Source organism: Chionomys nivalis, chromosome 12 (genome assembly GCF_950005125.1).
Source record: "Chionomys nivalis chromosome 12, mChiNiv1.1, whole genome shotgun sequence".
Taxonomy (NCBI): Eukaryota; Metazoa; Chordata; class Mammalia; order Rodentia; family Cricetidae; genus Chionomys; species Chionomys nivalis.
In genome coordinates, this window is record NC_080097.1 from 59,566,751 (window position 1) to 59,635,131 (window position 68,381).

The 68,381-nt window shown below is 49.9% G+C and overlaps 4 protein-coding genes and 1 long non-coding RNA gene across 15 annotated transcripts; 2 read left to right on the plus strand and 3 right to left on the minus strand.

The window, feature by feature from the left end:
* Positions 1-8,468: 8,468 nt before the first annotated feature.
* Positions 8,469-10,169, plus strand: Nrl (neural retina leucine zipper). Of its 2 annotated transcripts, none has more exons than XM_057786723.1 (2): positions 8,469-8,849; positions 9,837-10,169. In XM_057786723.1, exons 1-2 carry the CDS (start codon positions 8,469-8,471, stop codon positions 10,167-10,169), a joined length of 714 nt encoding a protein of 237 aa, XP_057642706.1. The 2 variants fall into 2 exon arrangements, with proteins under 2 accessions (XP_057642706.1, XP_057642707.1); XM_057786724.1 differs by having other exon boundaries at positions 8,469-8,532; positions 9,835-10,169.
* A 2,988-nt stretch (positions 10,170-13,157) lies between these two features.
* On the minus strand, positions 13,158-20,392 carry Cpne6 (copine 6). The gene is made up of 17 exons (XM_057786478.1): positions 19,990-20,392; positions 18,555-18,746; positions 18,027-18,206; positions 17,510-17,584; positions 17,276-17,350; positions 17,038-17,121; positions 16,858-16,947; positions 16,430-16,534; positions 16,139-16,225; positions 15,568-15,627; positions 15,172-15,305; positions 15,041-15,095; positions 14,907-14,958; positions 14,435-14,568; positions 14,080-14,316; positions 13,477-13,651; positions 13,158-13,359 (listed from the first exon to the last, which is right to left on the minus strand). Exons 2-16 carry the CDS (start codon positions 18,720-18,722, stop codon positions 13,514-13,516), a joined length of 1,674 nt encoding a protein of 557 aa, XP_057642461.1. The 5' UTR covers positions 18,723-18,746; positions 19,990-20,392; the 3' UTR covers positions 13,158-13,359; positions 13,477-13,513.
* On the plus strand, positions 19,495-52,231 carry LOC130885078 (uncharacterized). Of its 2 annotated transcripts, XR_009058130.1 has the most exons (5): positions 19,495-19,618; positions 46,487-46,567; positions 47,131-47,391; positions 48,534-48,682; positions 51,827-52,231. It is a non-coding gene; the product is annotated as an uncharacterized LOC130885078 (long non-coding RNA). The 2 variants fall into 2 exon arrangements; XR_009058129.1 differs by lacking the exon at positions 48,534-48,682.
* Positions 22,108-39,410, minus strand: Carmil3 (capping protein regulator and myosin 1 linker 3). Of its 9 annotated transcripts, none has more exons than XM_057786473.1 (40): positions 39,009-39,410; positions 37,355-37,449; positions 37,104-37,154; positions 36,936-36,995; positions 36,737-36,852; positions 36,456-36,553; positions 36,163-36,233; positions 35,990-36,063; positions 35,688-35,763; positions 35,521-35,609; positions 34,900-34,994; positions 34,590-34,676; positions 34,275-34,384; positions 34,084-34,161; positions 33,535-33,611; positions 33,353-33,457; positions 33,193-33,262; positions 32,604-32,685; positions 32,413-32,509; positions 32,175-32,229; positions 31,926-32,098; positions 31,657-31,725; positions 31,384-31,477; positions 31,195-31,293; positions 30,741-30,869; positions 30,474-30,587; positions 29,965-30,140; positions 29,117-29,204; positions 28,845-28,979; positions 28,528-28,591; positions 27,962-28,170; positions 27,406-27,506; positions 26,509-26,824; positions 26,096-26,224; positions 25,258-25,324; positions 25,065-25,154; positions 23,533-23,651; positions 23,203-23,377; positions 22,911-23,030; positions 22,108-22,809 (listed from the first exon to the last, which is right to left on the minus strand). In XM_057786473.1, exons 1-40 carry the CDS (start codon positions 39,046-39,048, stop codon positions 22,781-22,783), a joined length of 4,122 nt encoding a protein of 1,373 aa, XP_057642456.1. In that variant the 5' UTR covers positions 39,049-39,410; the 3' UTR covers positions 22,108-22,780. The 9 variants fall into 9 exon arrangements, with proteins under 9 accessions (XP_057642456.1, XP_057642459.1, XP_057642455.1 ...); XM_057786476.1 differs by having other exon boundaries at positions 22,108-22,806; positions 22,920-23,030; positions 23,203-23,383; XM_057786472.1 differs by having other exon boundaries at positions 22,108-22,806; positions 23,203-23,383.
* LOC130885077 (dehydrogenase/reductase SDR family member 4) lies at positions 39,948-53,363 on the minus strand. Its single transcript, XM_057786479.1, has 8 exons — positions 52,088-53,363; positions 50,713-50,890; positions 45,125-45,226; positions 42,935-43,005; positions 42,791-42,842; positions 42,392-42,526; positions 41,910-41,965; positions 39,948-40,429 (listed from the first exon to the last, which is right to left on the minus strand). Exons 1-8 carry the CDS (start codon positions 52,216-52,218, stop codon positions 40,315-40,317), a joined length of 840 nt encoding a protein of 279 aa, XP_057642462.1. The 5' UTR covers positions 52,219-53,363; the 3' UTR covers positions 39,948-40,314.
* Between the last annotated feature and the right edge of the window lie 15,018 nt (positions 53,364-68,381).

Here is a 68,381-nt window from a genome sequence, read left to right on the forward strand (position 1 = left end):
GGAATGAGTCTTGAATAAGTTAATGAACATGCAGAGCCAAATCATTTTAAGATACTAGAGTGGTGTTTGACTTTCTTCGCAACCACATTTTTTTTTTTTTGCATGTAAAATGTTTTATTGTTCTTTAAAAGGGTTCAGGGTTTGGTTTTAAATCAGGCTGCACACGTTTCAAAAGTCTGACATCTCTCACCATGCCAAACTGGCTTCCACTAGCAATACTTCATTAAATCCAAAAGAAAAAAAATCTTTAATTTTGAGGAAAAAGAGAGTCCAGTTCTGAGAACAATTAACATTAATCTTAATTAAAACAAAATGAGGGCTGTTTTATGTTGTTTTATACACCCTTCTCCTCATACAGAACCCGGAATGTAATTCTGTCTCAGGCAGGAACTGATGCTGACAGACACCTGCACGCACACACCCTCCCAGGAGCACACGTGCTCGTGCACAAATGCACACACCAAAGTACTGAGCATGCCTAGTGGAAAAGGCTTTGCTGGTATTGATCAAAACCCCCGGAGTCAACAGTCAATCTAAACTTAGAGAGCAAGATATTCTGATCTTGAGTCTATGTTAAAGCAATCTATTGTCATGTTCTGAAATAAGAAAATTTTGGATTGTATCATCATTTTCTAGTTTAAATTCTAGAAACAATGTCAAAAAACATGATTTTTCATTTTCTGGAAGGCAGGAAGGATTCCACAGATATAAGTTGAGTTAAAAGCAGAACAATTCCAGCAACAGTAAAGAGGCAGCGCACAAAGCTGCCAGCATCTGAGGGATCAAATGAGATGCCGCCCATCCTACTGGCCTAGCCGATATGAACAAGACGGGAAGTTTATGGCTCTGCATAATAAATTCCTACTGGAACAAGATGATGCTAGGCCTGCACTCAGGGCGTGGGCAGCAGGGCACTGTCAGTAAGGAACATTTAGGTGAAGAGTTGCCAGAGTCCCTGGAGATGCCTCTCCACTAGCAACCACATTTTAAAAATAAATTCTAAGACTGTAAACAGTTAAATTTTTGGAAGTTTTCAAGTGAGCGTAGATATTTTGTATGACAAAGATGGTCTTCTAAATTCTAAGGCTAGAGCTTGTACATGACAGGAATGCACCCTTGATTGGAAATAAACAAATGAATATGAATTGTGGGTGGGAAGAGAATTTTTTTTTTAATTTTTTTTTTTGACAGCATGTTTGTGTGAAGTACCCCCAAAGGCCAGAAGAAGGCGTTAAATCCCTTGCAATGACAGTTGCAGGTGATTGTGACTGGCCATGTGGGTTCTGGAAATCCAACCTGGGTCCTCTGGAAGAGTAGCCAGTGTTCTTATTTGCTGAGCCATCTCTCCAGCCTGTCTATATATATATATATATATATATATATATATATATATATATATATATATATATAATTTAATGTAGAAGCATCTCTGTGCCTGGGACAAGAGTTCAAATAGTAGCCTTCGAGTTTTGTGTTTAAATATGTAAAATGTATGATTTATCTGCCTGAGGTGATATGAGCCTTTAATCCCAGCTACTTGGGGGGTCAAACAAAAGGATCCAAAGTTTAAGGCCAGTCCAGGCAGCTTAGTGAGACTGCCCACCCCACCCCCAAAAGAATTCATGGGTCTCAGAGTGCTTCCCTGTCATGCACTAAGGTCTTAGATTCAATCTCCAATCCCTAGTACTTCCATTGAAAGAAGTATAAATAATTTAAGGTAATAAGTATTAAATAAAACATGTTTTTAATTTTTCTGCATTTACACATACATACTTCATAGTAGTCTAGAAAGACTTGTTCAAATTTGGTGTTTACATCGAGTCCTCAGGGCTCCCGTCCAGAAGGCGGTGATGTGGGGAAAGGCAGCTTTCAGATGAGGACCACCTGTCTTCCCACTTCAGACGCCATTTCGGTCTGTAAGGGACTATGTTCATACAAATATCCATCTCCGTCCACAGCCTCCTGAAAGTCACCCTCTGGACTCAGGGTCCAGCCATGGAAAGGTAAGCCCGGGAAAAAGGCCGATGTGAGTCTAGAACCAGGGACGAACTCTTTGGGTAGGAAATTTCTGGATACCTGGAGTGTGATTCTGAGGAACCAGAGAAAGGTTGTATGTTTTTTTGTTTTTTTTTTTGGTTTTTCGAGACAGGGTTTCTCTGTGGTTTTGGAGCCTGTCCTGGAACTAGCTCTGTAGACCAGGCTGGTCTCGAACTCACAGAGATCCGCCTGCCTCTGCCTCCCGAGTGCTGGGATTAAAGGCGTGCGCCACCACCACCCGGCAAGGTTGTATGTTTTACACCACGGGATGGGTTCAGTCTTAGGAAGACGAGGATGGAGCTTCCAAATCAGAGAATACAGGTCAGAAGTCGCTCCTGCCTGGGACTAAAGCGGTGGTTCTCAACCTGTGAGCTGTGACCTCTTTGGGGGTCGAATAGCCCTTTCACAGGGATCACCTAATACTCATGGAAAACACAGGTATTTACACTACGATTCATAACAGTAGCAAAATTATTGTTATGAGGTAACAACGAATATAATTTTATTGATGGGGGTCACCACTACATGAGGAACTACAGTAAAGGGGTCTTGGCATCAGGAAGGCTGAGAACCACTGGATAAAGTTAGTGATGTGACTTCAGTTTCATCAGTCTCCAGGCTTCACAAAGGCCAGACCTGCAGTAGCCTAGGTCACTGAGTATCCGTTATGCCTAGCACAATAACTGGTGTCTAGCAAATATTTGTCAAATATATATGGGCTATACTGGGGGATCTTCGGGCTTATTAGGAGGAAGAGAAGAGAAGAGAACTAGAGGTGACCTCAGGAGTGGTAGTGTGTATACCTGTAACGCCAGTACTCCAGAAGGTGATGCAGAGGGCTGTGACCTTGAGTAAGCCTGGGCTACATAGCAAAGTCAAAATCAAAATTAGGGGTGAGAACTGGTCTTTCAGGATTCTAATACTAATGTGCAGAGCAGAGGAGGCGGGGGTGAGTGATATCCTAGAATGTTGTCTCTATGTCATCCCTCTCTCCCTCCCTCCCTCCCTCCCTCCCTCCCTCCCTCCCTCCCTCCCTCCTTCCCTCCCTCCCTCTTTCCCTTCCTTCTCTCTTTCCCCTTCTTTCTTTCTTTCTTTCTTTCTTTCTTTCTTTCTTTCTTTCTTTCTTTCTTTCTTTCTTTCTTTCTTTTTCTTTCTTTCTTTTTTCTTCCTTCCTTCCTTCCTTCCTTCCTTCCTTCCTTCCTTCCTTCCTTTCTTTCTTTTGTTCTTTCTCTTCTCCTCCCCTCGCCTACTGTAGTTCACGTTGGCCTTGAACTCACGATGCTCCTGTCTGGGTTTCCCCAGTTCTGTGTTTACAGGCATGTGTAACCTAACTTGCCTCCTTTTTTTTTTTTTTTTTTGTAATAAGTGTTGGGGGATTGAATGTACTCTACCACTGAGCACAGAGAACTCGTCTTTTTCATCCCTGGTCCTCTTTCCTCACATGTCCAGGAGTCTTTTAGGGGCATTATCTACTTCCTACCCTCCAAGTCTTCCCTGGTGTGCTTGGGCTATTCTCTGCCTCCTGGGTCTCCACTAGTGAGCACAGTGCTTCTTTGAGCCTGGCCATCACATCCCAACACCTTTGCCCAGGGAGGGTCTGAAGCTGGAGGGGCTCAGCTTGCCTGAGCTTGTTTGGCCTGACTCCCTTTGCCCCTCAGCAGCTTAGCCCTCCCACGTCTTCTCTGAGTCCTCCTGTAAACAAGAGGATCAGGAGAGAGCTGACAGCTGCCTGGTGGGAGCAAGTGTCTGGCTAGCTCAGAGCAGGCATGAAAAGGGTCTGCACTCGATGCCGCCAATCCTTTTTTCCTTTAGGGAAATTCTAGGCGCTCTTTCTTAGCTGTCCACTGCACAGCCACATTCCACGGGCATGTACGTGGGCTTCCTGGCTTTCATTATCCCTATTCCCACTGTGTGGCTGGTTCTGGGCTGTAAACTTTCTGCTTTTTTCCGAGAAAACAAGCAACATGTCCAGGTGAAGAGTGGCAATCCCACTTGCACAATGACAACAGACTACACATAATAGAGACCCAAGCATGGGGAAGCCATGACAGATGACCTGGGTCTCTAGTCTATGTGGAGAAAACTTGGATTTCCAATGTCCTCCAAGGCTGGGCCTGGTGACACGTGGTGGCACATGTCTTTATACCCTGCACTAGGGAAGCAGAGGCAGGTAGATCTCTGTGAGATCAAGGCCAGCCTGGTCCACAAAGCAAGTTCCAGGACAGTCAATCTCTTAAAAACAAACAAACAAACAAACCCCCAAAAGTCCTCCAAAGGCACATGAGTTCAAAACTTGTCACTATTGGATGGTAGTGAAAATTTCAAGTGGTGGGGCCTCGTGGGAAGTCTTCTGGTCATGGGGTATATCTGTGAGGAAAACAGGGCCCTAGCCCCTTCTTCTTTCGCATGAGTAGCTTTAAGGTGTGTCATGCTCGCTCTAGACAATAAACAATGGGGCCAAGTGCTCACAGATTGGAATCTCTATGGCAGCAAAACAATCCTCTTCTCACTCTCTCCCTCCCCCGCTTTGTGTAACAGCCCTTGCTGTCCTGGAACTCACTCTGTAGATCAGGCTGGCCTCGAACTCACAGAGATTCACCTGCTTCTGCCTCCTCCAGAGTACTGGGATCAATGGCGTGTGCCCCCACTGCCCAGAACAAACCTCTTTCCAATTAAAGTTGATTACTTTAGGTATTTATTGGGGCAATTGTGCGTTAAGTTTTTTTTTGTGTGTGTGTTTGTGACAAGTCTAAGAAAAATCAAAGGAGGAGAGATTTCCGTGGGCCAGTGGTTTCAGTTCCAGTGGGTGGTTACTATTGCTTTGGTCCAAAATCCAACATTGTGCTGGAGAAATCTAATATCATGGTGGAGAAATCTAACATCACGATGGAGAATATTGGTGAAGCCAATAGAGGGGTGGTGCGGAGAAAGAGGGAGGGAAGGAGTGAGGGAGGGAGAAGATACACGAGTGAACTAAGGAAAAGATATATCATTCACAGGCATATTTCTTCCATCTGGCCCCACCTCCCGACAGTCGGTTGTGTGTGAACTCCTCAACTGATAAACTCATTGAGAAGTTTAACACCCTCATCTGAATGCTTCTCAGTTGCGTCCTTCTCTGGAAACAAGCCTTTAACACAGGGGCCTTTGGGGGGGGGTATTTATATCCAAGCAGTGATGGAAAACTGATGTAGTGTGGGTACACACACACACACACACACACACACAGAGCGAGCGAGCGAGCAAGAGAGAGAGAGAGAGAGAGAGAGAGAGAGAGAGAGAGAGAGAGAGAGGGAGAAGATGGGTTGAATGTAGGCATCTGTAGACCAGTGGTTCTTAAACGTTAGTGAGTGTCAGAATCGCTGGAAGGGCTTATTAAATCACCAATGTCTATATCCTACCACAGAGTTTCTGATTCTGTGAGTTTGAGGTAAAGCCAGAGAATTGGTTTCTTCAAGTCCCCAAGAGGTGCTGTTATTGCTGATCTGAGGACCACACTTTGGGAGCCATAGTCTTAAGTCATCTGCATCTCCTAGCTCTTTGGTAACGCCCAAGACTGGGACTAGGTTAATTGTTATAACTGAAGACTCTTGGGACTGACAGAGCCAAGACCTTACTCTGCACTGGGAAAGAAGATCTATTAACTAACTTTCTGGGTGTCCTCAGAAGGTGGGGGAATACCCTTTAATATCTGGAGTTTATTCTGGTACAGACCCTATTTAAACAGCTTCAGGCAGGTTTAAACATCTCCTTGGCTAAGTCTTAGTATCCCTGCTCCAGCTCGCACTGGGGGATGATAGCCCTAAGAGGTGTTAGGAGATTAGACTGAAAATGTAGGTCACATCCCAGCTGTCTGGGAATCATAATGAGTGAGCAAGGAGGAGAGGGGGGACTGAGACCCACACAGGGAAAGGAAGCAGAGGGCTCCTGAGGGTTGTTAGTTACAGAAACATACCTGATGAACATGTCATGATTAGATTTCAGCCCTTTTTGGTGACCTGAGAAAAGACAAGGAGTCTGGCCCCGTTTTTTCTATCCCTTCTCTCAAGCTCGTCTTAGGGTTGGGTTGTTCAGAGCAGGATTCTTCATGGAGAAAGTTGTTTATCTTTCTAATACAGCATCTCTAAGAGGTATAAGGTTAGTCAGGGTGAAGGTGGGCGGGGGCTGGAATGAGAGGATGCTTGAAAAGAGGAAGCAGGACCCAGCAAACCAGACGAGAATGGGCGGGAATGGTGTATCTGTCCCACAGATGTAGACAGGAGGTGCGGAGTCCTAAAAAATGGACTTTGCCTGGACTCTGACCAGCCTTAGGCTGACTGACCTGAGGTTATGTCATATGCACGGTGGTACGCACATATAAGTGCGGCCACCAATAAGAAGCTTTCTTGGGGGCAGATGCCCCTTTTTCTTTTTTTGAGAACTGGTGGTACCTGTCCTTCACTGTCTGCAGCATCCCTGCCCCAGGCCAATGAGATATGCAAATAAGCTCTTTATCTCATTGGCTGAGACTCCAAGGCTACAGATGATCTCAAAGAACTAGCTCTTTAAGAGTGCCCTTTGGGCTCTGTACCCATAGCCCCCTTGTTCTGAAGACAGGGGCGCCAGACCCTGCTCTATGGAGTCTCTAGTCTCTGGCAAAGCAGTGCCTCTCTGATTCTGACACCGACTTGGTCATCTCTGCCCTTCCTAAAGTGAGTACGTCTGGTGACCTGGTGCTGGGCCTGCCCCAGAGCCCCTTCTCTGACCCCTGCAGTCTGCTCTCTGTCCTATCTTACGTTCTCACTCTTCTGTACCCTGCCCCATTCCTGCTCCGGCTGCTGCCTTCAGAAAGATAAGCAACTTTCCCTGCTTAGTGTTTAATGTCTCCTGTCTCTCTGGACACCCCAATCAGTGTCGCGCCATCTTCTTTTTGCCAAAGGCTAGCTCTTCTAGCACCCCTGTTCTCTCATGGTTGAGTGGTTCTGCAGAGGACAGCTCTTCCCTGGAAAGGAAGAGAAGCCTTGTCTCCTCATCCACCTCTCTGCTCAGTGTGGAATCTGAGATGTGGCTGAAGAAAAGAGGGAGTCAAGAGGCTGCTAGAGCCCAAGCCTGGGGGACAAGACTCTGAGCACGTCCACTTCTGGGCCTAGGGAACTGGGGCTAGAGCTGGGATATCCACACTGGGATGTGTGAACTAGTGAGGTAAACTAGCCGGAGGTGAACATGGAAGAGTTCCTTAGTGTTGGAGATTTGACACACTCTGTTGAACCATGTTTGCTCAAGGACTTCTTGGGTTAATATACTTTCATGCTTGTGAATCTGCAAGAGATGGGGCTAAGAGGTAGACTTCCCTAAAATTACCTGTGTATAAACCTCTTCTAGGGCATGTCTCAGAATTAGTGTTCCACAGAACAGTCTTCAGGGAAGTTTTCAAAGTCTAATTGCCCACAGGATCAGAAAGCCAAGGCAATCTGCTCAAACTCACATTAACATAGCGAGTTCTTTTTTTTTTTTTTTTTTTTTTTTTGGTTTTTCGAGACAGGGTTTCTCTGTGGTTTTGGAGCCTGTCCTGGAACTAGCTCTTGTAGACCAGGCTGGTCTCGAACTCACAGAGATCCACCTACCTCTGCCTCCCAAGTGCTGGGATTAAAGGTGTGCGCCACCACTGCCCGGCTCATAGCGAGTTCTGAATCAAAGATCTGCCCTCCTGGGTTCTCTTAGGAGAGAGTGGCCTTGAGGAGAGAAGAGTGGTCACTTGGTCCAGATCTTTCTAGAACCTTTTCCCCATAGAAAGCCTCTTAGAGAAGAAGAGGTTTGTCTGTTGGCCCATAGAACAGATATGTAAATAGACCCATAGAACAGATGTGTAAAGTGATACTATCCTGAAGGCTTTCAGAGATAAAGATAACAGCACAATGTTCTTAGGCCCTAAAATTCACAGCCTAGTGTGACACACACATACACACACACACACACACAGCCACACCCAGAGAGACACATACACACACAGCCACACCCAGAGAGACACATACACACACACACACACGTTAATTGGGCCCACATTTTAATTGACTGTAAATGGAACTGTGCCTCTGGAGATGACAGAGCTCCTCAGCATGCCCCAGTACTGGGGTGCCGCCACGGAGCCCTGGAGCACCTCCATGCTGCTGTTGTTTCTCACGGATGCCAGAGGCACAAAGCGGTGAGAGGCTGTGCTGCCTATTTTGTCCTTCAGGTCTCCAGTTTCTTGTTGCCTGGCAGGAGCCGCCTGGAAGCTGCTGTGCAGGGAAGACGGGCTGGCTGCATCACTACTCAGGAGTCCCAGTGCTCTAGTTTCAGGGCACTTGGGTCTGGGGGGAAGGAGGTATAGAGAGAGGGATGGCAGACACCCCTCAAACGGTTCGAACCTTTCCTTTTTCTTGCAGGAACACCTCTCTCAGCTCACTCCCAGAATGGCCCTTCCCCCGAGTCCCCTGGCTATGGAATATGTTAATGACTTTGACTTGATGAAGTTCGAAATAAAGCGGGAACCCCCAGAGGGCCGACCTGGACTCCCCACAGCCTCACTGGGCTCCACACCTTATAGCTCGGTGCCTCCTTCACCCACCTTCAGTGAGCCGGGCATGGTGGGCAGCAGTGAGGGCCCCAGGCCAGGCCTGGAGGAGCTGTATTGGTTGGCCACTCTGCAGCAGCAGCTGGGGGCTGATGAGGTGCTGGGGTTGAGTCCTGATGAGGCTGTGGAGCTGCTTCAGGACCAGGGACCAGTCCCCGTAGAAGGGCCCCATGGCTACTATTCAGGGAGCCCAAGAGAGACAGGAGCCCAGCATGCCCAGGTAAGTGACCAACAGGTTGGTCTGAGGAGAGGAAGAAGTAGGGAAGGAGGCAATCAAGAGAGGGAGGATTTCTGGAGAGGCTTGTGGACTGGAAAGAGACAGAGGAAGGTCCTTGAGAAAACGACATCGATTTTTCAAAATGGAAGGGAATAGTTGAATTATGGGGTACAAAGAGAAGATAAGGAAGAAGCCACAAGATCCCACTACTCCGGAGGCCGACTCAGGCAGATTTCTGTGAGTTAGGAGCCAGCTTGGTTCAATAAGTGTGTTCCAGGTCAGCTACCCTACACAGAGAGACCCCGTCAAAAAACAAAAGATTAGAAGGGGCCTCAAATGGAAAAGGGATTAGAGTTTAAGAGCGAGGTGGGGGATGAGCGATTATGTAGAAGCAAATAGATAAACGATGTGTGGAATCTAGCTGGGTAAAGGCTGTAGTTGAAGTTAGCTTTTTCATGGCTCCGTTTTTTTTTTTCCTCCAGCGCCCTAACCTTCTCAGAAAGGATTGAGACTCATCCTATTAATTATAGACACAGATGGGGGTGTTGAGGGCATTAGGATGTAATCCAAATCCTTGAGGGTCACCGGGCTGTGCAGTTCAGGACAGGGAAACGTGTCGTCGTCTGTGGCAAGGGCAGAGTCTGGGCGTGGGTCTTCCAGGACATTAGGGACAGTTGAAGGGTACAACCGGAGGCGAGATTGGCTTGCCAGAGTGCGGGGGGCGGAGCTCACACTGCGACACTTGGAGGGGCCACAAGGCGGTGTGTGTGTGTGTGTGTGTGTGTGTGTGGCGTGCGCGCGCGCGCGCGTGTAACCCTGGAGTCCAGGACGTGTCGGAACTTGGGGTGGGGCCTATAGGAAGAGCGAGCATGTAGTAGGTGAAAGTGCATGCTCCCTGGAATCCCAAGGATTCCCTGACTGGTGTGGGGACTCGAGTGCCTAGCCGGGTGGGACCTGCACCGATCTGGTCCCTGCACTCTTCCTCCGCAGCTGCCCGAGAGATTTTCGGACTCGGCGCTGGTCTCGATGTCTGTGCGCGAGCTGAACCGGCAGCTGCGGGGCTGCGGGCGCGACGAGGCTCTGCGGCTGAAGCAGAGGCGCCGCACGCTCAAGAACCGCGGCTACGCTCAGGCCTGTCGCTCCAAGCGGCTGCAGCAGCGGCGCGGGCTGGAGGCCGAGCGTGCCCGTTTGGCCGCCCAGCTGGACGCACTGCGGGCCGAGGTGGCCCGACTCGCTCGCGAGCGCGACCTCTACAAGGCCCGCTGTGATCGGCTGACCTCTAGCGGCCCTGGGTCCGACGACCACGCTCACCTCTTCCTCTGAGCCTCTAGGGCTGGGGGTGTGGCGGTTTGGAGGTGTTTGGGTAGGTGGCACTATACAGAGTATACCACTCACCAAATCGCTACCTGAGGTCCTGTGTGTTGATACAAATGTTCCCAAACTACTGACCCTCCCTCGTGGCATGCCTGAGCTTAGATGCTCGCCCTTTCCTGGAGATGAGACCCCTTCCCTTTTGCAGGCCACGACTTTTCATGATTAGGGCACTGAATTCTGCAGGGGCTAGTGCGCATACCGAGGGTGAAGGTGTGGAGGGCGGGTGGGTGGCGTGCTCAATAGGAGGAGAGGGAGGGGTGCAGCGCCCTCTTTCAGTCTAGCTTTTAATTCAAGGTTTTCAACCTGTAATGCATTGATGCTGTAATTAACAATGATGCTGCGTTTTAACTGATGCTCGGTACTCCCCTTTTGAGGACTACTGAATTTTCAAGATTTCAGTTTCTTCAAACAGAGTAGTAGATCAACTCAAGATGATTTTTCCTGCTCAAGCCAGTGACCTTTAGAATCCAAAGCGACAGAGTAAACACCCCGGTTGGGAGCCTGGAGACCTGGGCACTGGTCTCAATTGTGTCGCAGGCTGTATGTCTGTTACCTTAAGCAAAGCAATCGCCATTGGATTTCAGTTACTTCATCTAACTTTCATTTGGATTGGATGACTTCTGACACTGTTTTAGTTTTGGCATCTTCCACAGTGAGCAAGTCTAAATGGTCTCCCGAAGAGGCTCCAAGATAACGGTACCAGAAGGACATCCTGTTCAGCCTCCAGGCTGTAGCTCAGGCGGTAGATAAACAGCATGGCTTCTCTGGAAATTCTCATTTGCACCGGCTCTCTGTGGCTCCCTCTAGGCTGCCTCGGCCTTCCAACTGCAGAGGGTGCCCCTGCTACCTCTTGCCTCTCAGAGCTGAAGTGTGACCTCACAGGATAACCAGGAGCCGAGAAAGGGTGGCTTTTGCAAATTAAACCTGAAGCCCAGGAAAACTAATGTTGTTGATTAAAAGTTCTTGCAACTTAAAAAGAGTCAATTCTCCATCACTGCTTCAGTTACCGGCCTGTGTGTCTGCTGGGAGGAGGGAGACAGAGGAGTGAGGTGGGAGGGTCTGGGGGAGTCTGTTGTATCTCAGTGGTAGATTGCTTGTCTCATTTGTGCAGAGAGAGACCCTTCGCGGAGTTGAGCAGTGTATTCCTCTCAGTTCTAGAGTTCCGATGACAGTGGATTGGAGGGGGTGGGGAGTGGTCCAGATGGAGCCTCACCCACCACCAACCACCACCGCAACCAAAGTCCTGGAGCAGCAGTGGCCCTAGCTAGGCCCATCCGTGGCTGTCCTCCAGGTCTCACAGTTGCTATGGCAACCCAGCCCTCCAGTTCGGCAACATATGGGGAAGGCCTTTGGGCCGAACAGAGGCTTTGAGCTGGGAGTGTCCACCTCATCAGCCACTGTCATCTGCCTTCCAAGGGGCATAATAAATGGGAGAAGCAGTCCTGCGTGGGGGACGTGGCTCCCATATGTCCTTCTTCCTTTCTGCCCCCACTACCCACCCCCTGACCAGCTGTCTCTTCTCTTCCCATCACATTTCTTGTTCGCACCATCCTCTCCTCTGGCCTAGCTCATTCTTCGGCTATGCAGGAGACTGAAAGTGCAGTCCTTGCCGACAGACCCCTGCTCATTCCTTTCTCTTGCCTGCCCTTTGGCCAGCAGCCTTCCTCTTTAGCTTGGGTTCCTCCCTATGAGAACTGTCAGCATCTTCCTCTTAGACATCCACTGTTGCAGGGAGAGGTTGGGGAAGAGGGAGCTCACCTAGGATCTCAATTCTTCTTCCTTTACACTGTGTTCCTTTTTTCTTTTTTTACTATGTAGCCCAGGCTAGCCTCAAACTCATAATCCTTTTTCCTTTTTCCTTCCTTCCTTTCTTCCTTTTTTGAGACAGGGTCCCACTGTGCAGCCCTAGTTGGCCTGGAACCCACTTTGTAGACCAACTAAGACTTGCCTGCCTCGCCTGGTGTGCTGGGTGCTGGGATTAAAGGTCTGCACCACCAACCCGGCCGTGTCCTCACTTTCCGAGTGCTAAGGTTGCAGGCAGGTGACACATCTCCTACCTTTCCCTTACTCTGAACTTCATTTGTGTCCTCTTCCGTCCTTTGGAGCTTTAGTCCAGGCCATTGGCTCTCTTGCAACCTCTCCTTATTTGCACGGCACACAAGGGCAGAGACACTGTCCTCAGACACTTATGCCCACAAACCAGCATGCATCTACAAGGTCTCAAGGTGGCATGTCTAGACCCTGTGGCTAGCTGAGGTACAGTAGTGATGAAATGTGAAGGTGTTGTGGCTAGGCAGCTCCAGTTCTGGCTCTTTTCTGACCTTGAAGCGTTAAAATCAAGCCTTACTCGCTTCCTTGGATAAATGGAGACAGCGCTCTGGCTTGCTATCACAATACACACTGAAAGGAGCCAAGTGTGATGTGTTAAAGAACAATACTGGCTGCAGTTGCCATGTTAGCAGTAAGAGTACCCAACTGGACTTCCCCAATGTGTGGTGCACGGAGCATGCACAGGAAACCAGGCCTTGCAGGCCTCAGTGTCCTCTCTGTGCCCCTCACTATTAGCAGACCTGCTGCGCCCCCTCACCGCTCCACCATCCCTCCAGGGCCTGCCCTGCAGCTGTGTGGGGGCTGGGGCTCAGCCCCTGGGGTACTCAGCGGGGCTTCTCTGAAGACAGATCTAAGAAAGCATCAGCCTGCCCTCTTGACAGCCCCTCATTACCCTCCCCCATCTCCTGCAATTAACGCCCATGGTGCTTAGACCCCCTGGGCTTGGGAGGTGAGAGTAGGGGCTCCTTAGTTCCCACTGGCACACAGTTGGGGGTTGCAGCGACAACAGCATGCTTGCGGAGCTCTGGCTCAGATTTGGAAGGAGATTGGGCCCCCTTTTCTACGGTATATGTGAGAGTGATGGACTCTCCAACGAGCATCCGAGGCTGGAATACTGGGGTAGATCCCTTTATTAACACCCATAAAGCCACAATCACTGAAGGAAGTTATTGAGGGTCCACAGAGTTGAGGGGTAAGGGGCTTGAAGAGATGGCAGCAGGGCCCACCACTCACTTCCAGGACTCACAGGGCACTACTGGTCCAAGAGGCAGACACTGGTCACCAGAGTCACAAGGGTCAGCACAGGCACCTAAGAGGTGCAGGATAGTCAAAAGCATTACGCCAGCCACAGCAGCCAAGATGGGTCGTTCAGAGGCGCCACTTCGGACCCATTTTGTATCCTCCCTTCTGATCCCCAAGAACTTACTGAAGGAATGAGGGGGTGTTGGCTTGTGGAGAGGCAATCACGGGCTGGGACTGGGGCTCACAGCCGGCGTGGAGGGTCTGGGAGCTCCTGGACTGATCCCTTGGCTGGCATAGTACTCTACCACCTGCCGTGGTACCTCTGCCAGGACACACTTAGCCAGGGCAGAGGGAGCAGCCTGCGGAGGGAAGGAGATTGGTTAGGGGCCGGAGAGTGGAAGCAGCTGAGTCAAATGAGCGACTGGTGGGGCTTCAGAGTGGTGTGCTGGATGCTAGTGATCTTCAAAGGACATCAAGAGGATGAGAAAGACAGATTTGGGCCAGGTGGTGGCGGCGCATGCCATTAATCCCAGCATTTGGGAGGCAGAGGCAGGCAGACCTCTGTGGGTTTGAGTTGAGGCCAGCCTGGTCTACAGAATGAGTTCCAGGACAGCTAGGGCTGTTACAAAGAGAAACCCTGTCTTGAAAAACAACAAAACTAAAACAAAACAAAACAAAAAAAAAAAAAAAAAAGGAAAAAAAAAAAAAGTAAAAAAGAAAGACAGATTTGGGGGGCATGAATTGCTGAGAAGCCCTTTCTCACTGGAGGAGAGTACCGAATACTCACATCCTTGAAGTCCCTGAAGGGCACAAACTGCACGATGTCACGGGCTGCAGGTACCCCTTTTGGGCAACGCAGGGGACCATCATCTCCATCCAGTAGCCTCATGTCAGAGAAGTCAGCGTTGCCCACACCCACAATAATGATGGACATGGGCAGGCGGGAGGCTCGCACAATGGCCGCTCGGGTTTCGGCCATGTCACTCACCACACCGTCAGTGAGCACCAGCAGTACCGAGTACTTCTGGGGGTGAGCAGAAGGGAAACAAGGCTTGATTCTGTAGGAAAGGGCTCCGATACTCTTTCCAAACGCAAGTCCTGACCTGCAGGGCAGCACCTGCTTATCTGTTTTGCTTCCTCACCGTGGCTTGGCCAGTGCTCTGCTCCCGCTGGGCTGGCTCAGCCACGCGGTTGATGATGGGGGCCACGTTGGTAGGACCATAGAGCTGGATCTGAGGCAAGCAACGGCGGTAGGAGGCGATAACCCCTGAGATCTCTGTAGGCAAAGAAAAGAGGTGAAGCTGGCAGAGTCAGCAGGGGCTCCAGGCACAGCAGAGTGGCTCCCAGCTCCTCACTAAGCAGAGAGAGAGAGAGAGAGAGAGAGAGAGAGAGAGAGAGAGAGAGAGAGAGAGAGAGAGAATCAAATGGTCCTTGGGACCGGGAGAGGTAGGTGGGCGTGATGCCGGGTCATAGCGCTCTTCCCAAATGAAGACAGGCTTTGGATGGGAGGAAGGGATGGGTCTGGGAGCTGAGTGTGCAGGGGTAGAATCTGTGGTCCTGAGGAGGTCACAAACATCTGTAGTGGTGCAGGCTGACGTAGCCCCCCCAGCTTACCTTCACATTCAGGATTTTCTGGGTCAAAGTTGATGGCAAAGTCGTGGGACACCTGTAAGAGCGAGGCAAGGCGGAGAAAGAGCATCTCCTTTCTGTCTCCCCTGCCATCTTCCTGTCTCTTGTACCCAGCCTACCTCAAAGTTTGGGGGAATTCGAGCTCCAAAGCCAAAAGCTGGGAACCGCTTATCACTGGAGAGAGGAGAAAGCTGTGAAGGTCCTGGGCAAGGCCTCCCTTCCTGATCCACACCCCGCCCCCTCCCTGTACCTGTCATAGTCCTGGCAGATGCCTCCCACTGTGCGCAGGGCCTGCAGGTAGTGATTGGGCTGTCGGGGGCTGAGGCAGTGCAGGGATTGGCTGCTCCTTGGGTCCCCATTGGAGGCAGTGAAGTCGATGGCCACCTGGGAGAAGGTGGGGAAGGGTTATGCTACAGCCATGAGAACCAACAGACAGGCTAGGCCGGAGTTAGAATGTGTTAGAGAATCAGGGTGAATCTAGGGGAGCCCACGGGCAGCCTCATAGCTGAGTGGGGTGTTGGATGCAAGGTACACCAGATGCCCAATTATTAAGGGCAGGGAGACTCTGGCTTCCTTCGGTTTGCATGGATTTAGCCCCTCCCTCTTTCTTATGCCATGCCTGTGCCGCCCGGGGTGGGGGCCTTACCGTGAAGCTGATCTGGCAGCCACCCATGATGTAATCCAGGAAAGTGTGCACTTTTTCCACCTGGCAGAGGGGCAGGGGTAATGAGGTAGGTGAGAAGGTCCTTTCGGGAGGAAACTTTGGCAAGGCTTCATGGGGAAAGTGGGGCCGGGGTGGGAGACTAGGGTTTTAAAGGTTGCAGCTGAGGATGGGGATGGGACAAAGGTTCCCATTTCTCAGAGCAAGTCTTTAAAGCAAGGGAGGGATAGACAGACACAGAACAAACAAATATATAAATGCAAACAATAAATGGTGGGAGAGATGGCTTGGTAGGTAAAGGTACTTGTTACCCAGCCTGAAGACCTGGGTTTGATCCCCAGGACAGACATGGTGCAAAGAGGGGGGGGGGCTGACTCCCAAAAATTGTTCTTTGCCCTCCATATGGGCTCAGTGGCACTGATGTGTCCACACAAGCACACTCCCAATAAATAAATGGAAAGCTTTATAAAATGAAGAAAAAAGGAAGGAAGGGCGTGGGTCTGAGGTTGTGGTCGGGCAGGGGCAATGGGTGCCTGAGTTGTGAACTGTGACTTACTGTGCACTGAGCCAGAACAACCATCCCCGAGCTCTTGTAGTTCTTCTTCTTGTCCCGGTATTTGGGGTTGATACAATCCCACTGCATCTAGACCCACCCCGTACCGCAAAGTCAGACGTCCATCAAGTAGATCGCCTGGCCCTTTCCTGCAGATGCTTCCAAGGCAAGACACTCATGACCCTGTCCTTGTGCCAAGCCTGGGCATTTTCCACTCTCTCTGTCTGCAGTCACCTACAGACATGTGGTCAGCAACCAACCCCCTTCAGGATTTTCCCAGGGGGTCTTTGGCACCTCCTGCCCAGGGTTTGCTGTTCCTTCCTGCATTTCCTGGAATGTGCTGGTGAACTCGCCGATGAAGTCGTGCTTCCCACTGGAGTCATAGTCGTACACCAGGAACTGAGGGAAGAGGGAAAAAGCAGTTTAGGGGCGCTCTATAGTGGCCCCAAAGATGCCTGACTTAAGGTAGTAGGGGCCTCACAGTGTCTAGGCCCAAACAGAGATCCTTAACCTACCCAGAAGCCACCTGCTAAAAGTCATTCTTTAGCTCAATCTCTGGCAGGGAGTTTGGCCTCAGATAAAGGCACCTCTGTGAAAAGCTGAACTCTGAGCTGTGAGCAGAGACACACTGAGGTGCTTATCACAGGAGGGAGAGGGGGGAGGTTTGCAGGATCTTGGGGAGGGTCTCTGACAGCGGACTGGGTGCTCCAAGGGGGCTTTACCTTGAGAGGCCGATGGATGTCGCAGCTGCACAGAGAATGCAAGGACAGGCGGAATGGCTCCCAGCTGGGGTTCAGGTTGTTTTTTACCACCTTGGAGAGGCAGGAGGGACCTTGTCACTTCCTGTATAAGTTTCTTTACCCAAATCTGTCCACCTCCATCCCATAGCCCTGTGCACCCACCTCAGTCCTCCAGACCAGCTGGTCACTCTGGTCTCCATTGGTCTTATAGATCTCCATGAAAGGGTCAGACTTGCTGAACAGATCCTGGAGATGCAGGGGAAAGAGCTCATGAGTCTGCGAGGAGGGCGGGGAGGGAGTAACGCTGAGAAGAGACTTGGCCCGGGACCCTGGAATCTGTCTAGTGGGATGCCTGCTGCTCTCTAACAGGGCATGGATGTCTGCACTCCGGGGTTCCAACCTTGTTGTCCAGCTTGTGGGCTCTGAAGGTGAGTTGCACATAGTCGTTGGTACCTGATACCTCCTCGGCTACGATCTGTAAAAGGGGACACGGTGTTAAGGATTTTCTCCCCACCGGAAGGGCTGCCATATATGCTTCCCATAAACGAAGGTGGCTGTAAGCACAGTGTCACAGTGGATGTCTATATGGGGACATTGGCCTTGGCCCAGTGGTGAGCACAGTGGCTTTGCCTACCGTGATTGTAGACTTGCCGGCGGTCTTCCCATTCTTCAGCAGTAATGGTTTAGTGACCTTGGTTTGTGACACAATCTAAAGACAGAGGTGGAGGGGGAGTCTGGCTGTGAGGCATGCATCTGCCCTGGACAAGGGTGTGAGGGCGGGAAAGAAATGCCCATAGAGTGTCCATGATGTTGACCCTTTGATTGGACTAGTGTGCATTCAGTTTCTACAGTAGCCTAAAGAGAGGTGCCGGGATGGGAGAGTGTAGTTTAGTGGTAGTCTACCTGTTTAGCCGTGGGTTCAATCCCCAGCACCAAATACAACAACAACAACAACAGTAACAATAACAAAAGGAGCGCTATGAGAATAACTTGCCCCTCCCCCCCCCACCAGATGGGAAAAGTAGGTTAAAGAATCTTGTCCAAGGGTACACATGTCATGGCTCAGAACTAGCTTCAGAGTTCCTTTCTCTTAGTGTGGCTTCCAGAGGCAGAAGCTGATGGTGAGGTAGGGCCTGAACTGGGGTGCACACCTGGCCCAAAGTGCACTCTGTAGAGCCAAGGAAGGTGTCGCTGCTGGGGCTGGTGGCTCCATCCTCGGCATCGAACACATGGAATTGCAAAGGCTGCTTCTCTTCAAAGAAGTATTCAACGGCCAGCACCCGGGAAAAGACGGGGCTTGAACAGGAGCGGAGCACCTCTGTACGCTCCACCTGTAACGGGAGGGATAGGACCCTCTGGGAACCAAGGCCACTTGTGCCTGCCCTGTACCTCCCGGGCCACATGGACTTGCCTTAGTCCTTTTGTCCCTGTCAACCAGCTCCTTTCTTTCTTAGCTGACTTCTGAATTTGGGGTACTCCTGGACTACAAGACCCCAGCCCTTTGGGGGCTCTGTAAGTCTCTGACCAAAAAGTTTGGGTTTATAACGATGGCATACTTACATTCAAGGTTATCCACAAGGCTAGGGAAGGTCATTTGGAATCCTCACATCCCCCATGAGGCTCCCATTGCCCACTCACCCTCCCTTTTTCTTGGGTTTAACAAGGTTAGCTGCCCGCACCTCTACCCACTGCTCATCAGAGAACAGCTTGAGCAGCACACAGGGATGCGGCTTGGTGAGTGTGTCTCGATCCAGGAGGCCGTGGCAGGACACCCGCAGCTCCACTCGCGAAGCCCCCAGGGTCATGGCTGGGGGCTCAGGCACCCATCCCATCTCAGGGTCCGACATGATTGTGCGGATAGAACAGACAGCCTGAACAAGGAGAGGAGGAGTTTGTCTCTTGGGGGTTCTGGACCTATCCGTTGCTCTTCTTCCTGAGGTCCTGGGGTCCTAAGGGCAGCCCACTTCCCCTGCCCTCTGCTTGACTTCTCTGAAGCTCTGAGCAGCAAAGATGAGGAGTCCAGAGCCTCGTGCCTCTGTCACTCTGCCAGCCTAGGTGTCATGGATGGGGCTGGAACAGACTGGAGGGTTGGGATGGAAGTGGGTTCCTGGCAGTCTTGGCTCCTAGGCCATCGATTGATTTATGCCTCCTGCTGTCTCAGCACCTTCGGCTGTTTCCCGACTGGTGGATGAGCCAGTGCAGCACTCAGTCTTGGCACTAGGGAACCGAAGTGGGGCAAGGGGGTGGGGCAAGGGGGTGGGGAGGCCCCTGGAGGTCTGAAGAGGATGGGCCTTAGGGAAGAAGTCTGCCGTGGACAGGAAGCAGGTTGGCAGTGGAAGGAGTTTGTGCCCAACTGTACCCACTGTCTTAATGCCCCCCGACTCACTGTATGGGTGGTTGATGGGAAAGGAGGGGTGGTGGGCTTGGGGAGTGAGAGTCAGGACTGGGGCTCTGCCGTGAGCTCCCCAGGCGCTTGATGAGCCTGCAGTCTTCCCCCTCCCTGTTCTCACACTTCTTGGCAACACAGGCACCGTCTCTTAGCGACAGGGTTTTGGGGGCGCCATGGCCCCCACCATGCTGCCCGTGGGATGCATGCGCACCACCCTCCCCCGGCAGAGTCACCAAGCCTCAGTCAGCAGCAAACGGGGGTCTGCTGACCCGAGTTCATGGCTGGTCATCCCATCTATCTGTGCCTGTCCAGATCTCAGGGTGAAGTTCTCTGATCCATGCCATTGCTTCCTGAGTGAGTGTCCACTGGTGTGCCCGAGTGCCCCACCCTCTGTCTGTCCCCCTCTGTCCTGTGTCCATCTCCAGGAGGGTGTGACGGTCTTGTATCTCTGTCAGAACAGGGACCAGTCCCTGGCTGGATACCAGCTTCCCGATGATATATCTTTCTAGATACTGGAGGGAGGGTCTGGGCTTGGGGTGCTTTCTGTCTTCCAGCCACAAGTCTCTCAGTTAATGTGGCTGCCTTAAGGTAGGCAGGGGCATGTGGTAGAGAGGGGACCAGGTAGGGCTGCCTGGTGACTTCTCTGACAGCTGCAGGAGATGTTGTAGAGACTGAGCCGGGGAAGGGAGGGCTCAGCCTGGATTAGGGAGGAAGGGTGGGCTCACCTGGGCTCTTAGTTGGGGTCTCTTCTCTCCAGCTCTCCGGCCCTGCCCCTGACTTCCTTGCTGCTCCAGCCGCTGGCGCCAGCTCCGGCTCCGGCTCTGCTGCTATTTATGGGGCCTGGATGGGGAGGAGGGGGGCCGCAGCACCAGCTCCCCCCCTGCACAGACTGATTGGGAGGGAGAAGAGGGGAGGGGCAGGGACACTGCCTGGGAGGGAGCCACAGAACTAGGGAAGGAGGGCGGGCTGGGGGCAGACCCAAGGCAGGACCCCCACAGACACAGTGACACACATCTCCTTCACATCACACCCACACCCAGTATCACAGAGACACACACACATTGCAGGGGGACATGCACACACAGCCACACAGAGGAAGGATGGCGACACACGCACCCACAACTCACACATAGCTTGACACGCACAGGCGCCAGCACATAAATTCACAGTGACACCATGACGGTTCTAGCCCAGCGATGCGCTGTGGGAAGCACACTCTCCTAGCACGTTCACACAGCATCATACTTGTTAAGGATATTTGTAGCTACACATAAAAGAACCCTGGGCTGTACTTGTGACATACACACAGACACCTACTCTCACTAACCTGGATACAACAGAATGTTGATATCCGCATGCTCCTTAAAAACCACATGCACCACATTGAACCTCAGGGAAAACATCCAGTCCCCGAGTTACCCTTTCTTAGGGAAAGACGGAATGTGCACATGATTGCATTGGACAGGCTTCCATTCTTTCAGTCCTGGAGGGCAGGGTCGCACACTCAGTGCATTTACTGAAAGACTGACTTCCAAGACATGTTCCTAGGGCCACAATGTACCTTATGGTCACATCCTTATGGGAGGGGCTGGGCCAGGTACAAAGCGTAAGGAAACAGAAGTGGTCATTCTCTATGAGGTCAGGGGAAGTGAGCAGTTTCTGGGCAGCTATTAGCCGTGTGGGGAGACATTTGGGCGACTGGAGGTGCACTCAGCCACGTTCATAGGGACACCTTCAATCTCTATCCCTTAAGCTGCTCATTTATTAAGGTAGAAATCATTTATGAACTACCTCCCGAGTGCTGGAGACTGTGCCAGGCACTGGGGCTAGTCAGGTAGTTAAGACGTAGCTCCTGTTCCCAAGCAGGCAGATGGGTATGAGATAAAGGGACCTACACAGAGATGTTAGGATGATATGAGATGCAGTTAAGTATGACACACGAAATTATGCTCTGGGCGAAAAGGAGGCATAATGAGGGAAGGAAGTTCAATCTGGGTGAGTGGGGGAAGGCATCCAGAAGGTGCTGGAGGGAGTTCTGAGTTTCAAAATCATATTTGTCAGGACGCACCAGAAATTGTTAAAGTGTTGTATTTTCTTTTCATGCCATAGAGACCTGTTCACTATAAGCTACTCTATTTTTGAGATTTTTGATTATTAAGAGTATCCACAGGTGGGGATGGAGAGAGGGTTCAGTAGTTAAAGAACACTGGTTGCTCTTCCAAAGGACCCAGGTTCAATTCCCAGAACCTACACAGCAATTCACAACCACTTGTAACTTCAGTCCTAGAGACTCCAAAGCCCTTTTTTTTTTTTTTTTTTTTGCCTCTGTGGGCACTGCATACACACGGTGCACAGACACACAGAGGCACAACACCCATACACATAAAATAAAAGAATTTAAAAAAGTAATATCTATAGGGGCTGGAGAGATGGCTCAGTGGTTTGGAGCACTTGTGGCTCCTGTAGGAATCCTGGGTTGGATTTCCAGCACCCCTACTGTGATTTACAGCATACATAGCTTCAGTTTCAGGGGGATCTGATGCCCTCTTTTAGCCTCCACAGGTGCCAGGCAAGCATGCATGCCTGCATACATACATACATATACACCAACACTGATACATGTAAAAAGAGTATCTAAAGGAGGACTGTGATGGCTCAGCAGGAAAAGGCCATTGTCACTAAGCCCGAGGACCTGAGTTTGATCCTGGGGACCCATACATTAGAAGGAGAGAACTGATTCCCACAAGTTGTCCTCTGACCTCCCCACGAAATCTGTGACACACGTGTGCTCATATACATACACACAAATAAATAAATATAATAACAAAATATTAAAAAGGGTACCCATAGGATAATATAGCATTTAATATGTTAGTGAACATATGCGTGAACACAGGTGCACACATGTACACACACACACACACATATACACAAGCTTCCCAGTCTTCCCTGGTACACTGACTGGGGTCTTCTAATCCCATCACATCCCCAAAGCCAGAAAGACACTATGTTGCTTTCTGTCACAGCTCTTTTACAGGCTCGCTCTGCACAGAAATGGCCACTTGCCACTCTTCCGTCATCAGGTCTGCTATTTCCTCCTCTCCTCTGGGAGTCCCACATGTGAGCTGTTCCTCACTGCCCTCAGCTGAGGCCAACCCTGGGGGCTTGTACAATGTTACAGAGAACAGAAGCAGACAGTGATTCTTTTTTATTATTATTCTATACAAGTGGCAGAGAACCCCTGGGCATGGAGGGGCAGAGATCTACCCTCCCCCAGGGGAAGAAGAGACAGCCTCTGCCCAAAGCTCTCTACAGAGGTGAGGCAAGGCAGGTGTGAGGGCCTCCCTGCTTCAGGTTGCTCCCTCCCTTCCAGGCCCCACTCCTGCTCCCCTAGGCCCTACTCAGTGTGTTGCCCTGTAGGACAAGAGCTGGCCAGGGCTGAGGGAGCAGGGGCAGAGGGCCTGAGTCCTTCTGAGGCACATGTCGAGGAAGGCTGGGGAGGGCGGTCAGCGGCGGTCAGTCTGTTCCTGGTTCACTGGTTCCTGCTGGGGATAAATCCAGGGAACCCTGTTTCCTGGGCAAAGAGAGCCAGCCACCCAGAGCTGGGGACCAAAGGGACCAGTGGGATGGGAACCTGTTGTCTCACCACAGGCACCTGTAGGGTCAGGTGGCCGTCTTCGATCAGGCTCCAGCTTGTCACAGGACTGTGCTCGCCTTGTTCTCTTGGGTTTCAGGGGGGCTGTTCGGCGCCCCAGATCTGAAGGTCCTGAAAGGAGTCATAGCGAGCCTGGCACACAGGGGGCCTCACCAGTTGGGTACTCATCCGGGCTTTGATTCCTGGTTGTTGCTTATTCCTGTTCCATGCCTTGGAAGGGGATCTGATGTGGGGCCTAAAACCCCAGGGTTCTCCCAAGCCCCCATCAGGTAGGGTGGCAGACCTTGTACTTCCGGTTCCTCTTGGTCTTGCTGTGAGCCCAGTCTCAGCCGGGGCTTGCTGACTCCTGGGGTAGCGCTGCCGGTCTCAGGCTCTTCTCTGCCTCCCGGCACCTGGGGGGCCCTGTGGCCCCTGGGCACAGCCACTGGCTTAGGGGGACGTGGACCTATGGGGGGGTCCTGTAGCTAACAGAGTAAAGATGCTGGGTCAGTTAGTCTCTGATTCCTTCAAAGGAGCCTCCTCACCGACCACTGGCTTTCAGCCTGACATTCCCAGGTCTTTTAGAATCTTAACCCCTTCAAAATACCCTCCCTGTCCATCTTCCATCCTTCACCTTGGCATTCCTAGCAGGGACTGCCCTCTCTGGGAATGAGGCTCCCTCCTTTTCTTCCTCTCCATCCTGGGAAGCTGGGCTAGGGCTCTGGCAGCTGGGGTTGGGAGCACTCTCTTCAGCTGGGAAAGGGAAGACGTGAGAAGCTACAGAAAAGGCATTTGTCCAGAGCCATCCTGTTACTTTTCCCATGATGCCCTGCAAGGCTAGGACTTGCCCTATCTAAACTCATTTGCTCCAGCATCCCTGCTTTCCGTGTCCTCTTTTATTCTCCCATGTCCCAGGGTTGCCCAGGGCCAGCAGGGCTCACTCCTTTTCCTACTGGAGCAAAGTCAGGATAAAAGAACTCCTGGTTCCGCAGGCTCAGCTGCCTCCTCGGGGCTGCAGTGACCCAGGGACCTGCCAAGGCTGCAGCCTGGCACTTTCAGGACTGTCCTCAAGTCTGATTGAGGTAAGATGTCCTCTTATGCTCATCTGGGACTCTAAGCCACATAAGCACAGAAGGGAAACACCTGCCAGATGCTGTTTGTCTCTGAGTACGCAACACAGGACCTGGCTACCATGGTTTACTAAAGGAAAGATGAGGCCCTGCTTTGAATGCTTCATCTAGTTGGTGCCAGAGATGGAAAATGAGTAAAGCTGCCTCCAACAGTGGGCAGAGGATGGGATAGGCATATGGGTAAGCCTTATGCCAGCACTACAGGAGAAGGAGGGGAAAGAACAGAAAGAAACAGGATGCGACAATGGGGTGTAGGGAGTCCTCAAACCAGACTTGCCTGCTTGTTTATCCTTTATCTTTGGTCCTATGCCCTAGCCTAGGAGTAGGGATGGAGGAGGGAGGGGGCTGGGTCTCCAGGGAGATTGGGTCTGTGTTGATACTGCCAGGAGCTATATCCCAGGCCTTTAGGAATCTGAGCTGATACTGGGCCATCTAGCTTTTCTTTAGTGCCTTCTTAGGCTGAATTTAGGTCCTCTGAACCCAGAAGGGGAAAATGTGACACTCAGAGTAATTCCCTTCCCCGGCTCCTGACCATGAAGTTAGAAAGTAAGTGATGGCTTGAGGTCACAGGTGGCTGAGTGGCACTAATACTCAAGACTCTGACCACAGAGCAGAGCCACTGCTTTTGCTTTGGAGTACGTCCCTGAGAACTCTGAGGACAGGCTGGGAAGCAGGGTGGTAGTGTTAGCCGCCACTTGCTGGCAGCTAGGCTTGCCATCTCTCTCAGCGAGGCCTCATTTATAGAGGACATCCCTGTTGACAGCAGCCAGGAGCCACCTGTCTCAGAGAATTCTTTAGAAGCATCCACAAAGCTTTCCTCACATCCGCTTAACCCCGCTGATGCTACCTGTGCTCTGCAGAACCTGGATTTGGATTAGGTTGTTAGTCCTTTTTTGGATGGTTCTCTAAATATTTTTAAACATGTTCATGGTGTTGACTTCCCACTACCTCCCCTTGGTTGCAGGGCTGGTGTGTGTGTGGGTGCATGGTTTTTGGCTCTTTGAACTTTCAGCACTGTTGAAAGGGCTTTACATACCTATGTGCCACGTGGCCTCTGCCCGGCGCATAGCGCTGAAGGTTGGCTTGGAGCTTTGTGGGGGTGGGGGTGGCTTCCAGGCTCCAGGCCCTGGAGTCGGGGAGGGGACAGGAAGCAGAAGGGGAGAAGGGATGGGAGAATTAGGAGGCACTGAAGAGAGAGGGACTAAAGGAGCGAGGTCAGCCAACATCACCTGCATCATCTGAAGAGCGCCGTGTCTGCCAAGCCTGGGTACTGTCCTCCTGGTCTGGGCCTGAGCCCTAAAAGGACATCTGAGTTAGGTCGTGAGAAAAGTCTCCTTCACATGAAGACAGCAGCTGAAAGATGCTCTGGCCCTAGACGCTCCTGTCAGTCATAGGTTACTAGTTCCTAACTACGCAGACTTCGTTTCCAAAGCGCAGCACCCATATCACCTTGGGGGCATAAGAAGGTTTGCACTAATGAACACACTGCTATCTGAGTGTTCTGTGCTGCAGGAGAACATGGATCTTACAAAATGCCTGTGATTTTAAAGAGGATAGTGGTTAGGTCCAGACTAAATTTGAAAAAGTGAGCTGATTTAAATAAAAATGCAATGAAATTTTAACTAGGTGCTCACGAATAAGGCAAAAGTCAGTTGCAAAGGCTGTGACACAGCCACAGAAGTTTGGGAAACAGGATTCCAAAAGCAAGTATTTTTATGACTCTGTCCTCTGTTTTATGAGTTCTAATTCAGTGGTTCTCAACCTTCCTAATGCTGTGACCCTTTAATACAGTTGTGGTGACCCCATTCATAAAAATTATTCTTGTTGCTACTTCATAGCTGTAATTTTGTTACTGTTATGAATCATAACATAAATATCTGATATATGGCCCCTGTGTAAGGGGTCGCCACCCACAAGTTGGAAACATGACTCTAATATGTAGAGTGAGCCCTGGGTTCAGTGTGAACAACATGGAGAGAATCCGCCTGTCTGCTGCACAGGGATAAGGAAAGTGGGGTGCTGGAAGGAACTCACAGGACCCTACATTGCCACCCCAGGACCCCTCACCTCTCGTTTTCCATCAAAGCTCCAGCCTTTGGTTCTCCCCAAGCCAGGAAGGGCAACACCATGTACCCTGGGTTGCTGCATTGTCCCAGGGGCTGGGGCTGCCTCCCCTGGCTCCAACCTCTCTGGACCCTAGAACAAAGTTTCTTATTAAAGGCACAAGAGGCTTTCTAGGCAGAGGGGCGTTGTGGGAGGTCTGATACTCCGTGAGACCCAGCTCTGGGGGAAGCCCTGGCTTGACTCTAGGGGTAACCCTTCCAACATCTTCTTAATTGTATACAGCATGTCCTGAATCATCCTCATGAAAAGGGAATCTAAATTACCAATGTTCTCCTGTGAAGGGTGGGTTGTATTCAGGGAGTGGGCCATGTGTGGGTTAGGAGAAAGGGGGACTGTGGTACTTCTGCCTGGCTTACCGTCTTCCTGCAGAAGGTAGACCCCCGGGCCCCTCTGAATCCAGGAAGAAGGCTGCTCTCCTCCTCTGGGCTCCAACAAGGAGATGAGTTATTGCCAAGGCTTGGGGGGTCTGGACTGGGAGGGCTCTCCTGAGTTGGTGGTGGAGGTGGGGGTGGAGGGAGGAGGAGTCCAGCCGTAGGCGACCCTGGTCCCCTGTCCCCCTTGAAGCTCCGGGGCCGGCGGAAGTGAAACAGGCCTCGTCGCCTCTTCTTCTGGAGTGGAGGCAGTGGTGGTTCCGAGAGGCCAGGCCGCATGGTCCTCAGAGTCCGGGGGTAGCTGGGCAGAGTTGGGGTGGGTTGGGGACAAGTGCCAGATGCAGGGCTTAAGGTAGAGCTGGTGCTGGTCCACTCTAAGTGTAACAAGTATCCCGATCCCTCTCTATTTAGTCTCCCCTGTACAGCGGCTTGGCACTCGGGCAGGAAACGCTGTCCTAACTTTCTCTGTCATAGACCATCAGTGGCTTCTTGAACCCAAAGTGACTCTATTTTCCTAGATCCCCTCCCATAATTCCTTCTTTCAGCTTCCCAAAATGACATCACTTATGTCCAGTCCCAGGGGAATCTGCCAACAGGGACAGAGACCACTCAGGGTCTCATTTGCAAAAGGGCACTCCACCCGGGGCCTGTCTCCCCTGATCTGTCCCTAACCCCAGACCTCAGCCAGCAATAAATGCTGGCTCCATGTTTTTCAGCCTTCCTGAGGGGATTCCGAGACCTGGGAGCATGAGGATGGGTGGGGTCAGGATGAGAATGCAGGGGCATTTCCCAGAGAGACCGGTTAGGGGACCCGGTTGTTGGAGGACAAAGGAACCCTCACTGAGCCTGTGGTTTGCTGAGGGTGGGGAGTGGGCCTCATACCTGGAGCTTTCATCCATGACCCTTCTGCTGAAGAAGTCCTCCAGCCCCTCATCGAGGCGGGTTGCCATCCCGTTCTCCTGCCGAGGCCCAGGTACTGGTACCTGCTGGAAGGGAAGTCAGGTGCAGGAAGTCCCACCTCTCAGATCTTCCCAGGACCTTCCCCTTTGGACTTGGCCCCAGGAAAGTTTAGACTTCAGCACAACAAGATATTTTCAAAGCTTAGAGGCTCTCAGCTTTATCCATCACCAAAATAAAAATGTCACAGCCACTACCTGGCAAGATAGATTTATCCCTCTTCCCCCTTTCCTTCCTTCCGTCCTCATCCTCCCCCTTTTCAGATGGGGAGGAATGTCTCACTACGTTGTCCAGGCTGATTGTGAGCCTCCTGCCTCAGCCCCCTGAGTAGCTGTGACTGTAGGTTCATGCCACCAAATACACACAAGATAGATTTCTTATTAAGTATTTTCTGGCTCTTGCCAATCTGGGTCCTAGAGCTTAGAACCCTGGCTCTGGCACTGCCATGGGAAGCTGGTTCTGTCAGGTCTTTGGGACTTACACTGGGCCGACCAGGTCCTGGTGGGGTGGTCCTGGGAGGCCGGGGTCTCCCTTGTGTTTGATGTCTTAGTTTATAGCCGTGAGTAGGTAACTCGGATAGACCTTCCCAGGAGCCACTTGCTGTGGACTGGCTGCCTCCAAGTCCTGAGAACCAGCCAGGAGGAATGCCCAGGCTCCCCAGCTGGCTTTCCATGTCCTGAGGGCTCCCGCCTGTGGATGCAATGTGTTCCAAGACTAACAGGAGAGTCAGGATGGAGAGGCAGAGAAAAGAAAGGGGACTAGGCCTGGGGAGAGGTAGGATGTGGGAGGCTTTAGAGCCGTGGTTCTCAGCCTTCCTAATGCTGCGACCCTTTGAGACAGTTCATGTTGTGACCCCCCAACCATCAAATTATTTTCATTGCTACTTCATAACTGTAATTTTTTCACTGTCGTGAATCATATTGTGAACACCTGTGTTTTCAGATGGTCTTAGGTGACCCCTTTAAAGGGTTGTTTGACCTTCTTCGCCAAACAGGTTGTGACCCACAGGTTGAGAACCATGACATTTGCTAGAGGCTGTATACTCACTGATGAAGGCAGACACTGGCCGGATCTTCCGGCAGCGTTTCTGTTTTTTGATGGCCATTGTGTCCTGCGGCAATGGAGACAAAAAGTGGACCACACCTTCGTCTGACCTCTCTCACCCCTTCCCCAGAAGCCTTTGCTTTAGACTCCACCCTGCCTCAGGTGGCTGAGGATCTGGAAGGAGGGATGAGTAGGGTCTGGCCTTGGGGGAGGAGAGGCTGAGCAGAGTGAGGTGGAGTGAGTTCAGGGAAGTGAGGGGAGACATTGCACAGGTTCAGGGAGAGGACTCAAGTGAAAGGGCAGCGGGAAGACAGGCTCACAATGTTGGTCCCGAGTTCATCGTCTGTTTCCTCATGGTCATGGTTCCTGCCTCTGCCTCGAGAAGATGCATCTTGCCCTTGGTTTGCCCCTCCTGGTGGATCTGACAGTGTTCTTAACTGGGTCAGGTGCCGGGCCTGAAGAATGACAGGCGTTAATACAGGATCCTGAGGAACCTGCTCACTCCCCTGATTCTGGAGGAGACGGGCCTGGGGAGACAGGATGGCACAGGGCAGAGGGAAGGCCTGAGTCCGTCTGGGCTCAGAATGTTTACCAAGCTCTTGTGGGAGTGGTACAGCTCCTGCAGGATCTCATCCACTATGGAGTTGGTCAAGTAGGTGACCACGGACAGCTTCACCTCACTGTAGGTATAAGTGGGGCTGTTCAGCTACTTATTGCCTGACCCCTGGGCCTCCACCCCTTCTTTCCCCAGATGTCTGAGAATGGGCCAGCTGGCCTGGCTGCCAACAGAGAGCATAGCTGCTCTTGGCTGCACCTTGGGTCCAGTACAGCCATATCTCTACAAACATATGTGCCAGACCCAGAGAGTGATCATTTCAGCTGAGGTGTATATGGACAAAGAGGAACTGAAGGAGGAGCAGGAACAAGGAGGCTCCAGGTCAGGCGCTCCAGTGGCACTGAGCTAGGTAAACTGGGAGCTGACAAGCCTTGGGCTGGTTGTTTCTCCCTCGCTTTAGTGAGTGGTGGTGCCTACACCCAGATGAATGGTGGCACTTATACCCAAATGAAATGAAGAGGGTGGTGACAATTAGGCAGAAGGGAGCATCTTTATACTCCTGTCGTACATACTTTTCTTTGTATATGCCTCTGAGGAGGCTGTGTTTTGCTTTTAGGAGGTAATTCCTGGTATATGTGTAGGTCACGGGAGTATACACCTATCTCGGGAACACCCTGACCCCTTATGCCTGGGTACTCATCTCAGTACCCAGGTTTCTAGGGCAAACACCAATCAGACCCTAAATAGCATGGCTGCAACGGTTAAAGATCTGTCCCTTGAAATGGAAGGGCTATCCATTCATTATTCATCGCGGATAGCTCCAAACTGCCTAAGTGCTCTGGGCCAAATCCAGCCTCATCCCATTGCCACCCTCTGCCTCTCACTCCAGCTTGTTCTGAATGTCTTGTCCCGCCTGCTCCAGCAGCGCTCCTCGGATGAAGTTCCGGGGCACAGTGACACGTTCTGCCACATTGCTCAGCATCTTGTTGTGCCCTTCTGCCACCCGCATGGCCACAGGGCATAACTCCTGTGTTAGGCTGACCATGGACTCCAGAATCACCTAATGTGGAAGAGGGAAAGGTCAGGGCTCGGAGCACCAGAACCGTGGAGACTCAGGGTTTTCTGCCTTGGTCAGTGCCCTTCCACCCTACTATACTGACAAAGGAGAGTCAGTCCAGATATCAGAATCTGAGAAAGGAAGGGGTTGGAAGTCAGGATCCAAGACGTCAGCTAACAGAAAAAATAATTATAAGTTTATCTTTTTGCAGGCACAGGGGAGTCTGGGGGAACCTAAACTCTATTTCCTTCGTGCCCTCTGACCCCGTTGCCCTGACTTCAGCTTTAGTCAACTTTGGGTTCCCACCAATGGTCTCCTTCCTCTCCCAGAACTTGCCTGAAGCTCTTTGTCCACAGCTTTGGACACCTCACTGGCTACCGACTCCAGTCTCTGACGCACAGGTCCATCGTTGGCCAGCACGTGGCCCAGCTCATAGAGGCTGGGAAACAGCTGGAAAGGAAGAGGTCAGAATCAGACCCCACTAGGCTCCCAGGCTAGGAGGAACAGGTTCACGGAACAGTGCTTAGATATTCCCGGTCGAGAACTGGGTGACCTTCTTGGCTTTTCAGACTACAGGGGAGGGTGGGGCTGTGGAGGGCTCACCGCCCGGGAGTTCTTGGCGTCCTTGATGAGGTCCCGGGCATAGAGCAGCTCATCTTGCACAGGCTCCAGGGGACACAGTCTCAGGGCCCGTACCTCCTCCTGCACTCGTCCACACAGCCGCTGCAGCATCTAGAGCACAGTGGGAGGAGTGGCAGGGGTCTCAGGTCAGACCCTGTGGGCCACGTTGCCAGCACTTACAGTGGTGGTATCTCTGCATGGCTTCTCTCCTCGGAATGCCCTTCCTGAATACCTAGTTGAACCCCAGGAGTCCTCTGTACCCCTGGGCTGGGGCTACCCCTTGACTGCTATTTGCCTGTGTATATTTGGGGGCTCATAATCAGAGTGTCTTTTTGCTCAGTCCAGTTTGAGGCACCATGTGATGCCCATCCGTGTGCTTCCAACACGTGGCATCTGTACCCTGCATGCCCCATGCTCCTGGGAGGGAAATGTTTACTTGCTCGGCGCTGCTGGTCACCAGGCCCTGCTGCAGCCTGAAGGCTTGCTCCTGGGGGCATGTCTGGGAGTGGTTGTTTCTCACCAGGCACCACTGGATCTGGAGGTGATGGAGCGGGAAGGGTCAGGGCTGAGGATGTGGCTGCCTCTGCCCCTTGCTGTCCTCACTGCTTACAACACCGCCTTTCACCTTCTGCCATACGTCCTCGGTGCGCTCAGGGGCACTGCGGTAGGCTTGAGAGATGTCACTCACGGGGAAGGACATGAAGCGCAGGGTATGGTTGCTGTGAAACGGTAGTAGAGTTGGGGGGAGGTAAAGAGGGGGGCCTTCCCCAGCCTCCACTTGCTCATTATTTCCCTATCCTATAGGTCTGGGAACTGGGATGTACCTAGGGTTGTTTAATTCTTGTCTTGGCACAGAGGGGCTGGGGCCTGTATCAGGATACAGTGCTGGTCCACTCACCTCTCCAGGGCCCTTGCAATGTCCAGGAAGCCCAGAGCAGATGTATTGTTCCGGTCCCAGAGGATAGTTCTGGGGGAGGATGGACAACAGTTGTTAGCACTCCCTCTGGGTCCTCGGTAAAGGCCAGAGGGGTAACCTTCTTGCATCCTCCTTTTCCCTGACACAGACACAGTTCCAGAAGAGGAGGGCATGGGGGCCAAAGGGGGAAACATGTGTAAGTGTCAATGGGTTGGGGGATCTAGGTGGAAGGGTGGAGACGTGGGCCTCACCTGAGGGAAGAGTTTATCTGCAGTGCCTTCGACAGCATCTTGGCCCCAATGTCCTCCATGCCGTTGCCACTCAGATCTACCTTGGCCAGGCAGGTGTTGCTGCCCAGGGCATTAATAAGGATGCTGGTGCGAAGCTTCAACCTGGAGTCCGCCACGGACAGCGACTGCAGGGACTGAGTGGGCAGGAGGAGGTTGGGCTCAGTCTTCACCACCACTCACCCGAGCACCCTCCCAGGCCTGGTCACTCACACAGTCCTCTTCCTGTATCAACTGCACCAGCTTGTGAAGGATCTCTTCCAGAGTCCTGCAGGGAGATGGGGTCAGAGGAGGAGGGGAGGGGGACAGGGACATGATATTAGAGGAGGAGAGAGATGGCCAGAGGGAGCCCAGGAAGCCACCGGGAAGGGAGGGGGCCGGGGGGAGCACAGCAAGCCATGGGGAATGACGGGTGATGGAGCAGGGTCTGTGGGCACAGGATGGGGCTCACTTGGCCTTGACATTGAAGTTCTTTCCCAGGAACAGGTGCTTGAGGGATTTGTTCTTGCCAAGTGCAGGCACCAGTGTCAGGAGGTCTGAGTCAAACCCTGTTCAGCAGACGGGAGAGTCCTGGCTGTGAGGCCCAAGGCCAACAGAGGGCTCCTCAGGGCTTCACCCCTGTGCTCAAGGAGTCTTACTCACCATTGTCAGACAGATCTAGGCTGCCTATACAGGTGACGGCCCCCAGCTGCTCCTGCAAGGCCTGGGCTCCTGCTGAGCGGAGCTGGAGGGACAGGGAATGGGGGTGAAGGATGAGGAGGTAGGGGATGAGCGTGTTTTGTCCTTAGATATTATACCAGTATACTTAAAGTCGTACCAGGTCTTGGGTGTAAAATCAGGGAGCCGCCTTTGCACCATATCCATCCCTAGGGGTTTCCCCTCCCTCAGCCAAAAGCCACTGCTCTGAAGACAGCTTGCTCCTGCCCTCTGCTGGGCAAGCCTGGTATCTGCCTCCCAAAGCTTTAGGGGCAGAGATACTGGAGTCTGAACTTGGATGGCCAGTTTGAGAGGGAAAGGGGTGTGGTCAGGCCAGAGAGCTGTTCTCTTTCTGCTTCCCACTCTGCGTGTGTGTGTGTGTGTGTGTGTGTGTGTGTGTGTGTGTGTGTGTGAGAGAGAGAGAGAGACAGAGAGACAGAGACAGAGACAGAGAGAGAGATGGGGTGACAACACAGAGCTAAGTTTTGACTGGGGAACACTGGGACGATGTCTGGGAGATAGGAGCAGAGCTCACCTCACAGCTGCTAAGGTCCAGGTGCAGATCGCTGAGGTGACTGTTGAGGGAGAGGCCCTGAAGGAGTGCCCTGCAGTAGGAAGGTCAGTAGGCCCACTTTACTCCTCCCTCGCACTTCCATGGCTCCCCTGGGCATCCTCCAACTCTTCACCCACCCAACCTGAGGGCCTCCAGGGGCAGCCTTGTGGCTGACAGGTTGACATGGCTCAGGGTGTAGGCGCTGCTGAAGAATTGCTTGAAGGCTGGCGAGGCCTCCCGGCCCTTCCTGTGGAGACCTTGGAAGTCAGTATGGGAGGGCTATGAACATGTATTACTTCTTCCTCCCTGCCCCCTCTCCCCCACCTGTGGGAGCAGCTGTTTCGAGCCAGGTTGAGGTAGGTGAGGTGGGAGCAACAGCCATGAAGGAGGGCGCCCAGAAGCTGTGGAGAGACACAGTGGATCTTAGAAGACCTGGGGAGAGCGTCAGCCCCTTCCTACCCCTGTCACATGCCTGGCATTTCTGTCTCTGAGACTTCCATGGAGAATGCTCATTCAGTTTCTGCAAGATCCAGTTTGCTCTTCCATGGAAGGCAGGGCTACCGGGAGACTCACAGGCCGTATTGGTAAAACAGGGTCACTCCTGGCTTCCAGGAGCATTTTCTCAAGTTAGGAGAAATGTCTGCTAGTGGACAGAGCCCTATGCCAGGACTGGAGTGAGGGTCTATTTTTAGGTAAAGCCAGCATGGTCTAGTGATCTGAATGAAGCACACACGGTATAGACTATAAACCTGAAGTCGTCCTTGTAGCTTTGTCCATCTCTGTACTCAGGGGGAGAGGGTGAGATGGAAGGCCCCCTCAGCCCCCACTTTTTAAAACCCCCCTGTCCAGCTCCTTCCATCACCCAACCCTCACCAAGTCCACAGCACAGTCAGTCCCTGACAGATCCAGGTGTACCAAGGCGTTGGGCTGGGCCAGGAAACTATAGAGGGCCTGGGGAAGAAAGGGTAGAGGAAGGGAAAGGTGGGTAGCATCCCCCTACCCTTAGGACCACGAATCCCAAGCATGCATTTACAGACGGTTGAGGCTACATTCCACAGACTCACATTGGCCTCATCTGTGGCAAGCAGCCCAGGGTTCTTGCTCAGGTCCAGGTATCGAAGGGAGCTGGCAAAGGCCGGGTTGGCCCCGAAGGTCTGGCCCAGTGCCTGGAGCCCTGAGCACAGCGGGCACTGGGCTGGGTTGGCCCCCATCCCCACTTCATCCTCTTAATCCATGAGGCTCCCCCCACTCCCCAGTATCATCTTTCCCCCTCTCCCAGTCCCTGGGATGGTGTGTGAGTGAATGTGTCCACCTCTAGGGCTCAGCATCTCAGGCAGCATTCAAGAAGGGTCAGAGGCCTGGGGTCCTGGTTTGAGTACCTCGAGGGGAAATGGCAGTCTTGGCCAGGCACAGTTTGGTGAGGCCAGTAGGGAAGCAGAGGAGCTGCTGGCTCAGACTGAGGAAACCTGGAGAGGGAAAGAAAAGGGGCTGGTGAGTGGTCGTTAGTGGGTACATACGGTGTGGTCAGGCTGGGGCTAGATTTGGGTGGAGGCCTGGGGTCAAGGATGGAGGTGCTTGGGCTTGGGGCAATCCTCAGGCTGCAAAGGCCCTATTCAAACCTAGGTTGGGCTCTGGGCTGGGATAAGGGTCTGCATTGCAGTGGGGATAGGATTCAGGGCTAGGGCTCACCCTTGTCCTCGATGGGGTTGTGGGACAGAGTGAGGGCATGCAGCACACAGCTCCCGTTCTCCCCAAACACCCCGGCCAGCTTCTGGACAAAGTCCCTTCAGGGAAGGGGAGGAAGGATTTGTCCTGAGCTGAGCCCCAGGTCTCCAGCCCCTGGCTGCCCTCCCATCTCCTATCTGCCTATTTGACTAGGGCTATCCTGTCAGAGGACCCCACGGTGGAGGAGCAACTTGGGGCTGACCAGGGAGATTTTCAGGCAGGAGTTTGTGGGAGTAAAAGGTGGGGCTGCATCTTGTATTTCATACCTATGGGCATCCCATACTTCAGGACGGCATGCTGAGGCAAAGCCCAGCTTTGTGTTCTTAAGATTGGAGCAGCCCACCCTGCTTGAGAGTTGGTGGGACATGAAGTGTGTTCTGAGGAGAAGTCAGGAGCTGGGACATCAGGGACTAAGATCTGAGTCCCATTTTGGCCTCCAGTTTGCTTTGTGCCTGTCTAAGCATCAGCATCCTCTATAAAGCGAGGAGCTAGATGAACTAGCCCAGGGTCTCATAGGTTCTCTAGTGTTCCGGGACTCTAAGACTATATGGAGAAAGTACTGCCCACGGAGGAGCCTGGCCTCACGTCTTCAGGCCAGCATTGTCCAGCACCAGCTCTTCGAGGCTCCCCGACTTGCTGAGGGTATGTAGCACCTGTTCTAGCACTTCTGAGCCCTGAGGACAGAGGGGTCCTGCAATCAGGAACCAAGAAGAACACGACTCTGTTCCCCTTCCCCGGGTCCTAGTTCTTACCAGTCTCAAGTCTTTGCAGTAGAGTTTGGTGAACCACTGGTTGTAGGCCAGGGCTGCCACCATTAGGGCCAAATCTCTGGGGACATTGGATAGGACAAAAAAGGATGAACCAGGGCAAGAATGAGGGAACTAAGGATGGATGGGTGGGCTGGGGGAAGCTAGGTGGGTGGATGGCAGTGGGGTAGATGGTTGGAATTGCAGGGATAAGGCAGGGGCTGTGGGTAGGAGCAGAAGGGGGAACCTTGAGAGGGGCAAGGCCGAGGCTGGGAATTTGGGGCTTAAGTTTCTGCCCATCTGCTTACCGGCTCTCCAAGTGGCTGAAATCCAAAAGATTGAACTCTCGGTTATCCTCAGCATGGTAGATGGTGTCCACATCCTTGGAGAGGTGGGAGTGGCTCACATCCGCTTTGGGCCCCTCCTCCGTCCCCTCCCTTTGGGCCCCACCTACTCCCTACCAAGTCCCTGCCCAACGCACCCACTGCACCTCCTCTCGGCAGTGCAGTCCGTTGTAGTCACACAGGGCAGCGTAGGTCTCCGAGAAGCCACCTGCAGGGCAGGAGATGGGCTGGCTCCAGGGTGGTGAGGGGGATGGGAAATAGGCTTAGAATTCAGATATGGTCAAGGTCATTGCAAGTGCTAGTGTCCTAGGTTCCTTGCACGCCATAAACCTCCTGAGGTCCTCAGGACAGGCAAAACCCACGCACAGAGGGCTCTGGATAGGGGGCATGGTGCGTCAAGACCCACGTTCTCATGTCTGCCCCTGCTCACCACACACGCTGTGGGTGGTGGATGTGGAAGTTTCAGAGTTGGGAGATGTGTCTCGGGGCCCTTCTGGGGTGTCTGCATTTCCACGCCGGATCAAACACCTGGAAGACAAACAAATCACTCCAGAGAGAGAGGTAAAGAGGTTCTCAGTTCTCCCTGCATTATGGTGTGGGAGTCTCCAGGGAAGAGCAGAGAGAGAATTCTGGTCCTGAGAGCCCAGATCAACAGGAAGGAGAACTCTGCCTGTAGTCTAGCCCTTTGAGAGACCCCTTATCTGCACTCACCCAGGGCCAGGGCAGACCTTGGAGAGGGCAGAGCTCACATGTCGTGTCACCTGGTCCACACTCTCAGCTGATGGCAGTCGCATGCTCACCATGCCACGCTCAGTCTCCACCAAGATCTGAGGGGGAGGGAGTGGCAGAGCCTTAGAGATCCACGCCTTCTTCTAATTGGCCCAGCGGTGGCCAGAGCCCCGCTGCTCACCTGGTTCTGACTGAGTGTGTTGAAGGCACGGATCTCCAGAACATTGAACGAGCTCTCCACCTGGTGGGGCACGGGGGGGGGGGTGCTCAGCTCCTGGCAAGGGCCTGTCACTAGACACGAGAGGAGCATGCCAGGCATCCCCCCCCCCCACTCCTTAGCCCAACTTACCTTGGCAGGAACTTTAAGGGGGAAAAGGTGGAGGCGCCAGGAGGTCAGGGCCTGCAGCATAGAGCATCAACAGCTTAGGGCAGCCTTTTGGGCCACGGTGCTTTTGCCATCTTTTAGCTCCTCAGTTCTGGTTTTGTCCTCACCCTTAGACTTTGTCACCTCAGCACCATCTCCAGCTGTTTTCTTGCCCACCTCCCTACAGCTCAGCTTCCCTTGAATGTCTCTTCTTCCCCCAAGGCCAATGCTCTCACCAGCACTCGGTCCTCAAACTTCTTGGGCTTTGTTTCCAGTTTCACACGATGTTGCTGGAGCACAGCCCCCTGGCTCAGGCACCTCCGGATGCTGTCTGCAGACGGGTAGGACCAGCTCAAAACTTCTCTTATTCCTCCCCCCCCCATCCCCACCCCACTCTCCAGAGAGGAAGGGGCAGATGAGAGGCGAGAAACAGAGGCAAATGGGCCCTGGATAGGGAGGCATGGGGTAGAGACTTCTTTTCTGGATGAGTTTATTACTGGAGGACGGTGAGGAGAAACTCTGGCTCCCAGTGTCCCTGACTCAGGGGACAGTTGCTGACTGACACTGTCTGTGGGAGCATGTATCTTACACTTCTGATGGTGTGAAGGATTTTTCCCACGCATGCATTACATTAACGTACACACAGTGAGTCAGTGTGTGTGTGTGTGTGTGTGTGTGTGTGTGTGTGTGTGGGCTGGGGGGTTGGGGTGGGGTGGGAATGTCCCCTGACTGTATCCTAGGTGGTCTGGGCGTGAGAATCTGCTTTTTACTATGGCTGTATGTTTTTCTTCTGATGATGCCAGGGAACCTGAATATGGCATTAGTGGGGACAGAGAGTGTGAATGAGTGCTGGCTTGCATATGAAAGGGGCACAGTGCCAGATAGTTTGTGTGTGGAGGGTAGGGTAAGAGAAGGATTTAATGTTTCAATGAACCCATACAATCTTCTGACAGAACCATCCAGTTACCCCACTGTGTGAGTGTGTGCGTGTGTGCGCGCGCTTACACGTGCACGATAGAGTATGCATATATGTGGTGGAGGTGCAGCTTCTGTAAGATGTGTGTACACACATCTCATGATTGTGCTTCTAAATGCATGCGTAGGTGTGAGAGATCTCCAAAGTGCAACAGGGCTCTGAATATCCTTGAGCGTCCTGTTTTCTGCATGGGCTAGCCTATGCTCCTGCCTTTGAGGGTCAGGGTTGTGGCAGTGCTGCGTTGGTGGGGGGGATTAGAGGAGATACGTCTGAAATTCACTGATCCAGAGAGGTCTGGAGGTGTTGGGTGCTGGGTAAAGAGAAGGGGGCAGGCTGGGACTGGGGCTCTGGGAGATGAGACGCAGAAACCCTGCTCTTGATTTTAGCTTCAGTCCAGGGCCAGTGCCCTGATTCCCTCCTTTGCCCCATTGGCCTGGGCGCTGCCAGGCTCCCAGGGGCCTCTCCAGGGCCAGTTCCGGGGCGGGGCCGAGAGGAGGGAGGGTGTTGAGATAAGCAGCAGTCAGGACCAGGGGCAGCTCCCAACGCCTAGCCCCGCCCGGCGAGGGTGAGGGGAAAGCTGGGACTCTCCGGAGGAAAGGAAGACTAGATGCCTTGCGGAGGGGTGGGTCAAGAACGCCGAGAGTCAGCCCCCAAGAGCGCCAGGGAACTGCACCTGTCACCGAAGAGCGGGACGGGCGGCTCCGGGACAGGAAGGTTCTGATAGGGTGAGGCGCGTGGGGCAGAGAAGGATGCTCCACGGAAAGCAAAGCTAGGACTGAGATGCAGAGGAAGGGACTGCCTAAGAGCGAGGATGCGTGAGGGGGCGGGAGGCGCCGGGCTGGGGTGTACCGCAGGAAAGCACTGGGTCTGGATGCTCGCGAACCGGGCGTCCGGAGATGAAGGCAACCTCGTACCTTGCAGCTCGCGGGTGAGCTCCACGCTGGCCTTGGCCATGGCGGCCGCTGCTGCTGCTGCTGCTGCTGCTGCAGAGTAGCCGCCGCCGCCGCCTCCCGAGAGGCGCCGCACATGCTAGTCCCGGCTCCGGCAGGGCCCGGCGCTGAGCGCTGCAGTAGCGGCCGAGCCCGCTCCCGTCAGGGGCGGCTGCGCGAGCGCTCCTCCCCCCCAGCTACTGAGCGCTGGGTCTCCCGCCCCTCCCGGAGAGTTGGCCAATGGAGCATGCGCGCTGAGATTCCGAGCCGCGTGAGACCCCGCGCGCGCTCGCGACGACCCCTCCCGCGGGCTACCTCGTGAGAAGCCCAGTGAACGGCGCATGGTGTCCGAGCTATCTCAGGGGCGGGGTGCAGCGCTTCCACTTGCCGTGCCACCCACGCCTCGGCCACCCGGATCAGAATCTTCAGTTTCTTTGTTTATGTGCCTTGGTACCCCTCCCCGGGTCATCCTTGTATGGCCCCGCCCTCTCCCTCTTTCCTGCCCAGGAACGGTCTAGCTCGTCCTTGCTGACCCTGGAGGGAACTCTGAATCAAGGGCGATGCTGCAAGAAGACCTGTCCGACCGGGAGGGAGGGAGTTGGTTCTTTTCTGCCCGCTAGTCTAATCTCGGGGATCCCCGTAGCGTCCTTGGCACCGTCCCTGGGGGTGTGAAGCTAAGAGTAGCACTTGGGAGTTCCCGAGCTACACCCCCCCCCCTCCACCCCCCGCAAGCTGGCAGCTCGGCAGACACTGCCACCCTTGAGCATCAAGCTCAGGCCTTGGAGACAGGGAGGAGGTTTGGGGGAAATCCAGAGATCCCGCACTGCCCAGACTTCTCAGATACTCTGAAGCGCCTCACATTGAGAAATGAGCACACACTGATTCAGAGCAACGCGATCATTTTCGTTTTATTTGGACCTTATTTGTAAATGGTCAATTTCCATTTCTGTTCCTTCCACTCCGGGTCCCTTCTATCTCCCCTCAAATTCTCCAGAGACGGTGGAGGGGGACTTGGTCTTTATCAAGGTAGCCATGGTCTTCTCAGCAAGTCCCTTTCCATCCCCCTAACCCCTCCTCCCCGACGCAAAGCCTTTTACAAGGCCATAGCAACAACAGGAATGCTCATATGATCACATCTTGACCACAGAGAAGCCAGGAATTTATTATCTGGTAGAGCTGATTTTGTGGGGTGAAAAAAATTAGTCAGCGGCAAGGAAGGGTGACAGAGGCAAGGTGGATTGCACCCCCACCCCCACCAGTTGGAGTTAACCTCTGCTGTTTCTCTTGGTCCTCAGAGGCGAGAAGGGGTTCCTCCTCCAACCACTACTGTCTCGCCATTGATGTAACTGGCATCTTCAGAGCACAAGAAAGAAACTATGCCCGCACAGTCCTCTGGTTTGCCTAGCCTGGGAAACGGGTAGAGAGCAAATGTAAATCCGGCTAGCCTCTCTCAACTGGCCCACAGCGCATGAAATTTGAATTATCAGGTGGAATCCAGTGGTGGCTGCGGCGCAGGTTTTTAATCCCAGCACACAGGGAGGCAGAAGCAGGCAGATCTCTGAGTGCAAGGTCAGCCTAGTCTACAGAGCAAGTTCTAGGACAGCCAGAGGAACAGAGAAATCCTGTCTTGAAAAAAATCAAACCAAGCCAAACCACAACAAAAACCAACCCACCCATACATATTAAAAAAATGTTAAAAAGAATTAGGTGATTTTCCAGAATCAGTGTACAGTTTTTTTTACCTATTAAATAGGTAAAAATAGGTGGTTATGATTATGTAGTTATTATTTATATAAGCGTAAATACTGATTCCTGCAAAACCGTACTATATTTAAATAAGAAACACTGTTTTTAGATACCAGGATGCAGAGTGGAATTGATAAAACGGTGAACAATTATTTCATGTTTCAGAAGAAATTGTTTCAACATGTCAGAGAGTCTTTGTGACGGGAAATGGCACCATCAGGTTATTTCACTTGTATAGGCTCAATGTACAGAGCTTTTTAGGAATCTACTTTTATCCTTTTAAGATCAGATCCATTTTACAAGAATGTACAAAATTGCATTGTTTGGGTTGTGATTCTGTGTGCTCGAGAGGTGACCGTGAGTGAGTGGAAGGCCTGGACAAGAATTTCCTCAACCCAGCTGCACACTGCAGCTGCGTGGGAACCTCAGGGAAAAAAAGGAAAGGAAAGGAAAAAAGATGTGCAAATTCCACCACGGGCCAATTAAAGAGAAGTCCCTGGGAGTGTGCCCTAATCAACTGCGCTTGTCAAAACATCCCTAGATGATTCAAATGTGCCACCAGGACTCAGAATCACTGGGGTATATCACTCACTGGAGTCTCTAGAATGGCAATGCTCTGACTTGTCAAGAAGATGTTAACTAGGCCCAGCTTCAGCATGACTTTGGGAGAACTCGAGGAAGGCTGGATGGAATGTTTACAGGACACTGCCAGCATTTGTCCTTGAGGGGTCAAGCTAGAGCAGCCAGAAGGCAGGAAGAGGGGCAGTGATAGAGACCTAGCAAAAATGAGTAGTTCAGTCAGCCCACTGGGGAAGAGAGAAATTCCCTCAGGCTGAGTCTGGGCTCAGTGAGCTTCACAGACATTTTCCTTGGATTGTAGGGTCGTTAGTCTGAGCCTTGGAAACACCACTGTCCTCTGGGTTCTGGTCTCCACAGGTTCGAGGTAGAGGTAGAGGCAGACAGCGAGCGAGAACTCGGCTTTGCTTTTGGCAGTGGAAGCAGTGTCCTTGGTTAGGCCATAGGAGTGGTGGGCTTCTGAGTTGGTGAAGTCTAGAGGAGCATGCTGTGTTATCCGTGGGACTGAGAGCCAGGGCTGAGCTCTGACTTTATCCACGCCAATCCTCCCCCGTGTCAGCTTACCTTCTAATTTGCAAGTATTCTTTTATGACGTCCTCTCTTGATCCGTCCTTCCATAGCTGTAGGAAGAAGAGAAATCTTTTTATGTGTAAGAAGAGGAAAGCATGGGAAGAGAAGGGAGGGAACTGTCTGTCTCCACAGCATCTGGGAGGGAGGGAGGGTTTACATTTTCATCTCTTATTCACGACCTGCCCTCCCCACCACAGGACTCTACAGTCATTCTCGTCAGGTCTTATTCAGCAATCTTGCTTGGTCTCCTCAATTCTCATCCACTTTAGGAGACAGGATACAGTATGGGTACAGTCTGAATTCCTCACTTGGTAGAGCCCATGTAGGAGGAGAGGAGGATGTGAGAGTCTGGTATGGGAAGGTAACTGGTAAAGAAAGGGGGATATGCACAAGCACAGGCAACAGGGTTAGGGGTTCAGGCACTGGGTTTCTCTATCTTTCCAAGGGTCTAGGGGTACAGTGCTCTCCCTTCTCACCGCACTGCTGAAATGAGTCTTAATGAGTCCAGGTGCCAAGCAGTTCACTCTAATGTTCTTTGATGCCAGCTCCGCAGCGAAGTTCTTAGTAAGACCCAGCAAAGCTGTCTTACTGACATTGTAAGGGCCTAGAGCCTAGGGGAAGAAGAGAATGAGTCAATTCAGTACTTTGCGGGTCTTCTTTGGTTCTTATTGTACAACAGAGGCAGGAGCACCTCCCGTAAGGGAGGGTCACAGTCAGAAATGGTCCTGAAGTCTCAGGTAGGCTAGAGTTCATGGAAGCAAGGTGTCTTGCTTGTGGAAGGGGACTTGGTAGAGCGAAGCTAAAATACTTCCCTGGGCAGTTGGAGGGGTGAACGGCAGAGGATGGAGGCCAGGGTAGAAGGGGTAGGTTCTTACAGGGAATCGAGTGAAGGCTGCCACGGACCCCACAATCACCACCGAGCCGCCTCTGAAAAGGAAAGAGAGCTGACCCTTTTCGGCATGAAGACCACTGCCCACGTGGGGCCCATCTCACCCAAGCCTCCTCTCTGTATTGGTTACCCTCGTTTCTCCATCTCCGGCACCACCGCTTTTATCAACATGGCTGTCGCTTTCACATTAATGCTCAGAACCTGAAGCCAACAGAAAGGAAGACAGCGTGAGCGGGAGTTACGTGGGTTCTCTGGAAATGCCAGGGATAACTGACCAAACAATGGGAAAAATTAGGGTTCAAGGTTTGGGTAGGTGCCGCTCATAGCTCGTCTTACTAGATGACACATGAGGTCAGGTGATCAAGCATCTCTCCTACCCAGCCAGTCCACAATCAGCTTGATCTCTCAGAGATGCTTTGGTTTTGAGCTGGATTTTGTATTTCTTCTAAGTAGGGAACCCGGAACTGGGTCATTGCTTGGGCCTAACACTGTAGTGGGTTGGGCTTCTCAGGGAAAATGTAGCCTGACCTGAGGCACCTGGGGGATGAGAGGACCTCCAGGATGGACCGTCGGGATGGGTCTTACCAGGAAGTAGTATAATGAGGGAACATCTCCCGGGGAGCCGGGTATACTCCGCAATTACAATTCCCATATCTCAAAATTAAAATTTAAACATATGACTTCGTTACATTGTTCTGAGTAGTGGGTTGCTCACCTTCTGTGTTCCTGTGCCAATTCTTAAAAATTTTAATCGTACTAAACATTTGAGACAGAAATATAGGGACTACCCAGCATCCTTTACCTAGATTCAAGTTATCTACCTTTTGCCTGATTTAACCTCTGAACATATCTATATGGTTTTATTTTCTTACTCTGTAGCCCAGCTATCCTGGAGCTTATTCTGTAGCTCAGGCTGGCCTTGAACTCATAGCAATTCTCCTGCCTCAGCCTCACTAGTGCTGGGATCTCATGCCCAGCTTTACTTAATCTTGTTTGTGGGAATGTGTGTGTCCATGTAGAGTCAGAAGTCAGTGCAGGGTATTTTTCTCAGTTGCTACTCCAACTTATTATTGTTTCTTGAGACAGGTCCTGTCACTGAATCTAGAGCTCACAGATTCAGCAGGACTGACTGGTCAGTAAGCTCGCACCATGGTCTTGTTTTCCCTGGCTCTGTGATGACAGGCACTCTGGAGGTTTGACATCCAAGTCACTCAACATCCTCCTCTGGCCTCTGGGACTACTGCATGATGCGGTGCACAGACACATATACAGGCAAAACACATCCACAAGGAAAACAATTTAATTTGGATGGTGGTGGTACACACTTTTAATCCCAGCATTCAGGAGGCAGAGGTAGGTGGATCTCAGTGAGTTCCAGGCCAGCCTGGTCTACAGAGCAAGTTCCAGGACAATCAAACTATTCAAAGAAACCCCATCTCGAAAAACAAAAACAAAACAACAAAAAATTAAAAAAAACCTTTCAAATAAAAAGGAGAAAAAGTATTGGTTTATAAACTGGTTTTACTTTAAAAAATAAGCAGAAACTGGCTCACTGAAGAACATTTTGGCACTCTGGTCTTTATGTTTGGAATGCTGATAAACTACAATATTTTTGCTATCCTTAAATTTTCATGTTGAGAAATCCATGGGGGAATCATAAGAATTTAGCATATCCAAATCATGTGGGAATAGTGACGTTAGGTTAAAGCTTTATTATTGAAGGGTGCATGTAGATGGGAGAATTACATTATGAATACGATGTGACGACACCGTCACCTGAAAACCCACATCCTAGCACCTTTGAGACACCTAGAATTGTCTTAGCAGTGTGGGTAGAAAGAGAAAAAAATTGGTCATATCCAAAGGCTGTATGCTATAATGCATCAACTTTCGTAATTTCACCAAAATTGACATTTCAGTCAACAGCAGTTATTAACATTTCCAACTAATGAAAAAACATTTTTTTTCTAACAGCTGGGAAGGGGGTGGGTGGGTAAGTTTAAGCATGGTATTGTTGGCCTCTTAGCTGCCATGTTTCTGCTGGAAACAAACCAGGAAGAAGGGTGTGGGTGAGGCTAGGAGAGGGAGGTGGGGGGTGGGGAGCTGGAAGCTGAGGTGGCTAGCACAGAGCAAATGGGAAAAGCGGGGGGGGGGGGGGGGAGTAGGATGTGGGGACAGCCACACGCGCCACACACGCCACACATGCTTTACCAAGTGAGCCTGAGCCTTTCGCATCCCCGCTGGAGAAGGCGCTCTCCTGGCAGGCCCCAACTGTGCTGGCTGTTTTCTGAGGCCAGCTCCTGCTGCTTTAACTTCTCACCTTGTCCCACACCTCCTCCGTGGTGTCCATTAGGTTTCCAAAGAAAGGATTGACAGCAGCATTGGAGACCAGGATATCAATACCTTGATGAAGCTTCACAGCCTGGAGAGGAGAAAGGCGTGAGTCAGGGCTACAGCTAAGGGAGGGAGGTGCACTCATCAATGTTGGAGCAGTTGTCAAATGCCTTTCTCAAAGCGTGTTCTCTCTAAAGCCACCCTAAGCTCTGCTGACATTTGAAGCTATTATTTCTGCACTTCTTTCAATCTGCCGCCTCTTCTAAGGGTGACTCTGACCCTTTGTTCTTTTCTTTACACTTTCTTTAGTGAGCACCCACATTCTTATGTCTCCACTTCTCACCTCAAATCTATTTCTAGACTTCCTCTTGAGTCTCAGCCCCATTTCCTCGAGTACCTATTGACCGTTTTCCTTGAGGATGTCACCATGACCTCAAAACCGGCCTGTCCACATGTACCTGAATGAAGAGAGATCCTGGCAAAGGATCATTCTAGCCCACTTTCCTCATTTTCCTAGTTATGACACCTAGGTCTGAGGAGGTTCATTTTTCAAGCTTGTAACTCAGTAATCATCCTGTAGGGACATTTAAGAGCAGCGTGGTCCACTTCTTTAGAGAGGTGAAGGGATTTTTATCCCCTCAGGTACAGTGGTGGCTGAACTGAGGTCAGATTCCAACTCTAGCAGAGAGCTGATTCCTAGGAGCACCCCCAAGCCAGTTGGGAACATTATGAAGCCAGTTGTGCAGGAGAGTTGCAATGTTGAAGCCAGCTGTGCAGGAGAGCTGCGATGGCGCAGCCAGCTGTGCAGGAGAGCTGCGATGGTAAAGGCAGCTGTGCAGGAGAGCTGTGATGGTGAAGGCAGCTGTGCAGGAGAGCTGTGATGGTGAAGGCAGCTGTGCAGGAGAGCTGTGATGGTAAAGGCAGCTGTGCAGGAGAGCTACGATGGTGAAGCAGGAGAGCTGTGATGGCGAAGGCAGATGTGCAGGAGAGTTGCAGTGGTAAAGGCAGCTGTGCAGGAGAGTTGCAGTGGTAAAGGCAGCTGTGCAGGAGAGCTGCCATGGTAAAGGCAACTGTGCAGGAGAGCTACGATGGTGAAGGCAGCTGTGCAGGAGAGCTGTGATGGCGAAGGCAGATGTGCAGGAGAGCTGCGATGTTGAAGGCAGCTGTGCAGGAGAGCTGCGATGGCGAAGGCAGCTGTGCAGGAGAGCTGTGATGGTGAAGGCAGATGTGCAGGAGAGCTGCGATGGCGCAGCCAGCTGTGCAGGAGAGCTGCGATGTTGAAGAGTTTCTGGCTTACAGACTTTGACACTAAGCTTTGATGCCACTTTCCTTTCTCTTTTCGGCCCAGTGGTACAGAGGAGGCGAGATGGAAACTGAGGCTTAAACCGAGAAAGCCAAGAAAGGAGACACCTCACCTCCTCATTGAGTTGTAAGTAGGCGGTGAAGGCTTGGGAGGACATGCCAACAAGCATTGTCAGTAGTCAGAAACCACCTTAAAACCAGCTTTTGTGTTTGCCGATACCTGGCAATTTTGAAGCCTTGGGCAAATAGCATGTAATGGGCCCTCAATCAACTTTGTGCCTCCAGTTTGGCAGAGGAGGGGTGTTATTAACCATGCACACCATCTGCTGGCTTCTCCTCTTAACTAATTATTCCCGCTAACTAGGTGCTAAGCTCAGTTGTTTCTACACCGTTAAAGAAATACCCAGGCTGTCAACGTGTTCATTTAACAAAATTTTAAAATCACAGAGTCCTTTAAAACCATTCCTGACTGATACTTGCTCATGCATTCTAGAGTTTGGTGTTGTTGCCCAAAGTCTCAGCCACCTGGCTTGGCTCTGTGCAAAAAGCCCAATGACATGTAACTGGCAAGAACAGAACAGAAGGAAAGTGATTATGTCATGCTCTGTGAAATTCAGGGAGGGGGAGAGTGTGATGGGCTGCTCCAGAGGGTTCTCTCCCTCTTCTGACTTCTGTCTCCCTCCCTTTCAGGCCTGTCAGCACAGACAGGGAGAAGTCTGTGTGTTGATTGAGCATCATAGAACCACAAAAGTTCATGAGAAATTGGAGATGATAGTCTATTCCTGTGATCCTGGCTCTGGGGAAACTGAGGCAAAAGAATCATAGGTTTGAGGCCAGTCTGAGCTACAGAACAAGACCCTGTCTCAAACCCCAATATAAAAAGTCATCCCCCCCGGCCGAATGCTGAGTGAGAAAAGACCACATTGATGTCTCTCAGAGCTTGCTCTACAGGTATGATCAGCACAATGTGTTTTGGACCTGTCTGTTTTGACAGTTATTCATTTAAAACAAGTGGAGGATCTGCAGACCTTGTCTCAGCACACTACTGCTGAACTGTGGTGCAGGGCAGGAGGCTATGATCAATAGCCATGGTTGGGGAGCAGCGGACACAGAAAGAGAGCTTCTCAAACTGCTGTGGGCTACCCCATAACTCTCCACCTGACATCTGCTGTACAGACGCCCCAAGAGTTGTGATTTTTTAATATATGTGTACATGCACATGTCTATGTGTGTGTATACTATGTATGTATGTGACTCGCCTCTCCTAGATCTCATTTCTTGGCACGTGGTTAGAAAAGTCTTTGTTCCCACTGTCTCTTGAGCAATCCCTTTGTCACTGCCCTCAATAACCAATGACTTCCTTACTGATATTCTTGTCATCTTCTGTGTTAATCCTCACCACTGCCAGATTATCCTTCTTTAAATAATCTTCATCTTGCTCCAAGCTTCACATAGATTCTATTTGCTGCACAGTCATTGACACTCCTTTGGGCAGCCGTGGAAGTCGCTGAGTCCCACCCAAGCAGCTCACTTCCCACAGTTTCAGCTCTTGGCTGAGGACTGGCAGAGTTCTCCTCTTCCCTCCAGTCCTTGGCTGTTTGCTCATTTACCAGGGTCACTGGAGCCCTAGCCTCATCCTGTCTGCCTATTATCACTCATTCCTTGAGGTCTAACTCAAGCTCCACTTCAGGGCCAGGGCTGCAGGATGCAGGATTTGCTAAGTGAACCTGCTGGTGGCCAGAGGATTTCCTCCTCCTCCTCCTCCTCCTCCTCCTCCTCCTCCTCCTCCTCCTTCTCCTCCTCCTCCTCCCCTCCTCCTCCTCCTCCCCTCCTCCTCCTCCTCCTCCTCCTCCTCCTCCTCCTCCTCCTCCTTCTTTTTGTTTTTCTGAGACAGGGTTTCTCTGTAGCTTGGGAGCCTGTCCTGGAACTAGCTCTTGTAGACCAGGCTGTGGTCTCGAACTCCCAGAGATCCACCTGCCTCTGCCTCCCAAGTGCTGGGATTAAAGGCGTGCGCCACCATCGCCCGGCCAGAGGATATTTTCTTAATAAGGCCTTTCTTCTTTTTCTTTTCACATGCATTTGCAAGTTTATAGGTGGGCGCACGTGTGTGGAGGCCTGAGGTCTATGTCAGGATCCTTCCTCAGTCGCTATTCCACCTTATTCTGTTGAGTCAAGGTCTGTCAGTCAAACCCAGAGCTTGCTCTGGGGATCCTATCTCTGTCTTCTGAAGCTGCAATCACAGGTGAGCCCCTAGACACACCTGGCACTTATGTGGGCCTGGGAGCCTGACCCTCAGTCCTCTTGCTTACAGAGCAAGAGATTCCATGGCTGAACCATCTCCCGAATCCCCCAACACCATAGGATTTTTTAAAATTTATTTATTCATTATGTATACAATATTCTGTCTGTGTTATGCCTGCAGGCCAGAAGAGGGCACCAGACCCCATTACAGATGGTTGTGAGCCACCATGTGGTTGCTGGGAATTGAACTCAGGACCTTTGGAAGAGCAGGCAATGCTCTTAACCTCTGAGCCATCTCTCCAGCCCCCAACACCATAGGATTTTGACATGAAATTGTGCATGGCTCTGGGTTTGACCCCAGCACTGCTGTGTGTGTGTGCACACGCGCGCACATGTGTGTAGTACACATGTGCATGCCATGTTCAATTTAAATGTCACTAATTGGCCTCTGCTTCTCAGGATCAAGACTACAATCTCAGGCTCTTCCAGAAGTCTATGACAGGCAATACAACTTTTCTGGACTCATATTTGGCCCTTTGAGGAGCATATTAAGTATCTGTCAACAGTTCTTTAAAACCGGAATTATCATGAGACTCAGTGGTTAAGATTACTGGTTGACCTCCAGAGGAACCTGGTTTGGTGCCCGGACTTGCATGGAGGCTCACAACTGTCTGAAAGTCCAGTTTCAAGGGATATGGCACTATCTTCTGACCTCCATGGCATGGAACACACATAGTGTACATGGAACATACATATATGGAAGCAAAAACATCTCATACATATAAAATAAAAATAAATAATAAAATGGAATCATCTTACTCTATCTGTCCCACTTCAGTCAACTGTTGTTTAAGGTCCTCCTCTTCCAAGAAGGCTGCCCAAATTCTTTCTGCCAGCTGTCCCACACGTTCAGAGCCGTGCTCTCTCTGTGCTGGTAAGTCCTTCCTTGTACTTTGAGGACTAGTGCACACCTGAGTCTTGGGGGAAGACGTACCTTCTCTGCAGCATGGAGCACATCTTCGTACACAGTTGGAGTCTGGTGCCAAGTGTCACACCTGACATGGGCTTAGACTAAAGCCTATTTGGGTACCCAAGGGCTGGCACTATATAAATGGGGGAAGTATCTAGTCTGTGGCATCGAAAAAAGGGCAGGTCTGGGTTGCATCACAGATCTTTTCCTTCTGGCTGTGAGACCCTGAGAGGGGTCTTTCGATATGTGATTCAGTCTCTGTAAATACAGGGAGAAGAGTCCTTGCCTGGGCATGTTGGCTCACATTGTACTCCCAGCCCTGGAGAAGTGAGTTCATGGCTAGAGCAGGCTACAAAGTGAGTTCCATACCACGCTAGCTCTAGCATGAGATCCTGCCTCAAACAAACAAAACAAAACACCACCACCACCACCACCAACATGCCTAAGGCTCTGCAGAAAAGAAACGGCTCATGGTAGGTGTATGAGACATAGTGAGCTGCCTCGTACAAGCGCCCATGAGCTCGTTCTGGAAGGCAAAGAACAGGACAGCATTTATTAGGTCACTCCAGAGAATCAGGACTAGCCATTTTTTGGGGGGATGTCTAAGGGATCTTGCAAGGCTGAAGCATCAGAGTGGCTTTTGATTCTCTTGCTGGGGGAATCTGGTGGTTCTTAGACTTGAGGATGCAGATGTAATAGAAAAGTCACACAATAATGCATTGGTGAGAGGCTGGGGAGACAGCCCGGTGGTTATGCACTGTTCACACAAAGGACCTGAGTATAGTTCGCAGCATCCACGTCAGGTGGTTCGTAACCACCAGCTCTAGAGGATCCAAGACTCTCCTGTGGGCTTCACAGGCACCTGCACCCACAAGCACTCCCCCTGCCATACTCACAATTAAAAATAATAAAATAAATATTTAAAAGATTATTGGTGGACTAGTTTGGGTGTGGGACTGGGATGCTGGCAAGAGTCAGTGCTGTCTTAAAGTCAGGGATGAAGGTACAGCTGCCTCCCTTCTGCCACCTCTTGGTCCCGAGCCCATATCCTTCCTGCTCACCGTGGTTAGCAGCCTTTCTCGATCCTCTGGCTTCCCCACATGGCACACGATGCCAGAAACACTCAGCCCTTCTCCCTGTAGTGTTGCCACTGCACGGTCCACATTCTCCTGTTTGCGGCTGCTGATGACTACATGGGCCCCATCTTCAGCCAGTCGTCGGGCAATGGCGAAGCCAATCCTACAGTGTAAAAAGAGATACATTGTCAAGGCCTCTACAGCAGGGAAAAGGGTGAGAGCACACAGGCTCTGGACTGAGATCGCTGGCTTAGGATTATTGCTCTCCCTGTGGTTGAGCTCCACCTCTCTCTCTCTCTCTCTCTCTCTCTCTCTCTCTCTCTCTCTCTCTCTCTCATTTTTTCAAGACAGGGTTTCTCTGTATTATAGCTCTAGCTGTCCTGGAACTCACTTTGTAGATCAGGCTGGCCTTGAACTCACAGAGATAAACCTGCCTCTGCCTCTTGAGTGCTGGGATTAAAGGCATGCACCACCACCACTCAGCAAGCTTCACATAGTCCTATTAGATAGAGTATATATAATGGTGCAGACAGAAGGATAAACTCAGATCATTTTATTATGATTTCATCTTTCACCCCAGTTCCCATGACCTGTCATAATCTACCACAAACCTCATGACTGGTTATTGCATCCAGCTGGGAGAGAGGGGAGAGAAACACCAGGAGTATATAGTAGTTGCTGGGCAGGGGCTTGAGGGTCTTGCTTGAAGGAGCCCATATCCCTAAATATCTCTCTTACCAGACTACAACCTCAAAATTCTATCCATTGTTAGATATGGGGGCCTTTATGGAAAAGCATGTCTCAAAACATAAATATCAATTTCATATTTTACAATTGCCAGATGTTAGCTTTTCATATACATCTGTATTCTATCTAGGTTTTCAAGGAACTTTTAACTATCAAAGTCCTGTGGGATGAAAAACAGGATAGCTAAGAGTGGTGGGTGAGACAGGCTGGGTTGGTGGACAAAATATACAGACCTAAGCACAGATCTGGACACAGGATCTTGGGTTTCATCTGGTAAGGGGTCTGGACACTGGTGAGAGCTATCAGATGGAGTGAAACCTTGACTGGCTGTTTTGGTCTTCCCATACTCTAGGTGGAGCTGTTGATTGGGGGCAGCCTAGAAGCATGGGGACCTGGGTCCACCGCGCAGCACCCAGCCGTCTGAATGCCAAAGGCACACAAGGGTCTGGCTGGTGGCAGGGTCACGTCGAGGATTCGAAGCAATTTCAGGTCCGCTGTGGGTTTCGTTTATCTCTCCCGGGCAGGCCTCTGGCCGTATTCGAGGCCTGTGGACAAAAGTCCAGGAGTTGAAGAATACTTGTTTCTGGATGGAAACTCTGGCTCCCGTACTCACCCGTCGGTGGAGGCCGTGACCAGGGCCACCTTATTCGCTAGCGGGTTTCGGCGAGTCACCCCGGAGCTGGCCATCCTCACCGACTTCCACGCTCGAGTCCAGCCACCTAGCAGCAGTCTCGCTTTCTGCATGGGTCAGGCGGGGGTTGGGTTGAACTTTGCTGGGGGAGGTGACAGTTGAAAGGCGGGAGGCCGGTCGAGCAGCGACAGTCTGCACCTACTTCCAGAACTTGTTCCGGAGAGTCCGGGGCGACGGGGAGCCGCTGAGGCTGCGAGCGCTCCCTGCTGCCTGCTGGCGCCCGCACCCTTTCAGTCATTAACCTCTGCCCGACTTGGGACTCCTCGTGAGTTCTCAGTCCAAGTTTCCTGTAGATCAGCCTACAGCTCTTCTCTGCAGGAACACTCAGACTTTTCTGTGCCCCAGCTGCTCTTCACACATACGCTGACCCACGATTTTGTGGCCATTTTTTTTTTGGGGGGGGGGGATGGTGGGCGAGTTTCGGTAGAGGAAGCTTTGAATCTTTTTTATTTTTTTCCCATCTTCTTTAAACCTTAAATAATTCTTCTGTCAAAAAAGCCTGGGTTTATATGTGAGGCTGCGGAGATAATTCATTTTGTAAAGTGCTTACTGGACAAGCATGAGGGCCCGGGTTGGATCCTCAGCATCAACATAAAGAGGGTGTGTTGGTTAACAGCTGTAATCCTAGCTTTGGGGAGAGGGACAGGATGAGGGCTGAGGCTTCTGGCTGGCTGCTCTTGCCAAGCCTGTGCGCTCCAGTCTCAGAGAAAGACCCCGGTTCATGAAAAGGATAAGATGGAGCACTCCGTGTTGACCCCTGGTGTCTACACACACACCTCCCCACCCCCAAGCACACTGTAATAAGCATGGTTAAAAAAAAATACCTTTTGACTGGTAAAAATAGCTTAGTCAGAAAAATAGCTTAGAACTCCACTTCTTCCAAGGCTGCACCTGATAACCAGAACCCACTGACATCCCTCACTCTAGATAACCAGACAGTCCTAGGACCCCACGACGTCCATTGGACAGGATATAAGCAGAGACCAAGAGCAAGGCTCTGTACTGTACACCTGGAGAGAGACCACTTTGATCTGCCCTGGGGCTGGAGAATCTCCCAGGATCCTGACCCTCGAATTGGAGACTTCTGTTAGAGACTGGATCTGACTTCAGCCAGATATGTCACCCGGGTGAGCAACCTTGGGAGCGTAGTTAGGAACTAAGAGTGTGAACCTCATGTGATGACCCTCAGCCTAATAAAATATAGCTTTTGTTATTCCGACTATGTGCATCTAACTTCTTGCTCTTGTCATACACACACATCACACATGCGTGCACACACCTGTGCACACACAGATCACACACACGAAGGATGAATGAATGTCTTGAGACTGCCTGTGCAGGTGAGGCATGCTCCTCACAGGGTCCACACAGTCAGGGAAGAGGAAGTTAGGAGACAAATGCGAGGGGTTATGAGCTGGCTTAGGCCTGACCCCACTTTTCTCCCTGGTGCAAAGTCTACTGCGGTAGTTCTCAACCTGTGGGTTGTGACCCTTTGGGGACACCTAAGACCATCAGAAATACCATATTTACATTACATTCACAACAGCAGCAAAATTATAAAGTAGCAATAAAAATAATTCTATGGTTGGGATCATCACAGCATGAGCAACTGTATTAAAGGGTCATGGTGTTAGGAAGGTTGAGAACCCCTGAGTCCTCCATCTTCAGACAGCCTGAAAAGATCCCTGTGATACCCAGTGGGAAAGAATGGAGGTCCTGGTTCCATCCGGGAGGATCTGCTACCTTACAGGTGGTGGCAGCAAAGATGCTAAAGAGCCCCTAACCAGTGCTGGAAGTACAGAACCTGGGAGTGCTCAGATTCTCCGTGACCACGAAGCCTCAGGTCTTCCCTTCCCTTCCTGCTCAATGAATATTTGCTAAACGTGAAAGTGCTTTATCAACCGCGAACTGCTAAATACACAGGGATTTGTCACCATGCAATCATTCTTATGGCTGCCTCAGGCCCGACGCTTCATCTGTGAAGCAGACGATGAATAAAACTCACCAGCTCTCAAGTCTAAGTCCAATATTTCAGCTTCCATTTGCTGCCAAGTGGGCTGAAGTGACCACGGTGCCCACCTCAGAGGTGTGGCTTTAGAAAAATATTGCTAGTTGGTAAAATATGCAGCTTGCACAGTTAGCGAGGCTATGCAATAGTCCTGGAGGGTTACTGTTACAGCATTTGTGTTTACTAAAGATTCATTTAATTGTTGGGTGTGATGGCACACTGCACCTTTAAACCCAGTGCTCAGGAGGCAGGAGCAGGCAGATCTCTGTGAGTTCAAGGCCAGCCTGGTCTACAGCATGAGTTCCAGAACAGCCAGGACTACACGAAGAAACCCTGTCTAAAACAACAACAACAACAATAAAAACAAAACAGAATCATTTCATATATGAATAAATCATTTGAGAAGACAAAACAGAAAGCAGGTGTGCTGGGGGTTGTATATGGATATCAAGTGATGTACCCAGCAAGAACTGGATTTATGGGGTTGCTCAGCGCATCCTGAAGAGATAAGGCAGCTTGCCTCATGTCAGAGAAAAAGAACTGACTGGTGCCCCTCAGTCTGAGCCTCATGAATTATTGATCAGGGGCTGGAAAGTGCCACACTCCTCTTCTCTCACTGTTGGGAGCTAATGCACCATGGGAACCCTTCCCAGACTCTCAACTGTGTGTGGAGCTGGGCCCCCGGGGAAGGTGGGCTGGAGTAGGAACTCCCAAAGCCTGGCTTGGTGGGACAGGCCTACAGAGCTCATCTGACGGAGGATGGGGCTGGATGGTGAGGGGTGAGGGGGACAAATACTCAGGGAGAAGAGAGTCACGTCCTAGCAGCGGAGTGCCCCTTTCAGAAGAGCACAGGGGATGTTAGAGAGGGGATCTGTAAAGAGAAAAGGGCAGAAGGAAGGCAAGAAGTGTGGGGTCTTAAGCTTCCATTCTTCGTTAAGGAGGTTGTTGAAGGTCGTGGGTTAGGGCATCTTTCTGGGGAATACACGCTTGTGTAGGAGGAGAATCTCTTGGAAGAAGGAACTAGGATGCAAAGTGGTACCATCTGCTTCTCCTGAGGAAACACTTGAGATTGATACCTCCGCTTCCATCTTCTTCATGGTGTGACGGGGGCTCAGAAGAGAGTTCACCTGGGATGAGCTTCTTGCATGGAGTTTTGCACTGGGCACCCTACTTTGGTCATTGACTAAGGCCTGATTGAGACCAACCAGGATTGGGCAATGTGGAAGGGCTGAGGTGCGGTTGGTACAACTGCCAAGCGGGGACAATGACAAGAGTTACCGGCCTTATGTCTCGAGGCCTCACTAAGTGCTATCAAGTGTGAGGTGCTTTAAATATTCATTAACTCATTGTCGGTTTCTAATGGAGCCATGAGCCTTGGCGTTTTCCTACGTGAAATCAGGCGGAGTCATGACAGCCTGCTCTGCCTGCCGGCGCGGTGGAGCTACATCTTACCGTCTTAGCATCGATGGGATTTTCACACACGTTAGCTTCCACAGAAAGTGGTTTCCTCTGACTTAGAATTTTATTTTTAACAGCATTGCATCTTTGGTTTTTCTTTGTTTTCTTAGGGTGCTGAGGAGTCAAACCTGGGTCTCGTACATGCTAGGTAAGCACTCTACACAGGAGCTACATTTTTCTAGTCCCTGCTTCTAATCATTAAAATTACCCGTTCTATGCTATATGTCATGGTTTTGAAAGGAATGGAAAGGTGTGAAAAGTTAGGGGCTGGAGAGACGGCTCAGCGGTTAAGAGCGCTGGCTGCTCTTCCAGAGGTCCCGAGTTCAATACCCGGCACCCACATGACAACTCACAACTGTAACTCCAGTCCCAGGGAATCTGATACCACCTGATGCCATTTTCTGGCTTCTGAGGGTATCAAGCATGCACACGGTGCATAGATATGCCTGCATGCAAAACACCCACATGTGTTAAAATCATTTTAACAACTGGGATGACACTGTACATACCATCCTTCACATTGTTCCAGACTTCTTTCTTTCTTTTACCTCTTCTCTCACTTTTTAAAATATATTCTTGGGGAATGTTGTGACAGAGCTACTGTACTCCTTACTTTTAAAAATAGCTGCACAGGACCCTGCTGTGCGGATCGTCTGCACAATGTAATATTTAGTCAGTCTCCTACGGATAAACATGTTAGTGGTTTCCAGGGTTTTGCTATTTTAAACAATATTACAATTGAACAGGTATGTATGTATGTATGTGTGTATATTTGAATATATCTTTCATTTTGTTCTGTGCACATATATTTGTAGTCTGGATCAAATGTCTTAAACTAGTGAAAGTCAAATTCCCTTTGAAAAGATTTAATCAGTTTTGATGGGCTTTCCCTCTCTCTTTTTCTTTCCTTTTGGAGGCATTCTGGAACTTACTGTGTAGACCAGCATGGCCTTAAACTCACAGAGACCATCTTAAGTGCTGGGATAAAAGGCTTGTTTTCTTTGAGAGGTATTTTTACCTACTACCCACCTCAATGATGCACAGAACATATAATGGGCTAACCTGTGGTACACCTCAGCATGCTGTGGGAGCCCAGGGCGATTGTAGGTCCCATGGAATTTTTAAACAAAGCTAGGAATCTGGATGTTAATACAACATATTTTATTTTATTTTATTTATTGAATTTTATTGAGCTCTACATTTTTTCTTGCTCCCCTCCTTGCCTCTCTCCTCCCCTTCAACCCTCTCCCAAGGTCCCCATGTTCCCAATTTACTCAGGAGATCTTGTCTTTTTCTACTTCCCCTGTAGGTTAGATTTAGGTATGTCTCTCAATGTTGTCTAGGTTCTCTGGGATTGTGGTTTGTAGGTTTTCTTTGCTTTATGTTTAAAAACCACTTATGAGTGAGTACATGTGATAATTGTCTTTCTGTGTCTGGGTTACCTCACTCAAAACAATCTTTTCTAGCTCCATCCATTTTCCTGCAAAATTCAAGCTGTCATTATTTTTTTCTGCTGTGTGGTACTCCATTGTGTAAATGTACCACATTTTCCGTATCCATTCTTCGATCGAGGGGCATTTAGGCTGTTTCCAGGTTCTGGCTAGGACAAACCATGCTGCTATGAACATAGTTGAGCACATGTCCTTGTGGCACAATTGAACATCCTTTGGATATATACCCAAAAGTGGTATCCTTGAGGAAGGTTGTTTCCTAATTTTCTGAGAACCACACTGACATCCAAAGGGGGCTGTACCAGCTTGCATTCCCACCAGCAATGCAGAAGTGTTCCCTTTTCCCCACAACCTCTTCAGCATAAGTTGTCATCAGTGTTTTTGATCTTGACCATTCTTACAGGTGTAAGATGGAAATCTCAGAGTTGTTTTTGTTTGCATTTCTCTGATGACTAAGGATGTTGAACATTTCCTTAAGTGTCTTTCAGCCATTTTAGATTCCTCTGTTGAGAGTTCTCTGTTTAGGTCTGTACTCCATTTTTTTTATTGGATTATTTGTTCTTTGATGACCACTTTCTTGAGTTCTTTGTATATTTTGGAGATCAGACCTCTGTCTGATGTGGGTTTGGTGAAGATCTTTTCCCATTCTGTAGGCTGCCATTTTGTCTTGTTGACCATGTCCTTTGCTTCACAGAAGCTTTTCAGTTTCAGGAGGTCTCATTTATTGATTGTTTCTCTCAGTGTTTGTGCTGCTGGGATTATTTTTAGGAAGTGATCTCCTATGCCAATGCGTTCAAATGTACTTCCCACTTTCTCTTCTATAAGATTCAGTGCGGCTGGCTTTATGTTGAGGTCTTTGATCCATTTGGACTTGAGTTTTGTGCATGGTGATAGGACATGGGTCTATTTTCATTCTTCTACATGTTGATATCCAGTTATCTCAGCACCATTTTTTGAAGATGCTTTCTTTTTTCCATTTGATATTTTATGCTTCTTTGTCAAAAATTAGGTGTTCAAAGGTGTGCGGATTAATATCCGGGTCTTTGATTCAATTCCATTGGTCCTTCTGTCTGTGTTTATGCCAATACCTGGATGTTTTCAATACTGTAGCTCTGCAGTAGAGTTTGAAGTCAAGGATTGTTGACCTCCAGAAGTTCTTTTATTGTACAGGATTGTTTTGACTATCCTGAGCTTTTTGCTTTTCCATATGAAGTTGAATACCATTCTTTTGAGGTCTGTGAACCGTTTTGCTGGGATTTTGATGGGCAACATATTTTATTTTTAATATTCTGGTAACCAATTGGCTTTAAACAATCACCATCAGCACCACCAAATGGCTAGACAATGGGATACACCTGTCCTCCTGACTCATAGGAGGCAGAGACAGGAAGATCACCATGAATCTAAAGTTATCCAGGGCTACAGTGAGACCCTGTTTGAAAAGACCAAAAATAAATCATTCCAAACTATAAATAACAAACGTAACCTTCATTAACACAATAACCCCCTCCCCAAACAAAACAGTGGCTGGATCTATAATTGCCAGAGATGGATGCAGTCATTTTCTATTAAGGGTCTGGGTTATTAGCTTTGCAAAATATTGTCCTATGTACCATTTTAAGCTCTTTTGTATAACTCATTAAATTCCTCTTTTAAATTTTTTTCTCTCATGTCCTAAATTTAGGCAGTTGTTTGGGACCACTCTTTGACAGCCATCTATCTAGCCTCTTTGTGATCTGTTTCAGGGTGTCCCACAGCCCCGTGTAGAAGGCTCTCAGGGGTCAGGCATGGACTCCTCCCCCTAGTGCTCTGGGCAGCTTTCTTTGCCGGCATTTGGAGGTGGGGGGCTGTCCGGTAGGCGGTGCCTCTGTGCTCTCTGCTTCTGGCTACTCCTGGAAACTCTAGGGTTTTGGTCCTTGTGTGGTTTCCATGTTGGAGCTGAGATGAGGCTCTGGAGCAGGCTAAGATGGTGACACCCATACTTGCCCAGTCATCCTCTCCTTTCTTTCTCCTGCTGTCATTGTGCCAAGAACGCCATTGAAGACATAGAGGTGGAAGGAGTCACGACACAGAAGTACAGCGTGCTGATCCACGCCCCAAGTAGGGTGCAGGATATAAATTCTCACAGGGTCCCTTATACTCATAGCTAGATTTCTAGCCTTGTTTTCAGAACTATGCTCTCTCCTGTCCTCCTGCACAGACGGGCCCTGGGGCAGACACGGAGATGCAGGCAGCATTTGATGTTGGAGATGTGGTGTTCAGTTCTTCTAGGCAGGACTCAGAGCCCAGCTGTGGGGTCCTGTTGAGCTGCGAGCATTCAGCCAGTTTTAACTCCTTCAGGCCCACTTCATCCTTTGAGTGAAGGTGACGGTCTTCTCAGGGACACTGAACAAGACAGTGTTACGGGGACATTGAATTTCTGCCTAACACTGGCTCCTTTAGGGACCACTTTCACTTTGGAGGTCCTGGGTGGGCTGGAGCTTGCCAGCTCTCCATAGCACAACCCCATGTCCCCATCCGCATCCTTCCTTCCCCTCTCACAGGGGTTCCTGCAGTGAACTGTCCAGACTCCTTCCTACCACCTACCACATGTCTCCTCCACTGAGTACACAGGTGTTTTCTTTCTTTGGAAATTGACCCTCTTGCCTGCCCTGGTTTCAGGCATCCCAGGCTGGCCTTGAACTTGCTAGATAGCTGAGGCTAACTTTGATCGTGAATCCTCCTGCCTCTGCCACCCGGGTGATAAGATGTAGACTTACAGTACCATGCTTGCTCTACATAGCACTGGGAATTAAATCCAGGGCTTTTGGTTTACTAGGCAAACACTCTACCAACTGAACTCCATCCCCAGCCCTCTTAAGTCTTCCAAGGTCTGTCCTTTCCCCGCTGAAGGAGAGTCTTCAGAGTGCTCTGAAGAATCCTGCCACTACAGTTCCTGCCAGTTTGAATTATTCAAGGAGGCTTTATACAGAGAATTCTGGGGTGGGCTTTGGCAGTCTGAGGCTGGTTTCATGGGTGTTTTCAAGCAGATCCCTTTGATTCTATGTGTTAAAAAAAAGTGCCCCCTTCTTGAAGCATTCTATTTTACTGCAAAGAATTTTTGGACCAAATAACACACACACACACACACACACACACACACACACACACACACACCATGCATACTTCTCCACATGCACATCCCTCAAGAATTAGGGCCAATTCTCAGGGACCCAGCCATCTCAATCCATATTGAAAGGAGAAGCATTTCCTTAGAGGTGGCCAGTCTGGCCTCTCTGGAGATAACATTTGACATTATCATGCAAAGTAGTTTCAGCTGCCTTTCCTTGCACTGGGAACAGAATAAGAAGCCTAGGGTACAGATAAATCGGCTGGTCACAAACCTTCCCAGAGGACAAAGCTGTCTGCTTCAGTGCTTTCTCTCTGTTGGGAAGATCAAATTTCTGCAGCAGAACCGACTACCCTTTCATCTCTGCAAGAGCTTCCCAGGAGTGAAGGGTATGGTGCACGTGTCCCCCCATTAAAAGGCTCTGCTTTCTCATTCCAATTTCACCACACAGACAATGCTATTTCAATACTTTAAACAAAACCAAAGGCACCATTTATTTTCTGCCCTTTGAGCTAAAAAGGAGAGAGATTTATCTGGCCTGGTGGCACAGACTGATAATCACAGTGGCTTGGCTAAGGCAGGAGAATCAAGGGTTCAGGTTTTGCCTGGACAACTTAAAGAATCAGTCTAAAAAGAAGGGGATAAGAGAAATGTCTCAGCAAAGTAAGCCATGCAAGCATGAGGGCCTGAATTCAGATTCCCAGCAGCCATGATTTTTGTTCTGTTGTTTTTAAAAGACAGGGTCTCTAGCTTGTACATACAAGCCCAGCCCTCGAGGAGGTGAAGAGGGCGGGTCCCAAGGGTTTAGGGGCTAGTTAGTCTTGGCAATCAGCGAGCTCCAGGTTCCATGAGAGACCTTGTCCCAAAACTAAAGTGGCCAGTGAGAGAGGAAGACACAAGGTGTCAACCTTTGTCTCTCATCCATGAGTTAACACCCCACCCTACACATAACACCCCACCTTCCCCACACGCCACATCACACATACACAAACACACCACACACACCACACACACACCACACATACCACACACACCACACACACACACACCCAGACTACACACACACACCACACCACACACACACCATACACACACCACAACACACCACACACACACCACACACACACCACACACACCACAACACCACCCACACACCACACCACAACACACCCCACACACACCACACCACACACACCACACACACCACACACACCACACCACACACACCACACACACCACACACACACACACCACACCACACACACACACCACATACACACCACACATACCACACATAACCACACACACCACATACCACACCACACCACACACACACACCATACCACAACACACCACACACACACCACACCACACCACACACACCACAGGCACACACACACACCACACACTACACACATACCACACACACATCACACACACACACACACCACACATAACCCCATACTGCCACTGCCCTGAGGATCAGCCTCCAACAGCTCAGGGTTTGAGGGGGAGCCACGGAGTTGACAAATTAATCACTCAATTTGACTTTTCCATCTGAAGCAGTTCTCTGGGGCTGGTGAGAGGAGCTAAACTTAACTCTCTGGGGCCAGGAAAGAAGGGAAACACACAGTCATCTCCAACATGTCAGGATTTCACCTAGTCTTCAGCAGGTCAGAGAAACCGCAGAAGAGATGCAGAGCAGGCTAACTACTAGACAGACAAACAGACACACGAGGACTTTTCTGGGGACACAAAGCTTAGTTCTTCATTTTATTATTCTTCCTGTTGCTTGTTCTACTCTGTTCTTCTGATGTTTCCCCTCTGTCTCTCTTGATGTCTTCCTTCTCATCTTTCCTGGTGTTTCCTTCTCTCAGGTCTTTTTTTTCCCATACAGCTTATCTACCCCAGTAGATACTTTCAAGCAATATAAAAATTGCAATGTGGCTACATTCTATTTTTCAAGTGAATGATTACAATGAATACAAGTAAAAAACAACATGTTTTCCAAATCCATTACATGGTTAAATATTTTACGTATTATGGAGAAAAGCAAGTGGTTCCAAGAACCCACATACAGTCATATCCAAGCAACTTGTTATAGATTAACAGATTGCAAGCAAGCAAGGTATTTTTCTCAGCCAGTTGTTTTGCTGACAGACTGCATTTTGTGGTTATAAAGAAAGAATCAATTAATTTATTATTTATCTCAAAAGATAATCTTATAGGAAATCTTAGAAGAATCACAAACCTAAACTTCTCTATATGAAAAAGAACCAGTCAACTCTACTATAAATCCTCAGCGAGCATACCCACTCATCAGTAGTTTTTATATCAGGAAGCTGAGGACAGAAATGGATACAAGGAATTAATCACCATCTTTGATCAACAACCCATCCTAGCAAGAAAGATACGTCAACCAGCAATAGCCAGGCTACCATTGTTCCTGCTCCCTGACCTCAATGAATCTCTTGCTAAGTATGCCTTTAAATTGTTTTCCAAGATTTTTTACCTAAAAACCATTAGCAAAAACATCTCAGCCTAACCTTAAGTCAACTTATTTATTTATTTATTAGTTATGATGTGCACTGAAACCTGCAAACACATTTGTGAACATCAAGATTAAAAGAACTTGAATTGGCTAGGCTTCCGGGACTCTATTTTTTTTTTTAAATCATTAACCTAAGCCACAGTCTATATAGCTCCTTAAGAGAAACTAACTGTGTGACATTTCCTTTTTCTTATTTTTTATCCTCTGCAGCTTCTGTTTTATCAATGGGAACTAAAGGTGTGCACCACCATGCCTGGATTATTTACAGATTACTTATGTTTATAAATTCTTTGTAAAGATGACTAGTCATTTCATTATTGAGAGGCCCAGGCTCCCACAGATTCAATGAGTCCATAGTCCTAGCACAACCCCCAAACAGCCTGGCTCTGGGTTCAGGGCCAGAGAAAGAAACATACCCTGAAAACAGGACCAAGGCCAGGGGAAGAGACACTTTGTCCAAACCTAGAGCCTGAGAGAAGCCTCTGAACCCTGAAAGTAGGACCAAAAGATGCACTGAGTCTATAGATTCAGTACATAAAAAATATTTGCCTTGGCTCCAAAATTAGGGTTAAAAAGGTAGAAAGAACCAGAGAAAGAAACACTTTGGCTCTAGAAACAGAGCCATCTCTTCTCTGCCCCAACTTGAAACCAGCCAATCCCTGAGCAGGGAAAACAGACCAATCAGAACCTCAGGCAGTTACTGACAGTTGGGAGTTCCCCTCAGGCCTGGCACGCCCCTTATGTCATCAGAAGGCAGCCAATCCCAAGCCTGGAATTCCCCCTCCTGGAACCAGGGGGCAGCCAATCACAAACCCTGAGACTTGGAATTCTCTGAGCCTCTGCCCCATATAAACCTCCATTTATTGCTGCTCGGGGTCTCTCCTGCACTGTTCTGGTTGCTGCTGCTGCGGTTGTTGCTTCAGATGGATGGAGGGACCCGAGTTAACACCCGAATAAAGACTCTTTGTTTTTGCATCAGAGTTGGTCTTATGGTGGTGATTTAGGTTCCAGAATCTGGGCATAGCAATTATCACATATGAAAATATTTTTGTTAGTTGTTTTGAATTTATGCCATTTTAATTGCATTATGGAAATTAAAATAATACTTCTCATTTATGCCTTCAGAGTTTGTGGCATACTTAGAAAGGCTTTCTGCTTCAAGGATTTTAGGGTCATGCCGGGCATGGTGGTACACACTTATAATCTCTCTCTCTCCCTCTGTCTCTCTGTCTCTCTGTCTCTCTCTGTCTGTCTCTGTCTCTGTCTCTGTCTCTCTCTCTCTCTCTCACACACACACACACCTACCTCCCAACTTTGAATCACATGATGTTTGTTTTCATGTGGAATACAGTTCCAGGCTTCCTAAAATAGTTAATCAATTTTCTGGGCACTGTTTGAGGACCTCATCTCTGATTTCTCATATGTATTTGCGTTATTTCATTCAGTAGCTTTATCTAGATGTTTCTAAGTCCATATTTCAGTAGAACTTTCAAAGAAGAAAGAAGAGAGTGGTAAAATTACCAGAAAATAAAATATAAGGGCATGGCAATGCAGATGTAAGAGGGTAATTTTAGTTGGAGGAGTCTGGAGAAAGCTCATGAAAAGGGCATTTGTGGTGAAGCCTGAACTCTGAACAGCCTTAGAGGAAGGAGGTAAAGAGCAAAGACAGAGGGCTAACGGGGGCCAGATACTTGCACAGGTTTCTGAGCAAGACCCCATGTTCCATCCTTGTAAGTGTTCCAGAGTTAAGGGAAACTGTGATGGCTAGTTTCTGTCAACTGGACAAAAAGTATGATCACCTGAAAAGAGGGAACCTCAAATGATTAATGGTTGATGAGGGTCTCATGTAGCCCAGGCTGGCCTTGAATTCTCTATTCAAGGATGATCTGGAACTTATTTCTTTCCCGCCTTCTGATCTGAGTGCTGGGATAGAGCCATGGTGTGCCTGCCACAAACATGCTTTATGAAGCCTTGGGGAGAGAATCCAGGACCTTGAGATATCAGGCAAGAACTCTACCAGCTGAGTTACAGTCTTTTGTGGCATTTGGGGAATACTTTTATCATTCACAGTAGCATCTATCATTGAGCATTTATCATTTTCTAGAACTATCAGTGTCATTTAGTATTTTACCACAATGAACAAAGTTGATATTTTTATTATAAAAATGAAGGAGAAAGCCAGGAGGTGATGGCACACACCTTTAATCCCAGCATTTGGAAGGCAGAGGCAGGTGGATCTCTGAGTTTGAGGCCAGCCTGGTCTACAGAACAAGTTCCAGGACAGCCAGAATTACACAGAGAAACCCTGTCTCAAGGAAAAAGAAAGAGAAAGAAAGAAAGGAAGGAAGGAAGGAAGGAAGGAAGGAAGAAAGAAAGAAAGAAAGAAAGAAAGAAAGAAAGAAAAAGATTAAAGAAAAATTCAAGTAGGTCCAAGAACAACTGTAAGTGACTGGGCTAAAATCAAAATCTATGCAACCAATCTCAAAAAATCCAACTAGAGGACACCCGCTTCATTGCCATGATTAGGGTACTTGCGGCAGGGCCTGCTCCCTTCTGCTGGTCACTTTCTCATCTCTGTGTTTCCCCAAAGCCAGGTATTGGGTGGTGCAGAAGAGCTGGAAGCGCCTGGGCACTAGCCTCCCTTGACTATAGCATCAAGCTACACATGCGTGCTTCAGCTTTTTTTTTGCACTCACAGGGTTAGCTTGGGCATGTGACTCATAAGCACACCCGTGCCTTTCGTAGGAAGGAGTCAGAATTGTCTTCTGTGGGAGTGGGCTTGATATCGGTCTCTTAAATGTCTCTTTTGTTCCTATTTCTTCATTCTGTTTCTCCAGGACACATCCTGGAAAGTGATGGTTACACATACCTCTCTCTCTCTTAGACTAAGTTCAAGGTCAAAAGTACAAACCCTTTTGTGTTTCAGATGTCTGGTTTTACTGAGCTATATATTTTTTTCTGCTCCTCTCCCTTCCTCCCCCCCCTTCTACCTTTTCTCATAATCCCCATGCTTCCAATTTACTCAGGAGATCTTGTCTTTTTCTACGTCCCATCTAGATTAGATCCATGTATGTCTCTCTTAGGGTCCTCATTGTTGTCTAGGTTCTATGGGATTGTGATTTGTAGGCTGGTTTTTTTTTTGCTTTATGTCTAAAAGTCACTTATGAGTACACATGATATTTGTTTTTCTGGCTCTGGGTTACCTCACTCAAAATAATGTTTTCTAGATTCATCCATTTGCCTGCAAAATTCAAGATGTCATTTTTTTTCTGCTGTGTAGTACTACATTGTTTAAATATACCACATTTTCCTTATCCATTTTTCAGTCAAGGGGCATTTAGGTTGTTTCCATGTTCTGGCTATGACAAACAATGCTGCTATGAACATAGTTGAGCACATGTCCTTGTGGTACAATCGAGCATCCTTTGGATATATACCCAAAAGTGGTATTGCTGGGTCTTGAGGTAGGTTGTTTCCTAATTTTCTGAGAACTCGCCATTCTGATTTTCAAAGTGATTGTACCAGTTTGCACTCACACCAGAATGGACTAGTGTTCCCTTTACTCCACAACCTCTCCAGCATAAGTTGTCATCTTATTTTTGATCTTGGCCATTTTTACAGGTGTAAGATGGAATCTCAGAGTTGTTTTGATTTGCATTTCTCTGATGACTAAAGATGTTGAACATTTCCTTAAGTGTCTTTCAGCCATTTTAGATTTCTCTGTTGGGAGTTCTTTGTTTAGGTCTATACCTCAATTTTTTTTATTGGATTATTTGATGACCAATTTCTTGAGTTCTTTGTATATTTTGGAGATCAGCCCTCTGTCTGATGTGGGGTTGGTGAAGCTTTTCAGTTTCAGGAGGTCCCATTTATTAATTGTTTCTCTCAGTGTCTGTACTACTGGAGTTATTTTAGGAAGTGATCTCTTGTGCCAATGCATTCTAGTGTACTCCCCACTTTCTTTTCTATGAGGTTCAGTGTGGTTGGCCTTATGTTGAAGTCTTTGATCCATTTGGACTTGAGGTTTGTGCATGGTGATAGATATGGATCTATTTTTATTCTTCTACATGTTGAATGGATCTTGCATACAATGAAAGTTGAACTATTTGACTATAGTACAGAAGCTTGGGTAGGAGAAGCATTTTCCAATGGTATGAGGAGACACCAAAATGCCAAATGTTTTAATTGTGGAAGAAGAGGACATCTAAGAAGGGACTGTAGACAAGTAATTCTTAGAAATAATATCTCCTCTAGGAATGGCAAGAATAGGAACACTCAGCCTTCTGGTATATGTAGGAGGCATGGCAAAGTCTGACATTGAACTAATGAATGTAGGTCGACAAGAGACAGCCAAGGTAACCCAATACTATTGGGAAACCCTTTGGGGGCCTCTCACAGGCCCCAATGTCAAACAAGGTCCAATCTTTACCAGTCACTGTGGAGAACATGCCTCACCAGGAAAATTAAACAATCCAGTGCCTACTGTAAAAACATACTGTTATGGATGATGAAATAGACCTGGAAGATGAGTCCAAACTTGAATAGGAAATAGGAAACTTATATTTTGGCAGACTTCTATAAATGATCAAAGATTGAAGCTAAGAGTACGTATAAATGACATTGTTATTGAGGGATTACTAGACGAAGGTGTGGATGTGACTATCATTACTCCAGAATATTGGCATCTAGATTGGCCTCTTCAAGAGGCAGACATTCAATTCCTAGGAATTGGAACCCTATCTCAAGAAAAACAAAGCATGAGGTGGGTTAAATGCATAGGGCTAGAAGGACATAAAGGAAGGCTGACGCCATATGTAGCTAATATTGCAGTGAATTTATGGGGCTGTGACCTATTGTAGCGATGGAATACCCAGGTTAACATTCCTGCAGTCTGCAAAACTCATGTTTCTGGGAAGGATATTATAAAATATTATAAACAGTGCCTCCAGATTCCTGCCCATCTGGGAATGGGGATCAAGATAGTTCAGCCTTGACCATGCAGCCAGATGCATTGGGCTCTCCCCCACTCCCTGGAACCCTCACTACTCAACACCCTCCTGTGGAGCAACATTCTCCACATTCTTCTCCTTACCCATCCTCACCTACTCCCGCCCTAGCCAAATCAGAAGTTCAAGGTCAACTTTCCCCTTACCTACCTTCCTCTCTTACCCCCCACTACATCTCCCTACCCTTGGACCCCCTCTATGTATTAGGTTAGCCCCTCCCAATTCTCCCCCATCTCCTCCCACACCAGATCCCATCATAACCCTGCCCTCTCCAGGAAGTAGCAGGAGCCAATGGCATTATTAAGGTCCATGTTCCCTTTTCTCTTCTAGATCTCTCTCAGATAGAAAAGCAGCTAGGCTTCTTTTCTGCTAATCCTTCTGTTTACATTAAAGAGTTTGGCTATCTGTCCCAGGCCTATGATCTAACCTGGCATGACTACAATATCATCCAAGCTTCTACTTTCACTCCTGAGGAGTGAAGTAGAATTCAGGCAGCAGCTAGACAATGTGCAGACCAGACTCATCTGGTAGACAGTATGGTTCCTGTGGGGAAAGTGGATGTGCCGGCCACAGAACCACACTGGGACTACCAACCTGACCAAAGCGGCTGACAGTCGGGACGTCATGGTTCAT

Excerpts from the sequence above, each read along its gene's own strand:
- LOC130885077 (XM_057786479.1), bottom strand. The coding sequence starts at position 52,218 with ATGCAGAAAGCGAGACTGCTGCTAGGTGGCTGGACTCGAGCGTGGAAG. Across the intron at positions 42,843-42,934 it reads CCGGAGATGGAGAAACGAGG|AGGCGGCTCGGTGGTGATTG; the intron begins GTAACCAATACA and ends TTTCCTTTTCAG. Across the intron at positions 40,430-41,909 it reads GAATACTTGCAAATTAGAAG|GCTAGGCAAACCAGAGGACT; the intron begins GTAAGCTGACAC and ends CCCGTTTCCCAG.
- Carmil3 (XM_057786468.1), bottom strand. The coding sequence starts at position 39,048 with ATGGCCAAGGCCAGCGTGGAGCTCACCCGCGAGCTGCAAG. Across the intron at positions 36,064-36,162 it reads GCCGAGAGGAGGTGCAGTGG|GATGTGGACACCATCTACCA; the intron begins GTGCGTTGGGCA and ends CACCTCTCCAAG. Across the intron at positions 32,230-32,412 it reads AACTTCAATGTCAAGGCCAA|GACTCTGGAAGAGATCCTTC; the intron begins GTGAGCCCCATC and ends ATCTCCCTGCAG.
- Nrl (XM_057786723.1), top strand. The coding sequence starts at position 8,469 with ATGGCCCTTCCCCCGAGTCCCCTGGCTATGGAATATGTTAATGACTTT. Across the intron at positions 8,850-9,836 it reads CAGGAGCCCAGCATGCCCAG|CTGCCCGAGAGATTTTCGGA; the intron begins GTAAGTGACCAA and ends CTTCCTCCGCAG.
- Cpne6 (XM_057786478.1), bottom strand. The coding sequence starts at position 18,722 with ATGTCGGACCCTGAGATGGGATGGGTGCCTGAGCCCCCAGCCATGACC. Across the intron at positions 17,351-17,509 it reads CCGGCAAGTCTACAATCACG|ATCGTAGCCGAGGAGGTATC; the intron begins GTAGGCAAAGCC and ends CCCCTTTTACAG. Across the intron at positions 15,096-15,171 it reads ATCTGCCAGGACTATGACAG|TGATAAGCGGTTCCCAGCTT; the intron begins GTACAGGGAGGG and ends TCCTCTCTCCAG.